Consider the following 72,089-nt stretch of genomic DNA (forward strand, 5'->3'; position numbering starts at 1 on the left):
GGACATTCATACTGTCCAGTGTCTTCAGGACAGCTGGGTGGGGTTCCTGTGTGTGAGAGTGTGGTCTGTAGCATGCTACAGACTGTACATCAGTCTTGCCTATGGTTAGTTGCACATGGGTGGACTCCAATGCCTTGTGCATTGTCAGTTACCTGGACGTATGGGTGTCTGTGCTGAATATGGATACTCACCCTCCTTTTATGTTTTGTTCCAGGTTTTGGGGCCATAACGCATGATATGTGGTATAACCTGGTAGTGCTGGTGTGCTGTCAGGAGGCTTGCAGCAGGTTTCTGTCACTGCACAGACATCGATGTTCTCCATACTGGGGATGGCCTCGGGAGCATGCATATTGAGGTTTACACATCTGGCATTGGTCAGCATTACCCTTATGTTTCTTTCCACTTATGTTTTGTAGGGTGGTGGGTTAGTCTTTTCAGCCTTGCCTACGAAAGGCTCTATCGAGGTGGCAAAAGCCTTATCCAATATCCAGACGCCCAGGGGTAACAGGTGCAAGCCATCCCTGGAACAGCTGCGTGGCTTGTCAAGCATGACATCCCAAGCAGACAGACATTGGATCCCCTTGGAATGACACCAGTAATTGTGCCACTTGTTATAACTGATCATTCCATGTTTGTACTGTGGCATCATTCTTGGTGAGAGTAGGATGCTGCAAACGGTCAGTGTCATACCGGCCTGGACTACATAATCGGCGAGCTCATCTAGGTCTCTTTTCATGTAGTCCGGGGAGGTACATCTCAGGTCATTCACACCAGCATGGACTATGACTGCATCATATTTCTACTTGCTTTGGGGTGACCTGCATACTTGTGTTATGTGGTGTATTGTAGCAGCCTACAGGCAGCTTACTGTACCCTTTCCCTTGTTCAGTCTGGTGTGCGGGACAGCAGCGTGTCTCACTATGGATTCACCTATTACAACTGTATCAGGCATGTTGTTTCTCCTTCTGGCCTGTGACTGTTTGGCACACCAGCTTTGTGTACTATGTGTTGCATGTGCTATGTTTGGAGGTTGTTTGATTGGGTGTCTGCTTTGGAGGCCTCTGTTGGTGTGGTGTGTTTGTAATTCGGCCTCCGGGAATGTTTTTCTGTGTTTATGTCTTTGGTTTGCAGTTGTGATAGGTCTATGTGGGACTGGGTTTGTGGTGTGTGTGGTTACCTTCTCCTCCTGACTAGTTTTGGGAGTACTGAGTTGAGGGAGCTCAGCCTCCAGTTTGGATAGATGGTTGCATCTCTCACATATATTTGTATTTCTTGGGGGGAGTTGGGGGTTGTTTGTGTACTTGGGGCAGGTGTAACATTGCCTCAAGATTCACAGATTCAACTTGTTGTAGCTGGCCTTAGTGGATTGTATGTGTGGACATATTTTATTGCCATACTACTGATCAGTGATTACTTCTTTTTTTATGTTTGCTCTATCGTGTAGTAGCTTCCTCATTCTCTTGCATGGCTTGGTTATGGCTGGTGTCCACCATGCCATATGCCTGCGTGTATGGCATTGTGTCTTGTTTTAATTTAGGATTGCATAATCCAAGCATTCCTGGCAGTGTTCATGGAATGCCTGTATAACAGGTTCTGAGGTGTGGCCCATATTTTGCACCTGCACAGGACCTTTAATGGATTCCACATCAGTTTGGAGGAGTGCAAATTTTGCTTTACACATGTTTTTCACTGTGGTTTTCTGGCCAGGGACTGTGGTCAGGATATGTATATCCAGTGTGATTACTCTATGGTCTGGTCTTACCAGTGAGCAATACACTTCTCATCTTGCCATCCAATACCCATGTTGCTGATTATCACATCCAGTATGTTTACCCCTCTTGTGGGAGTGGTACGTTGTTCCTGGGCATTTTGGTTTATGGATTATATGAACTTTTGTCCTACAGTGTTGGAGCTAGTATAATGCTCCCAGTCTATGTCTGGGTATTTTCAGTCACCCAATATAATATGGTTTGGAGGAATTGATATATTCATGTATTCCATCATAGGCCAGGTGCAGTTCCTGGTGTTGGGATGGTAGTCTGTAGCAGGCTATAAACTGGGGGGCAGTTTTAGCCACTGTTACTTGACCATGGCTAGTCCATGCTGCTTCTTGTTGTGGTACCAACATGGGGGTGTGGTTATCCTTGACAATTATTGCTAGTCACCCTCCTTTTGTAGCTTGTTCCATGTTTTGAGGCTGTACAGCACAGTATGAGGTGTAACCTGGTAGTGTTAGGGTGCTGTTGTGAGCCTTGACCCAGTTTTCTGTTACAGCACAGATATCAACATTCTCCATACTGGGTGAGTTTAGACTGCATGCATCTTGCTGTTTAGACTTCTGGCATTGGGCAGCATTACATCTAGGTTCTTATCCCTTCTGATACCTATGGAGGTAGGTTTGTGTTTTGAGCCTTACCTATTCAGGGCACGCTGTGGGTAACAACAGCCTTTGCCAGTATCCATATGGCCTGCACTGATAGGTGCATGCCAGTTCTAGCAGGTGGAGCATCATGTCATGCTCAGCATGTCATCCCAGGCTGGCACACATTGGATCCCCTTTGACTAACTGCAATACTTCAGCCAATTATTGCACTTGATCATCTCATTGTCATATTGTGGCATGATGCTTGGTGAGGGTAGGATGTTAGTCACGGTCCTCAGGTATGCATATAGTACATGGTGTTACATTACTTAACACATGGTATTCATGCCTTAGGTGGTGCTGCAGGGCTGCCTCTGTAGGATGCACATATTACACTCCCTGTACATGTTTGTGAGCAGGTCATGTCATTTTAGGCATCCCTGTTATTATTTGAGTGAGTCAGAGGGGGTATCATTCCCAGGGTTCCTACTGAGCCAGTGTATGTGCTATGCATTGCCTCTTTGCCAAGGCCAGGGCATACTGGGCACGCCTCCTTCTGCCTACTGGGGCAGGCTCAAGTTGTTCCTCCTCCGAGTCACGCTCTGCTTGTGATGGCCTTGGCAATGGTGGGGGGCTGTTTGGCCCAGCCCTATGCTGGTACTGCTGCAGCTGTTTTCACAAGATCATATTATGTAGCATAGCACATACCATGACAATTTGGGTACATGTAGTTGGTGTGTACTGCAAGGCTCCACCAGATGTGTCCAGACACCGGAACCGTGACTTGAGCAGCCCAAACACATGCTCTATTACATTACGTGTTTGTGCGTGTGCCTCATTATGGCGTTCCTGTTCAGGTGTGTGTGCGTTTCTGATGGGTGTCATCAGCCACGGCTCCAGTGCATAACCTGCATCCCCCACTAGGTGTCCGTGGGATGTCGGCATTGGCAAATGTCTGGTACAGCTGCGTCAAATGCCAGATGTGGGAATCATGGTAGCTCCCAGGGCAGCCAGAACACACATTCATTATTATGCCCTGGGCATCACACACGACCTGGCAGTTGATGGAGGTGAAGCCCTTGCAGTTAATGTAGGCCCTACCCCGCTCACCGGCTGATGCTTTGATGCGTATGTGTGTGCAGTCTATTGCACCCACTACCTGAGGGTATTCCGCTATTTGCTGGAAGAGACGCATATTGCTGGCCAATACCTCAGGGGCATTGGGGAAATATACATGATCACCGACATGTGCTGACATGGCATCCAGGAACTGGTGCAGTACCCTGGAGGCTGATGCCTGTGATATCCCCATCGTATCACCAGTTGGTCTCTGGAAGGTACCTGTTGCTAGTATTCTTAGGCCAACACATACCTTGGTTTCCACTGGGATGGGTTCCCTCTGTTGGTTCTGTGTGTGAGGCGTGGCTGCACAGCTCCACTATTTGCTGCAGGAGCTCCCTGTCCACTCTATAGCGCTCTACTATCTTCAGCTCATGTAACCCGTGGTAGGTGACCCTGGGCCTGTACACTCTTCTCCGTCTCCTCACTGTGGGTTGTCTGGCACCATCTGCATTGTCGCCACCCTCAGCAAATCGCCTATGTCTCATTATGACAGCTATGGCAGCCCCTAACATTTCTGCTCTGAGTTCAGCTTTTTCAGTTTTCACTTCAAATAGCTTACTCCTGTCTTGCAGTGTCTCTTGAGAGAAACATCTTGCACTGCTGTTTGCAGTGTTTTAAGTGCTTGGCTGAGCTACTATTCTGCCTGTGTAATTGCCTGCTTCTAATTGTTTTCACCTGCTAGCTCCAGCAGTATTCCCTGCTAGCTTCCTACTAATTCTGTTGCTTCCTTTTTCCTTTCTGTTTCCTCAGGGGGGAGCAGCGTGCATACTAGCAGAAACATGCTCACAGTGGCTTACACGCGCACACGCATGCTTACACGGTTCAGAATCTGCTTATTCGGGTTAAAACGCACGCACACCCATGCAAACAGTGTTGAACATCTCCCAACATGCTCCCACATGCTCAGTCTGCCTTACACGCGTGCACACTGTCTTACTCGCGCTTCATGGCGCGCGCACGTGCACATGTACGCCCAGCAAGAAACTTTGGTGTAGGCAACAGTGTACACCTTCCATTTCTTGACTTTCCCATGCTTATGTTGTGGCACTCCTCTTTCCATGATATGTGTCTGACATCTGCATGTAACTCTGACCTCCAATGAACTGCATTTCTTTCTGCCATTCCCCCTGTGATGTCACCTATCTCCTACTCTATTCCTCCCCCTTATGTATCTCTTACACTACTCAGAATGTGCTCATTTGCTATGTGACAGTGGAATTCAGTATCCTAACACTCATTTGCATCAGATTGCCTACTAATGCTTAGTTACATCTCTTAGACTCAGCTTCCCCCCTTAGCAACCACTAAGCGGTGGCCATGTTGTTTTTGGTCTGCTGGTCCCTGCATTGTAAATCCATGTATTGCATAAAACCCACATTTGTGGGTTTATAACCTTCGTTTTATGTTTTATATAGTGCAGCCCGTTTGCTGGCTGCGCTGCGTTTAACACCAGCGATCGCGAAAAAAAGTATTTATTTTTCATATTTGCATTGGGGTACCTTGCCAATGGCCACATATTTGGCCATTGGCATGCTGCCTGACACATATGCACCCTTTATTTGGAGCTGACATTGCTCCATTGTGTTTTTTGCAGAAATGTACTCAGTTGTCAACTGAGTACATTTCTGCGGCCAAAACGGCTCTTACACTGGCTGCTTTGGGCTTCCTGGATTGCTAATCAACCTCATTTGCATGCTATTCGGCTGCAAGTGAGGTGATTAGCTTATCCACGCCCACTCCATGTAAGAGACGTTTTAGCTGGTCTCTTACACGGACTTTGGGCTGTTCCTGGATCGCGAAGGCTGCATGGAGTCTTACACTACTCTTAGACTCCGTGCAAGCCTTCGTGAATCCTGCCCTAAGTGTTTGAAGTGCAAATTCAGGGAAATGTGTAAACCCCAGACAAATATTCCATTAGAGAGGCATTTGTTTTACACAAGAGATCAGAAACCAGGGAAAACTTTTACAGCTTATATTACTGACCTGAGGAAAAAGCTAAAATGTGTCGATTTGGTGACTTAAAAGATGAGTTAATAAAGGACAGGCTTGTGTGTGGTATTAATAGTGCTGCTGTGAGAAAGAGTTTGCTTCCTGACAGTGATTTAACATTGAGCAAAGCTACTGAGATTTGTCAAATCTATGAAGTTACAGAAAGGCACACAAGTATGCTTGCAAGCAGTGCCGGCTGGTGACTTCAAATCAAAGGGGGGCTGCAGGAGACAGCTGAATGGGTGGGGTCAAGAGGAAGCGGTGTGGCCAACTAGAAAGGGGAGGGGCTATGCTCAAAACCACAAAAACTAACTTTAATTAAATACGCTGCCCTGGGTGGCAAACCGTCATTATGAGAGTCCAATCAAGACAAAAATAAGTGTAGAAGAATAAAAATATTTCAATGCATTGGCTGCATGACAGCTTACTTAATATCTAGATGGAAACAAAAGGTTGTGAGGCATGAAAAAATAAATTACTTTTTAAATACATTACTGGAATGCCAGTCAAAATCAAGTACAAGAAAAACCAGAAGCACTCAACTCAAACCACTTCTCCTTGCTCTGCAGTTCTAATTATAATTTATATTCAGCTTTATTAAAGTACCAAGTAACATGCTGAAAGTAGAAATCTCTGTGATGCCCCCACTTGTAAAAATGTTTCTTATCCAAAAAAGACCTGCTGACTCACAACTATCGACTTGTTTCATGGGGAAAACATGAAAGTAAAAAATGAAAAGCAAACAAGAAACAAGCTCAAGATACATTGCTTAAAGGATTACTGTACAGTTTATGGACCACACATGATTGACATTCTGTTTAGTTTACGGGTAAAGTCTGTAGAGATGACTGGAAGTCTCCAACAAGTGTAATGAGCTTTTTAAAATAATGGAATCCTCTCCTTTAATACCCAAGGCTTATACATTATCTAATCAAGTATTCTCTGTATGGCAACAACAGAGAGGCTTTCAATGTTGGCAATTCTTTAACAGTATGCTTAGTAAAGCTTACTTGCATCTTACGATCTCAGACAAGCTTACCTTATGGTTATTAAAGCATTGCTACTTAAACACAGAGCAAAAGGCACTTTGAGTAATAAGCATAAATCAACAGTACAAAAATATGACAGAAACCAGACCTTTCTGCAAAATCAAGGACAGATGAAAAGCCACTGTAGTACTTGTGTCTACCTTGGATGGGGGGGAAGCACTTCACATTTACACTGCATAACTACTCCTTGCCTTGCTTGGACACATCCAGAGTCACTACATGGTGGAGTGGGGTGCAACAAGTATGTCACAATTTGAAATGTCTCTGGCTGACTGTGATGGCCCTGACACATTTGTCATACCTCTCAACCTCAGAGCAAGAAATCTGGACAAAGCCATACACAGAAGTGGGACAAAGGCCCAAAACTAAGGACAATTTTTAAATATTGCTCTAATAAACTTAGAAAGATAATAGAATAGGTCTTGCATTAGTATGACTTTTCTGAAGGGTATAAAATCTGAAACTCAAATGTCTGTCATTATTTTCTAACTTCAGTCTTTAGTGATTTGTCACTAATTTGCCAAAAACACAATTTTATGAAAAATGGACCAAATGTGATGCAAAAATATAAAATAGCCACACAATACAGCTGGGAACCTGTCAAAGAAGGGACACTTTAATATTAGTACTGCTAACTTGAGCAGCTGACAAAATAAAAGAATCTACATGCATTTCAAGTAATCTATAACTTTGATTATTACAGTTATTTCTTAATTGTAAACCCTCCATGTTTTCTTCCAAAATTGCTATTTTTTGGAGGGATTACTAGGGGAAGAGCAACATTTTGAGCCAAAATCGGGGACAGTTGAGAGGTTGGCTATGCCTAATTCTATAAAGCAATTTATTTGCATGTACCTCATAACCTGTTAATGCAGTAAATCTGAACAAGGCCAAATATATTGGGGAACATATAAACAGTACTAAAATTGCTCTTGTATAAACTGAGACAGTTGATAGAATAACAGTTCTTACTTTAGCATGCATTTTTCTGAAGGTTATGAAGTCTGAAACTCAGTGTATCATTATTTAGTGACTTAATTTCTAAATGATTTGCCAGAAAACTACAAATTTTATGAAGAACAAACCAAAAATAAGAAGCAAAAATCTATTCATTCTTTGAAAATCTGGACAGTTGGGAGGTATAGTTCAGCTGGGCCTGTCTGAGTTTGCTGCCCTTCCCCCCTGACAAAATCATGGTTGAATGGAGCCTCTGCAGCCATTTCAATGAACCATTACTTGGCTATTTCACTCCATTTACCATAAACACTAATGTGCATACTGCTTTACTTCTATGATGAGTTGGACTTCATTTGAAAGTTTTATTTTGTATTTTACAGCACAAACACTAAGTCATCTACTAAACAAAGCAATGCAGTCTCACAATGAAAACTTAGCATTAAAACTTCTCTGCCTTGAAACTCACATTCATTGAAACAGCATTGAAACCCACATTCAAAGAAAATACATTTTGCCAGTGGCAGATAAAGATTAATTTTGGGCTGTTTTCAAACCATAGGCCCCTTGCATATGAAACATACATGTGCTCCTTGATACACCTTCCTCATTGTACTAAATTATATTCCTTGTACAATATATTACAGTTGTTAGAGGGCGTTTTAAATTTGTTTTGAACATTTTTCCAGTAAGCAATGAAACAAAATGCATGCACCCATAATGGCAAAACTGCCCAGTTCAGAACATTTATCATAAAAGTCTACTCAGACTTCCACAGTCCACCATTATTAGTAAATATGCACAATTCTACAGTCCACCATTATCAGTAAATATGCACAATTCTACAGTCCACCATTATCAGTAAATATGCACTATTCTACAGTCCACCATTATCAGTAAATATGCACAATTCTACAGTTCATTATCAGTAAATATGCACAATTCTACAGTCCATTATCAGTAAATATGCACTATCTCTGAAGAGGTAAAAGTCATCTAAATAATTCCACATTAAAGAAATCTGTAACTAATGAAGAGGTTGCTGCTAGCAAACACCTTTATATTTCATGGTTTCATCGAAAAATAAAGTGTCTGTTGCCCCTCAGGAATAAATTGCCTATATTACATTAAAAAAATGATAAGCTAGTAATATTGCAAGAGGAAATGGATGGCAAACCGATAACGGACTCATAGTATCTTCACCAAGGAGAACATTCTCAGTACGGCAGCATCCACCCCTTGTGGGAGTAGAACCCACAGCATTCTGCATCAAAAGCAAGTACAAAACCTGTTGTGCTATTAACAAGGCAAACCAACTTCACTTAAGCAACACTAAACTTCTGTTCCCCTGCAGCTCTCAGCTCCTTGTAAAATCTACTCAATACTCAACTTCGCAGCACAAGAAAACTGGAAAAGGCCAAAATGTATTGGGGGGGGGTCAAAAGCCCAAAAACCAGGGACACAAACATTGCTTGTATAATCTTGGAAAGTTGCTAGAACCATACATTTTACTGCCAAGCTCCCTGTGCAAAACAGTCAGAGCAACATACCAGTACGCCAGATCAGCTGCTTTGTAAAAGAGGAAGACTGAAACTTAAATGGCTATCATTTAGTGAATTCAGTTCTCACCATAGTTGTCAACCTCTTAGTACAAAACACCTGGGCAAACCCAGTAATGAGGGAATACAGCCCTCAAACATTCAGTGAATTCAGTTCTTGCCATAACTGTCAACCTTAGCACAAAAAACCTAGATGAAGCCAATAATACAGTCCCAAAAATAGGGACAAATTTCAAATATTCATCTTATAAACTTAGAAAATTGCTAGAATAAAAGGTTGTGTTATGGTTGTGTTACTATGTATTTTCTGAAGAACATGAAGTCTGAAATTCAAATGCCTGTCAATTTTACTGCTGACAGAACAAAAACAATTTTCAGCAGAGACCCAGGGAGAAATACTGCAGACACGTCTTTGTAAAATGACAGGACACCAGAGCAAATCCACACAAACACAGGGAGGAGATGCAGACTCCACACAGAAGGCACCCCAGCCAAGAATCAAACCAGAAAACCTATAGCCGTGAGGCAACAATGCTACCACTGCACCATCAAATATGCAAGGACTTTAACATTCAGAAACCTGAAGTCTGAAATTCAAATGCCTGTCAATTTTATTTAACATTTGTTAATCAGGACAGTCTGACTTGGAACAAAAAAAAAATTTCAGCAGAGGCCCAGGAAGAAATAATGCAGACATGTCTTTGTAACATGGGAGGACACAAAAGCAAACCCACATAAATACAGGGAGAAGATAAAGACCCCACAAACTAAGAACCGAAGACAACCAATACTTCAAAGGAAGAAAAAGGCACACAGTCTTTGTTCGGGTAGCTGTAAATCCCACAATATGTGCAATATTACTTGACAAAATTCGAATGAATCCAAGGCCAATGATATGCTCCAAACTGTAGTTTATTACAAACAAACAATAACAACTTGCGTCGACCTAGGTTTCGTCAGTCTCCACTGACTTCTTCAGAACACAAGTTGAAAAATTCAAAAACTGCCGCTTAAATAACACACACAATTATTCAATTAGTCAATTAGTTAATTCAACTGTGATTAAAACTGTTTAAAACTGTTTAAAATCATTATTATAATTATTAATATATGTACAATAATCTTTTTAAAAGTTTTTTAAAAATTTTTAAAGAATTTATATTTCTTATACAATATATAGGTCTGTACATTTAGTTTGATGAAATTTATAGTAGGTATATTTATATATAAGTTTATGTTCATACATCAATTCTTTACAAAATCATTCATTTTATTTAGTTAAATAGCTATATAATAATAGTGGTTGAAGGCTGCTTATGTGGCGAAAATCATACATATACATAAAGTTTTTTTATGTGGTAGAAAATGATGTACATACATATTTCGATTAGGATGTCTTAGGATGTTTATACTATATACACATATTTATATACATGTATGTATATATATTTTTATACTGTACACACTAGACAAACATCACTTATTAGGATAAAAAGATTAAGAAGAACAGGATATACTTATTGTAATTGGTTCAGAAAAATAAAGACCCCACAAAGAAGGCACCCCAGCCAAGAAGCAAACCTGAGAACCTGCAGCTGGGAGGCAACAATGCTACCACTGCACCATCAAATATCAAGCATTGCAGCATTTACAAACCATAGATATTATGAGGAACAGATCAGATCAAATATGAGGCAAAAATCTGCAGTTTTTTTTTTTACAAATGGTGGTGGGTAGGGAATTCAGGTCTTTAACACCTGCATACAAGGTACAGGGTTCAAGCCTGAGGTATTCCCTACCACACACACACACACCTGTAGTAGCAAACCACAAAAACTAAATATACTGCACTGGGTGCCAAACTGTCATTATGAGAGTCCAATCAAGACAAAATGAAGTGAAGAAGAATAAAAATATTTCAATGCATTGGCTGCATGACAGCTTAATATCTAGATGGAAACAAAAAAGGTTGTGAGGCATGAAAAAATAAATTACTTTTTTTTAAATACATTAATGGAATGCCAGTCAAAATCAAGTATAAGAAAAACAAGCAGCACTCAACTCAAACCACTTCTTGCACTGCAGTTCAAATTATAATTTATATTCAGCTTTATTAAAGTAACAAGTAACATGCTGAAAGTAGAAATCTCTGATGCCCCCACTTGTAAAACTGTTCCTTATCCAAAAAAAGACCTGCTGCCTGACATCTACTTGTTTCATGGGGAAAACATGATCAAAGTAAAAAATGAAAAGCAAACAAGAAATAAGCTCAAGATACATTGCTTAAAAGGATTACTGTACAGGTTATGGACCACGCGATTGGCATTCGGTTTACGGGTAAAGCCTGCAGAGATGACTGGAAGTCTCCAAGTGTAATGAGACTCTTAAAATAATGTAATTCTGCCCTTTATTACAAATACTGGCATATGCATTTCAATACCCAAGGCTAATACATTATCTAGTTAAGTATTCTCTACATGGCAACAGAAAGGCTTTCAATGTTGGCAATTCTTTAACAGTATGCTTATTAAAGATTACTTGCATCTTGCAATCTCAGCCAAGCTTACCTGATGGTCATTAAAGTATTGCTACTTAAACACAGAGCAACAGGCACTTTGAGTAATAAGCACAAATCAACAGTACAAAAAATATGACAGAAACCAGACCATTCTGTAAAAATCAAGGACAGATGAAAAGCCACACTAGTACTTGTGTCTACCTTGGATGTGTGGGATTCTCTGCACATTTACACTGCATAACTACTCCTTGCCTTGCTTCGACACATCCAGAGTCACTACATGGGGGAGTGGGGGTGTAACAAGTATGTCACAGTTTGAAATGTCTCTGGCTGACTTGTGATGACCCTGACACATTTGTCATACCTCTCAACCTCAGAGCAAGAAATCTGGACAAAGCCATACAAAGAAATGGGACAAAGGCCCAAATATAAGGACAATTTTTAAAATATTGCTCTTATAAACTTAGAAAGCTAATAGAGGTCTTGCATTAGTATGAATTTTCTGAATGGTATGAAATCTGAAACTCAAATGTCTGTCATTATTTTCTAACTTCAGTCTTTAATTATTTGTCACTAATTTGCCAAAAAAACACCATTTTATGAAAAATGGACCAAAATGTGATGTAAAAATATAAAATAGCAACACAATACAGCTGGGAACCTGTCAAAGAAGGGACACTTTAATATTAGTACTGCTAACTTGAGCAGCTGACAAAATAAAAGAATCTACATGCATTTCAAGTAATCTATAACTTTGATTATTACAGTTATTTCTTAATTGTAAACCCTCCATGTTTTCTTCCAAAATTGCTATTTTGCGGAGGGATTATTAGGAGGAAGAGCAACATTTTGAGCCAAAATCGGGGACAGTTGAGAGGTTGGCTATGCCTAATTCTATAAAGCAATTTATTTGCATGTACCTCGCAATCTGTTAATGCAGTAAATCTGAACAAGGCCAAATATATTGGGGGAACATATAAACAGTACTAAAAATTGCTCTTGTATAAATTGAGGCAGTTGATAGAATAACAGTTCTTAATTTAGCATGCATTTTTCTGAAGGTTATGAAGTCTGAAACTCAGTGTATCATTATTTAGTGACTTAATTTCTAAATGATTTGCCAGAAAACTACAAATTTTATGAAGAACAAACCAAAAATAAGAAGCAAAAATCTTTTCATTCTTTGAAAATCTGGACAGTTGGGAGGTATAGTTCAGCTGGGCCTGTCTGAGTTTGCTGCCCTTCCCCCCTGACAAAATCATGGTTGAATGGAGCCTCTGCAGCCATTTCAATGAACCATTACTTGGCTATTTCACTCCATTTACCATAAACACTAATGTGCATACTGCTTTACTTCTATGATGAGTTGGACTTCATTTGAATGTTTTATTTTGTATTTTACAGCACAAACACTAAGTCATCTACTAAACAAAGCAAAGCAGTCTCACAATGAAAACTTTGCATTAAAACTTCTCTGCCTTGAAACTCACATTCATTGAAACAGCATTGAAACCCACATTCAAAGAAAATACATTTTGCCAGTGGCAGATAAAGATTAATTTTGGGCTGTTTTCAAATCATAGGCCCCTTGCATATGAAACATACATGTGCTCTTTGATACACCTTCCTCATTGTACTAAATTATATTCCTTGTACAATATATTACAGTTGTTAGAGGGCGTTTTAAATTTGTTTTGAACATTTTTCCAGTAAGCAATGAAACAAAATGCATGCACCCATAATGGCAAAACTGCCCAGTTCAGAACATTTATCATAAAAGTCTACTCAGACTTCCACAGTCCACCATTATTAGTAAATATGCACAATTCTACAGTCCACCATTATCAGTAAATATGCACAATTCTACAGTCCACCATTATCAGTAAATATGCACAATTCTACAGTCCACCATTATCAGTAAATATGCACTATTCTACAGTCCACCATTATCAGTAAATATGCACAATTCTACAGTCCATTATTAGTAAATATGCACAATTCTACAGTCCATTATCAGTAAATATGCACTATCTCTGAAGAGGTAAAAGTCATCTAAATAATTCCACATTAAAGAAATCTGTAACTAATGAAGAGGTTGCTGCTAGCAAACACCTTTATATTTCATGGTTTCATCGAAAAATAAAGTGTCTGTTGCCCCTCAGGAATAAATTGCCTATATTACATTAAAAAAATGAAAAGCTAGTAATATTGCAAGAGGAAATGGATGGCAAACTGATAACGGACTCATAGTTAGTATCTTCACCAAGGAGAACATTCTCAGTACGGCAGCATCCACCCCTTGTGGGAGTAGAACCAACAGCCTTCTGCATCAAAAGCAAGTACACAACCTGTTGTGCTATTAACAAGGCAAACCGACTTCACTTAAGCAACACTAAACTTCTGTTCCCCTGCAGCTCTCAGCTCCTTGTAAAATCTACTCAATACTCAACTTTGCAGCACAAGAAAACTGGAAAAAGCCAAAATGTATTGGGGGGGGGTCAAAAGCCCAAAAAACAGGGACACAAACATTGCTTGTATAATTTTGGAAAGTTGCTAGAACCATACATTTTACTGCCAAGCTCCCTGTGCAAAACAGTCAGAGCAACATACCACTACGCCAAATCAGCTGCTTTGTAAAAGAGGAAGACTGAAACTTAAATGGCTATCATTTAGTGAATTTAGTTCTCACCATAGTTGTCAACCTCTTAGTACAAAACACCTGGACAAACCCAGTAATGAGGGAATACAGCCCTCAAACATTCAGTGAATTCAGTTCTTGCCATAGCTGTCAACCTTAGCACAAAAAACCTGGATGAAGCCAATAATACAGTCCCAAAAATAGGGACAAATTTCAAATATTCATCTTATAAACTTAGAAAATTGCTAGAATAAAAGGTTGTGTTACGGTTGTGTTACTATGTATTTTCTGAAGAACATGAAGTCTGAAATTCAAATGCCTGTCAATTTTACTGCTGACAGAACAAAAACAATTTTCAGCAGAGACCCAGGGAGAAATACTGCAGACACGTCTTTGTAAAATGACAGGGCACCAGAGCAAATCCACACAAACACAGGGAGGAGATGCAGACTCCACACAGAAGGCACCCCAGCCAAGAATCAAACCAGAAAACCTATCGCTGTGAGGCAACAATACTACCACTGCACCATCAAATATGCAAGGACTTTAACATTCAGAAACCTGAAGTCTGAAATTCAAATGCCTGTCAATTTTATTTAACATTTGTTAATCAGGACAGTCTGACTTGGAGCAAAAAAAAATGTCAGCAGAGGCCCAGGAAGAAATAATGCAGACATGTCTCTGTAACATGGGAGGACACAAAAGCAAACCCACATGAATACAGGGAGAAGATAAATACCCCACAAAGAAGGCACCCCAGCCAAGAAGCAAACCTGAGAACCTGCAGCTATAAGGCAACAATGCTACCACTGCACCATCAAATATCAAGCATTGCCACATTTACAAACCATAGATATTATGAGGAACAGATCAGATCAAATATGAGGCAAAAATCTGCAGTTTTTTTTTTTTTACAAATGGTGGTGGGTAGGGAATTCAGGTCTTTAACACCTGCATACAAGGTACAGGGTTCAAGCCTGAGGTATTCCCTATCACACACACACACACACACACACACACACACACACACACACACACACACACACCTGTAGTAGCAAACCACAAAAACTAAATATACTGCACTGGGTGCCAAACTGTCATTATGAGAGTCCAATCAAGACAAAATGAAGTGTAGAAGAATAAAAATATTTCAATGCATTGGCTGCATGACAGCTTAATATCTAGATGGAAACAAAAAAGGTTGTGAGGCATGAAAAAATAAATTACTTTTTTAAATACATTAATGGAATGCCAGTCAAAATCAAGTATAAGAAAAACAAGCAGCACTCAACTCAAACCACTTCTTGCACTGCAGTTCGAATTATAATTTATATTCAGCTTTATTAAAGTAACAAGTAACATGCTGAAAGTAGAAATCTCTGATGCCCCCACTTGTAAAACTGTTCCTTATCCAAAAAAAGACCTGCTGCCTGACATCTACTTGTTTCATGGGGAAAACATGATCAAAGTAAAAAATGAAAAGCAAACAAGAAACAAGCTCAAGATACATTGCTTAAAGGATTACTGTACAGGTTATGGACCACACATGATTGGCATTCTGTTTACGGGTAAAGCCTGCAGACATGACTGGAAGTCTCCAAGTGTAATGAGACTCTTAAAATAATGTAATTCTGCCCTTTATTACAAATACTGGCATATGCATTCCAATACCCAAGGCTAATACATTATCTAGTTAAGTATTCTCTACATGGCAACAGAAAGGCTTTCAATGTTGGCAATTCTTTAACAGTATGCTTATTAAAGATTACTTGCATCTTGCAATCTCAGCCAAACTTACCTGATGGTCATTAAAGTATTGCTACTTAAACACAGAGCAACAGGCACTTTGAGTAATAAGCACAAATCAACAGTACAAAAAATATGACAGAAACCAGACCATTCTGTAAAAATCAAGGACAGATGAAAAGCCACACTAGTACTTGTGTCTACCTTGGATGGGTGGGATTCTCTGCACATTTACACTGCATAACTACTCCTTGCCTTGCCTTGCTTCGACACATCCAGAGTCACTACATGGGGGAGTGGGGTGTAACAAGTATGTCACAGTTTGAAATGTCTCTGGCTGACTTGTGATGACCCTGACACATTTGTCATACCTCTCAACCTCAGAGCAAGAAATCTGGACAAAGCCATACAAAGAAATGGGACAAAGGCCCAAAAATAAGGACAATTTTTAAATATTGCTCTTATAAACTTAGAAAGATAATAGAGGTCTTGCATTAGTATGAATTTTCTGAATGGTATAAAATCTGAAACTCAAATGTCTGTCATTATTTTCTAACTTTAGTCTTTAATTATTTGTCACTAATTTGCCAAAAACACAATTTTATGAAAATGGACCAAATGTGATGTAAAATATAAAATAGCAACACAATACAGCTGGGAACCTGTCAAAGAAGGGACACTTTAATATTAGTACTGCTAACTTGAGCAGCTGACAAAATAAAAGAATCTACATGCATTTCTGAAATAAAAGTAATCTGATTATTACAGTTATTTATTAATTATAAACTCTCCATGTTTTCTTCCAAAATTGCTATTTTGCGGAGGGATCATTAGGGGAAGAGCAACATTTTGAGCCAAAATCAGGGACAGATCAGAGGTTTGGCTATGCCTAATTCTATAAAGCAATTTATTTGCATGTACCTCTCAATGTTAATGCAATAAATCTGGACAAGGCCAAATATATTGGGGGAACATATAAACAGTACTAAAAATTGCTCTTGTATAAACTGGGACATAAATCTGGACAAGGCCAAATATATTGAGGGAACATATAAACAGTACTAAAAATTGCTCTTCTATATACTGGGACAGTTGATAGAACAGGTCTTACTTTAGCATGCATTTTTCTGAAGGTTATGAAGTCTGAAACTAGTGTGTCATTATTTAGTGACTTAATTCCTAAATGATTTGCCAGAAAACCACAAATTTTATGAGGAACAATCCAAAAATAAGAAGCAAAAAATGTATTCAATCTTTGAAAATCTGGACAGTTGGGAGGTATAGTTCAGCTGGGGCTGTCTAAGTTTGCCATCCTTCCCCCTCACAAAACCATGGTCGAATGGAGCCTCCCTGCAGCCATTCCAATGATCCATTACTTTGCTATTTCACTCCATTTACCATAAACACTAATGTGCATACTGATTTAGTTCTATGATGATTTGAACTTCATTTGAAAGTTTTATTTTGTATTTTACAGCACAAACACTAAGACATCTGCTAAACAAACTTGGCATTAAAACTTCTCTGCCCTTGAAACTCACATTCATTGAAACAACATTAAAACCCACATTCAAAGAAAATACATTTTACCCGTGGCAGATAAAAATTAATTCTGGGCTGTTTTCAAATCATAGGCCCCTTGCATCTGAAACATACATGTGCTCTTTGATACACCTTCCTATTGCTTTGAACATTTTTCCAGTAAACAATGAAACAAAATTGTCCAATTCAGAACATTTCCATCATAAAAGTCTACTCAAACTTCTACAGTCCACTATTATCAGTAAATATGCACAATTCTACAGTCCACCATTATCAGTAAACATGCACAATCTCTGAAGTGGTAATCAACTCATCTAAATAATTCCACATTATATAAATCTGTAACTAATGAAGAGGTTGGTGCTAGCAATCACCTTTATATTTCATGGTTTCATCGAAAAATAAAGTGTCTGATGCCCCTGAGGAATAAATTTCCTAAATTACATTAAAAATAGGCTAGTAATATTGCAATAGGAAATGGATGGCAAACTGATAACAGGCTCATAGTCAGTATCTTAATTTTCAGTACGGCAGCATTCACCCCTTATGGGAGTAGAACCAACAACCTCCTGCATCAAAAGCAAGTACACAACCTGTTGTGCTATTAACAAGGCAAGCTGACTTAGCATAATCAGCACTAAACTTCTCTTCCCCTGCAGCTCTCAGCTCCTTGTAAAATCTACTCAATACTCAACTGCATCTCAACTGCAGCACAAGAAGTCTGGAAAAGCCAAATTTATTGGGGGTCAAAAGCAAAACCAGGGACACATTAAACATTGCTTGTGTAATCTTGGAAAGCTGCTAGAATAAAATGCTGTGTTACCACCATACATTTTACTGCCAAGGTCCCTGTGCAAAAGCGTCAGAACAGCATACCACTATGCCAAATCACCTGCTTTGTGAAAGAAAAATGCTGTGTTACCACCGTACATTTTACTGCCAAGGTCCCTGTGCAAAACAGTCAAGAGCAACATACCACTATGCCAAATCAGCTTCTTTGTGAAAGAGAGAAAGACTGAAACTTAAATGGCTGTCATTTAATGACTTCAGTTCTCACCACAGCTGTCAACCTCTTAGCACAAAACACCTGGACAAACCCAGTAATGAGGGAATACAGCCCTCAAACATATTCAATGAATTCAGTTCTTGCCATAGCTGTCAACCTTAGCACAAAAAACCTGGACAAAGCCACTAACAGGGTATTACAGTCCCAAAAATAAGGACAAATTTCAAATAGCCATCTTATAAACTTAAAAAATTGCTACAATAAAAGGTTGTGTTACTATGTTGTTTTACTATGTATTTTCTGAAGAACATGAAGTCTGAAATTCAAATGCCTGTCAATTTTACTGCTGACAGAACAAAAACAATTTTCAGCAGAGGCCCAGGGAGAAATACTGTAGACACATGTCTTTGTAAAATGGCAGGACACCAGAGCAAATCCACACAAACACAGGGAGGAGATGCAGACTCCACACAGAAGGGACCCCAGCCAAGGATCAAACCAGAAAACCTATAGCTGTGAGGCAACAATACTACCACTGCACCATCAAATATGCCAGGACTTAAACATTCAGAAACCTGAAGTCTGAAATTCAAATGCCTGTCAATTTTATTTAACATTTGTTAAACAGGACAGTCTGACTTGGAACAAAAAAAAATTTCAGCAGAGGCCCAGGAAGAAATAATGCAGACATGTCTTTGTAACATGGGAGGACACAAAAGCAAACCCACACAAACACAGGAGAAGATAAAGACCCCACAAAGAAGGCACCCCAGCCAAGAAGCAAACCTGAGAACCTGCAGCTGTGAGGCAACAATGCTACCACTGCACCATCAAATATCAAGCATTGCAACATTTACAAACCACAGATATTATGAGGAACAGATCAGATCAAATATGAGGCAAAAATCTGCAATTTTTTTACAAATTGTGGTGGGTAGGGAATTCAGGTCTTTAACACCTGCATACAAGGTACAGGGTTCAAGCCTGAGGTATTCCCTACCACACCACCATGAGCCTAACCACCAGTATATTGCACCTGGGACATTTTCACACACACACACACACACCCTTGTACATCCACTTATTTGGTCCTGTAGTAAATCCCTATCCGCAAAACCACCATTAAATCCAGGTCCCTGTCCACAAAACCCCCAACGAGAGTGCAGCTGAAAACTCGCGCAAATCCGACCCTGCCCATTGTGAGATCTTCCCCTGCAGCAAACTCCAATCCAGACCCGAGATCCTTCCCCCGACAAACTCCTGACTGCTGACCTTGCAGTCCAACCCCGATGCATTTCCCCAGGCAGTCTATGCAGTTTAAAACTGCATAGCCTTGTGGGAGCTCCTGTTCACGTTTCTCAATCAGGACTGCTGCTGAGACAATCTGCGCATGCTCCATGCTCCAGACTGTCTCAGCAGCAGTCTGGACTAGTGCGCATGCGTGAAGTCCGCGAAATTTTAAAATATTTTTTTCTTTTTATTTTTTTTATTTTGTTAGTTTGAAGTTGAGGGGGCTGCAGTCCGGCAGTCCAATAGCACGGGCCACCCCTGCTTGCAAGTGATGAGCATGGTTTCAGCAGACTCAGGAGCAAATGTAGACAGCATGCAACACGTGGCAAGCAAAAGCAGGCCTAAGCACGTGGCAGCTACAGCCCCTGTGGGTTCTGTTGGGAAACCACGGAGTTTTCCAGCAAGTTCTAAGAAAGGAGCATGCTCAGTGCAATACAAGCGTGAATCAGCAAAACCCAAATCCAGCTTTATTGTTAACTGTCACAACTGTGGTGATCATTATGAGTCTAAAAGAGAGAAATGCTTAGCATTTGGTCAGCCATGCCACAAGTGTAAAAAATTGAACCATTTTCAAAAGTTTTGCAAATCAAGTAAACCTCACACAGTTATAAAGAAGGGTCACTCAAAAAAGCAAGCTGAACATATAGAGCTGCAACTCTACTTTTTATGTAGATGGTGTATCAATAATTGGTGAAAAGGTTGATGCAGTGAATTTGCTGGCAAAGAATGAAGTTTTTTGTACTGTCCAGATCAAAGGTAAAACCACCAAGCTCAAAGTGGACACTGGTTCAAAGTGTAATGTTATGTCAGCAGACAAAATTTGCTAAGGTGAGAACTAATGAACAACTCAATGTGGCTAGTAGTGCAAAAATTGTTGCTTATGGAGGTGAAGGAATTCAAACCGAAGGTTCAGTAGTGCTTTCATTTTATTTGGCTTTGAACTGTTACAGCTTGTTATTCTATATCATTCGAAGACTTGTGCAGTCATTACTGGGTCTCAGAGACAGTTTGAGAATGAATTTGCTTTCTTTTACCAAGGAAGTTCATCACATAACCACGTATGCTAGTTCCAATTTTTCTGAAGCCATTTTCTGTGTGCTGATGTTTCTGATGACAAGTTGGGCAAACTTCCAGTTCTGTATTCTATGAAGTTAGACCCAGAGCTCAGTCCAGTAGTCAGACCAGCAAGAAAAGTTCCAGTAGCTATTTTGGATAAAGTCAAAGCTCAGTTGGATAAAATGGTGCAGCAGGGTATAATTTGTCCAGTTACGGCACCAACTGAATGGGTGTTGTCCATGGTAGCAGTCCACAAAAAAGGCTCAGACTAAATCAGAATATGTATTGACCCAAGAGATTTGAACAAAGCATTGAAGAGACCGGATCATCCAATGCGTACAGTAGAGGAAGTCGCAGCCATAATACCAAATTACACTGTTTTTTCTGTCTTGGATGCAAAACGTTTATTTTGGCAAGTGATGCTTGATTGCAAATCCTCATTACTGAAAACTTTCAGTACCCTGTTTGGCAGATATAAATTCTTAAGGATGCCATTTGGAATAAACTCTACAAGCGAAGTCTTCCAGTGTGCAATGGAGCAAATTTGTTCAGGTTATCCTTGTGCCATAATAATAGATGATTTATTGGTTGGAGGCAATGCTGAAGAAGAGCATGACAGAAACCTTAAAAGAGTTTTAGACAAAGCATGTGAAGTGAACTTAAAGCTCAATCCTCTGAAGTGTAAATTCAAACTACCAGAAGTTACATATGTAGGTCATTTATTTACCAGCATTGGCTTGAGACCAGCCCTGTCCAAACAAGCAGCTATTATTGAGAAGTCAGGATAGATAATGTTCAAGCTCTAGAACATTTTCTTGGCATGGTAAACTATTTAAGCAAGTTTATACCAGACTTCAGTGAGTTGACAGCACCTTTAAAAGAGCTGATGTGCAAAAATGTTATATGATCTTGGTTGGAACAGCACCAGAAAGCATTTGAAGACCTTAAGCAGAATATTGCCACCTCACCTACACTAAGATACTATGATGCCAATAAACAAGTAACTCTTTCTTGTGATGCTTCAAAATTTGGTCTTGGTACAGTTATTCTTCAAGAAGTCTGTGCATCTAGAACCCTTAGCCAAACTGAAATGCAATATGCTAAAACTGAGAAAGAACTTTTGGCAATAGTATTTGCATGCTCAAAGTTTCATGATTATATCTATGGTCAAGCTATTTAGATTGAAACTGATCACCAACCTCTAGTTGCTATTCTAAAGAAGCCTATGTATTCAGCTCCAACTAGATTACAAAGAATGATGCTCAAATTGTAAAAGTACTAATTCAAAATGGTCTATACAAAAGGTAAACTATCCTGATTTCAATACAAGAGAACAGCTTGACGCAGAGAATTTAAGTTGAGAGATCATACAAAGACTGATCCAATTTTGCAATAGCTCGACCACTACATTAATGTTGGATGGCCGTCAAAGCAATCTAGTGTACCACTTGAAGTGCAAAAGTATTTTCCTTACAGAGATGAGATGTTGATGGAAGATGGCATTATTTTCAAAGATCCTAAAATGGTTGTTCCTGCTTTCTTACAACATTAATATATCCAGATTTTGCATCGTGGTCACCCAGGTTCTGAATCTACCAAAAGAAGGGCAAGAGAACTAGTATTTTGGCCTCCTCTAGTAAAAGACATTGATAAAGTACTTTTTTCTTGTTCAGTATGCAATAATACTAAACTGCATTAGCAAAGAGAACCACTTCAGCTAAGTCAAGTTCCCGAATTACCTTGGTCAATAGTAGCCACTGAGATATTTGAGTGGAACGATCAGCATTACTTAGTGTTGGTAGACTCTTATTTGAACTGGTTTGAGATCGATTTACTACCTAATCTAATATCCACTGCTGTTATCATTAAGTTGAAATGTCATTTCTCAGTCCATGGTAGTCTACACAAAGTTATTTCCTGATAATGGTACTCAGCTTACTAATCAGTTGTTTCAGAAATTTGCAAGATAATGGGACTTTGTACATAGGTTCATAGGTTCATAGGTGTGTACTAGGCTAATGGCCCCAGAGCCTTTACAAGCCTAGCCCATAGGATTACCCTAGCATCATGCCACCTGACCATAGTCCCCAGTGCCTCTGTCAAGTAGAGTCACTGGAGTGATCCCCCGGGTGAATTTTCTATTTCCCATCCACTCGTCAAGATTTCTCTTGAAGAAGGCCAGTGAGTTGCTCTGTTTGACATGTATGGAAAGTTTATTCCATAGCATGGGCAGTCTCTGGGTTATGAACCTGTTCCTCCAGCACGTTCTGTTGATTGTGGTAATGAGGTTGAGGTCTCTGGAGCATGTGGTGTGGAGGGATTGGGATTTCTTTAGATTTAGCATTTCTAACAGAGCTGGGTCAGACATGGCTTTGTAAGTCAAGCAGAGATTGCTTCTCTAAGTAGGCAATATGAGACAGAATAGAGTTTTTTGAGTCTGTCCATATAGGATAAGTGTTTAAGGCCAAGGATCCTCTTTGTGAGGCACTTTTGTGGCCTCTCCAGTTATTGCAGGTGTCTAGTGAGGTACTTGCTAAATGGGGCATTGTACTCTATGATTGGCCTAATGAGGGAAGAGTAGAGGGAGATAATGACCTATTTCTTCCTAGATGCAAAACCCTTAGTAATGATGGACAACAGAACATGTTACTAGTAGTCCAGAATATCCACAGTCAAATGGACTAGCTAAACGTGCAGTACAGAGTGCAAAGCAATTACTTGAAAGGTCAAAGCATGATAATACTTATGTCTTTTTGAATTTACTTAATCTCAGAAATATACCCTGTGACGATATACTTGGCTCGCCTTCTCAGAAACTTCTATCCAGCAAACCAGAACAACACTGTCTATTAGTTCCAGTTTATTGAGGCCTAAAGTTAAGAACAACAGAACCATTACAGTCCAATTATTCAGGAAGCATTATTTCCAGAAGTCCAGTTATGATAAATCAAGCAGATTTCTTCGTCCATTGAAAGAAGGAGAGACAGTGAGGATATGAATGGCCAAAGGTTTCGAGCGGATTGGTCAAGTAACAGGTATATGTACCAAGCTGAGATCCTACTTCATAGAATCTGAGGGTGTGGAGTACAGGACAAATCACAGACATCTTCTTTCTGTACCAGAATCGATATTGCAGCAGTGTTCCTGTGGTACAGACTCTAGATGTCAGAGCAATCCAAACAATGTTCCTGTTGCAGAACGTGTCTTAACTTCTACTTCCATTCCTGATGATGTTCCTGAATCCCCTAAGGTTGAACATTCAGTAGAGACAATCCCAGTTGCTAAATCTAAATCTAAATTTTATGCCACATGATTTTGTCATATGTACAGACCTAGTGTGAAATACACAGTGACCTGGACATAATTGAATATGTGTATCTAGTTCTGTATAGTTGCATGACAAAGAATTATTTGTATTGATTGCATATCAACTGATATTGTCAATATTACATGACCTATTTCTCAAACAGGGAGGATGTAGAACAGAGTGTGTGTGCTCTATTTTTAAGAAGCATTTCAAGGGCTGAGCGTGCATATAAATAGCAAGCACATGTTAGCTTCAGTGCCATTTTGAGAGTGCAGCCAGAGAGTGAGCATGTATGAATGTAATAGCTAGTGTGTATATACGTTTATCTAAGTTAACGTCATTAAGCCTCAATCCTGATGTGTTTGTACATAATAAAGCTGCTTGAACAGAACCCACAAAGACTCTTCTATTACATTCTGACTAGAGGAGCGACACCTTCCATCTTCCTTTGATGTCCTGTGGACTGGTGCACAGGTTGTTGCTGGCATTCCTTATGAAGGGCTTCTGACTATCTTCTTTATCTTTCTGTCTTTGTCTTGCAAAGTGATATGGTTTCTTTGTGCCACTTACTGAGTCACTTTCCACAAGCTGATAGAGTGCCTCTGATGCCCTGATCTTTGCTATTGCAACTCCTTTCTTAACCTCTTTGTTAGCCAACCAGCATTCCTTCCAAGTCTGGTCTGTCTTTTCTATCTCCCACTTCCTCCTCCACTTCTTCTTTCTTTTGATGAATTCTTGGACTTCTGCATTTCACCACCAGGTTTCTTATGCACCTTATCTCCATACCTGGCTTGGCCACATATCTGTTCTATAGTCCTCACACATGCTTTTTTGAGGTACCATTCTTCTTCATCTCCACCTATTTCCTGTCTAGGAGAAGGTCTATCTGAGTTGCATGTTGGCCATTTAAGTACCATGTTTTGGGATGCCCCCAATATTTGTATATATATATATATATATATATATATATATATTTATGCATATAGCATATATATATATATATATATATATATATTATTCATAACACAAAAATAATTTTTTTTTTTTTTTTTTTTTTTTTTTTTTTAGCATAATTAGGCCCACTCCATACTCATTTCATCACACAACATTTTTACCTGAAATATTCTTTGGCAATACTGTTCAAAAAAGTTTTGATCTCTTCTTTAGGAACTCATGTTGTCCTACATTTTATTACCTTTCTTTCCAGTTGCGTTATCAAGTTTTGAAAAATGTATTTATTTCAGAGAAAACAAACACTTTTTGTCTCAGATTCATTCAAAAGCATTCTGCTAACAGAAAAGTCTCAATGTAATTTTGTAGAATGTTTCATTCCTTAAATGGATTAACACCCTAATGTCTTCAATTTTAAATTCTAAAGGCAAAATAAGTATATCCAGAATTGTATACCTTTTGATTACAGTATCACTTTTACTTTGTTATTACTGGGCCTCTTACCAGCATTAGTTCACTTTTTCTCTTTCTGTTCCTGGCCAATTCTTTATTTTACTATCTCTATTTATGATCTGACAATTCTGTCTGCATCACTAGCACTTCTTCTGACAAATTTTCTTTTCTTCCTTAAAACAGCTGACTATTACTGTTTGCAGTTCTGTCTTAGTTCATGATCTTAACATCTGCTGCTCCTCCAACGAATTGTGTCTCAGGTTATCTTTCATTTACTGCTTTTCTTCCCTCTAGTTTTTACCGTCTGAAAGTCTACCAACAAACTAGCTTTTTAAATATTCTGAAGCTGCATTCAAGCAGTGCTCCACTGCATGACCCATTGACATTGCCGCACCTCATCTGGCTCTTCCTGTTCTATCATTCCAATCAAAATTCTAATCTTCCTGAAATTACGTCAGGTACCTGCAGACCATCAGGTAATGGAGCAGATTATTCTTGCAGCTCTACAACTCATATCTCTTCATCTCAACTGCTGTCTTACTGCATGTTCTCCCAAGCAGCTACAGTAGTCCTATGACACCAAGTGTTTGGCAAGAGTAAAGAGATTTCCCCAGTAGCCTGGCCAAATTTTCCCTAGTCTGTATGACTTGGGTCTCCCTGTGAAGAGGCCATAGGCTTTGTAGGACTGACCTAGGTAACAAAACATAAATAAAAATAACAATACTCAACCTAACACCAGTTCCTGCTTCAAAAGAGTTCCACAAGATTCAGTGATAGGCCCACAATTTTTTTCTATTTTCATAAATTGCCGATGCTCAGACCTAATTAATCTTAAAATATTACAATATAAATAGGATATAATTCTAAGCCGAGCCCAAAATACCTTAACACTCTCAAAAAACTCTTACAAGAGGACTTCACTCTTTCAGAGAATTATCTATCAGTGAATAATGTAGCCATCAATACTCGAAAACCTATAGTAATACTCCTAAGTATCAGCAAAAGTTTATAGAAAGCTTTAAGATTAGAATAGTCAGTAATGTTTATAATCCCTGACCTATTGTGAGAGAGCAAACATAATTAGGTCTAGTCAGGGATTAGACGTTTTTTCAGTCTCAGTGTTATACCACTATCACAACAAAGTACTAAACCAACTTAAAATCTCTTAAAGTATGTCAAACCTACTTGCTCAAGAGGCTAGAAGTCCATAGCATTACATATTCTCATCCCAAGGCTGAAATATGACCTACCGATAATAATTTATCTCATCACAAAATTCAGCAGTGCTCACAAAAAAGGCAGAAACAACATTTTAGCTATATTAGCCTGGCCAATCATAGCCACCATCACTGTCATACAATGTCACATTATAACTGTCTTCCCTTAAGTACAAGGGCTGAATTTTTGTTCTAAATATCCTCACCTTTAAAATATAAGGCAACTTTTGTCCCCCTCTGAGGAATCAGCTCCATATTATGCAGTCATCATGCTACCTATAAAATAATGACACAATTCATCTCCAAAGACTCCTCTCTTTTCATTAATTATTTGTGAAAAGACTTTCTAAAAAATAACTCCAGCATGTTGGAACAAGAGTCTCAATAATTACTATCCTCACCCCATTCAGAAAATATCTCAAATTATACTTCTAAAAACAGTACACATGCTTTACTGTCAATGGGTAAGCATGCCTCTTCTTCTAAAACTATCATTAAAGCTACTAGTCTGTTGCTGTATTGTTCACATTCTACAATATCCCTCTGTTTATTAGCTTCCTTTAAACTCTTTTCAAATGGCTTTTCCTCAAAGTGATGTTCTATTACTATACAAAATGCTAATTTGTGCAAATTGAATGTGCTTGTTTCATAATTCAGCATTTGTATTATAGGATATTTATTATTTTAGAAAGTAAAACACAGTAACAACATCATAATTATATCAACACTTAAATTTATCTGTATCTTTAATAGGAGTTGATTCACCTAAGATATTTATGTTTCTGTCTAACTTGGAGTATTGTACCCTATAATATATTCCTTACCAGTCAAACTATTTTATCTTTATACTTGTCTAGTTGTTGTTAATTATATTTGTTTACACAGAACTTTATGATATTATCACTGATACAGGTATCTTTTATAACTCTGCATGTCAATTGGCTCAGACGTAAAAAAATATATATATTTTTTTAATATAGAGTGCTTTTTATTCAGTTGCTCTAAAAAGTAAAAAAAATAAGGAAGAAAAGTGAAAATTTTGCAAAAGAAGCACAGACAAGCTGATTTCAGAAAAGCATTTGAGGGTTAGTTTTGCTGATTCTGGCAATGAGGTCTTCTCACTCCTGCATCTAGACTATCACTATGGCCATGGTCAGAGTCAATCAGCAATCAGTCAGTCCAGCTACAAAGTCAACCAGGTGCATCAAGGCAGGGAATGAGATGAGGGATGTGGGCAACATAGCATACCGACTATATTATAATAGTGATAGTACAGTGCTTCATAGCATACCAACTGTATTACAATAGCGACAATAGAGTGCTTCATAGCATACCGACTATATTATAATAGTGATAGTACAGTGCTTCATAGCATACCAACTGTATTACAATAGCGACAATAGAGTGCTTCATAGCATACCGACTATATTATAATAGTGATAGTACAGTGCTTCATAGCATACCAACTGTATTACAATAGTGACAATATAGTGCTTCATTGCATACCGACTATTATAATAGTGACAGTAGAGTGCTTAATTCTGACCATCTGTATGATTTATTTTTGTTGTTGTTAAGGCTATCTTAAAGAATTACACATTGTTCTATGCCTGCCTGCCCAAATCTGTAACTCACATGATGCTAGTTATGAGGCCTCTCAGTGTACCCCTCCCAGAGAACCCAGTCATGTCCTACAGTGTTAGCCTGTTTTCAATGTGACAGAGTTACCACTGTGCACCAACACATATCTTTCTGGTTATTGTTATCTTGTCTCCAAAGCTGGTGGATTGCAGATGATGGACAAATTCAACCCTGCAGAGAATTACATTTTACTACAGGCACTCAAGACTTGGTACATGAGTAACAGCTGTTTGGGAAAGGGAATGCCAATTAACCTGTATTTGGCCATGTGTGAGAAAAAGTGGTGCATGATATCAAATTATGTGGATGGAAGGGATTGTACCCATGCATCAATGTCAAAAGCATGTAAATGGCATGACATGACATAAAGGACCTCAGAGAAGGCTCACAACATATCTGCAGAAAAGTCAGTGACGTATTGCGAAAAAATATTTTTTGGCATCCCTGCCTTGTGATGCTGAGAAGACAGGTATCATACCTGGGGGTGATGCACAAGTTCCAGTATGAACAGAAGCCATATATCTCTTATGGCTACTAGCCAGTTACATATGCTGACTGCAGGAAGCATACTGCAATTGTGAGTATATCTACACAATGGCGTTTGCATTAATCATTACCTCTGTCCTTCATAGGTACATCACACATACCGATATGGGGAACTGCTGCCACAGGAAGCTGGTTCATATTTGATTGTGGGAATTCAATTGTCTGCAACATGCTTACCACAGTGCATGGGAGCTTGCAGGGTTACCATTATTACCCAAGATGTTTATGTATTTATATCCACAGGACATACCACCAGTATCATGCCAACTGTGCAGACTGGACCAGAAAAAGAAGCTGAGGTTGGTCCCCTGCCAGGATATGATGATGAAGCCAACAAGAACATCAAATCACAGTGTCAGAACACATTGACACCATCCATCTCTCTCCTGTTTGGGCATACAGCCTACTACCAGGATGACATTGTAGCCTCCCCAACATACCCAAAAAACTACAAGCATGATGTCCTGTTTACTTAAGCTGAGGAGGTCACTACTTTCACTGATGTCACAGCCACTCCTAGTGGTGACCCAAAAAGGATAGATGAGTCCCTTCATCTGACATATGGATACCCACAGTGCAATGGGCCATTGCTCATTGTCTTAGCTGGCCCCTGACTCTTGGACTCAACTAACAGGTGCACAGTACTGTGATAAGACATAACCTGCAACTACACATGCAGAAATGGAGATGATTGCCATCATGTGTGAACTTCTTGAGACAAAGGAGCCCAGGAACAATATTGTTAACTTCATGGAAGGATACATCTTTGCCATGGCCACCTCCATGACAATGTTAACAATAGGTGCCTTGCATTCCAGTGTTGCCCATGGCCATGAGCATGTGTGTAACCATGGTAGAAGCATTGAATGACCTTTGCAATGTACATTTTCCACACATGCCACTGCTGTGTGGTCAGCCACACTCCAGGGCTATTTTGACTGAGATGCTTTATGTGTAACCAACACAGAGGTTCTGCTCTGCTATTTGTGCCACATCAATATCCTTGAGACATCTGGATCTATACTATCTTCACAATACCAGGCCATCCTTCATGGTCCCGTACTGCCTCTATCACAACTCCCCACTGCAGCTGTCTCACTGTATTTTCCCATAATAGCACTCTTACTCACACTATACTACCCTCGCTGATCCCATATCCACCTCTGTTGACCTGTGGCCCTCCACTCCCTGGTAGTGCAGACTGCCTTGTGGCCATATGTCCCAAGGCACCTGTGCAAATGATGATGGCAGTGACCATCACCATCCCGTTCTATGTAGTGTAAGTGGAAATCTCTGATGCACATTTTGTAAACATACACTACACAGCATAGACATTAGATAACATTCTATGCATCATTTTGTTCTGTGTAACACTGCACTACCACTGTGTATATGACAAGATCCAAAGTGGTACACTAGAAATTGCCACTTTGCCAGCACTGCCATATACTGTGCACAGCATGGTCCAGACAGGTGTAATGTGCCCACTGCTGGTTGTCCACTGTCATCAGCATTGCTGCTGGTGGATGTCACTCTGGTTGCCATTCTGCTGCTGCTTTGCTGGATGGTTATGGGGATGCTGGCTGATCTGTCTAATGATGATGATGGTGGTATATTGCATTGTGGAACATATAGCATGGTGTGAATATCTATCAGGCAGTAGGGGAGCATACTTCAGTGCCCACTCAAATATGCCTATGCAGGGGAACTGGGATTTCAGCAGGCCAAGTGCATGATCTTCACCATTTCTGGTTTGAGTGTAAGTGATGTTATACAACTGTTGAGCCATGCCACTGGGTTTCATATGGGTGTCATGAGGCAGAGATCCAGGAGGTGACCTATATCACTTGTAATACATTAGAAACAGCGGGGGAGATTGGAGGAGTTAGTGGTCAGTGCTTTGTACTTGTTATGTATGTGCCCGCAGATATGTACCAGTGCACCAGTATGTCTATAGTTCATAGGTTCATAGGTTGGTACTAGACTATTGGCCCAACGGCCTATATAAACCTAGCCATAACAATTCCCTGGCTATTTCTTTCCACAATATTTACTTTCCTGGACTCCTGTCTAGCAGGGTGACTGATGTGAACCCCAGGGTGAATTTCCTATCTCCCATCCAATCGTCAAGGTTCCTTTTGACGAGGGCCAAAGAGGTGCCTGGCTTGACATGCATGGGCAGTCTATTCCAGAGTCTGAGGAGTCTCTGGGTCAGGAACCTATCCCTCCAGCTTGTTTTGTTTATTGTGATGACAAGGTTTAGATTCCTGGAGCGTGTGTCTCTGAGGGATTGGGATTTCTTTAAGTGTAGCATGTCCAACAGCTCTGAGTTTGACATGGCCTTGTATGTTAAGCAGAGATCGCCTCTGAGTAGACGATATGCGACAGAGTATACCTGAAGTTTTTTTAGATGGTCAGCATAGGGCATCTGCTTTAGGCCTGTGATTCTTTTAGTGAGGTATTTCTGCGGCCTTTCCAGTTATTTCAGATGTCTTGAGAGGTACATACCAAATGGGGTGTTGTATTCTATAATGGGTCTAATGAGGGATGAGTACAGTGGGACAATGACCTCCTTTGTTCTGGATGAAAAGCCCTTAGTGATGAGGTGTGCCACATAGAAAGATTAATTATTAGGTGGTCCTAAGGGATGTCTCAATGCAGGATACAGTGATAAGCAGTGATGCAAATAACTTCTGTGCCATATGTGGGAAACATGAGAACTGCTACCATGCTATGGGGACACATGGATTATTCGTCTCTCGCTTCTCATGCTTCCTGACAGTTGATGGAACGGTAGCCCTTCCTACTGATGTAACACTGTCGATGGACACTGAGTGGGGCCTTTGTTTGTCACATAGGGGCAGTCTATGGCTATCAGTACTTCAGAAAAGTGAGCAATACATGGTGGTGGCCTTCTCCCCTGGTGTGTTGCAAAAACAAATGTGCTTATTCACATGTGGATGCAATGCATTGCAGAATGTCTTAAATCTTCTACAATCTGATGCCTGTATTATACCCAAGGCATTCCCAGTTTGTCTGTAAAATGTACCTGCAGCTAATACAGTAAATTCTACACATATCAGGGTATTCACAAGTATAGGAAGTTCACATATTCCTCCATGTCCCATCTATGGGCCATACATGTCAACCAATCCCTGTATAACATCTCTATCCATGCAAAGCCAGTTCCAGACCTGTTGGCCTATCAACAGGTGGGAGGTAATCCTCTGATGGTACCATTTTCTATTGTGTGATTGGCCTTACCTCACATCTAAGCAACCATTGCTTGATCGTAGCAAATGTTGATTCACACAGGTGCCAATATATTTGCCTGTATACCCACATTTTCTTTGGCATGCTAGTTTCCTTTATACTCAGAAGCTGACAGCTACATAATTTCATACCCGATGACTATGAATCATGACTTGCTTTCCCCAATCCTCATTTGCATGTTGTTATGCATGTATTAGGCTGTACTACTTCATCTGCATGCCATTATATGGTCATTTGCATATTTATTTAATTGGTCATATCAGTGAGGTATAACGTTTTACAGTGACCTCCCTGGAGTGACAAAACATGGCCTTTTTGAATTAGATGGGCTACAGAGTATGCTTTTCTGAGTTTGGTAGGTGAGCAGTAGTAAAAGCTTAAATTGTTTTCTGCCATTGTTAATTGTTTTAATAATCTGACCATTTACTTTGTAATAATTTATATACTTTTTTGAAGACCCACAATGCTGTATTTACTGATATTAAAGGTGAAATCATTACTATTGCATTAGTTATGCATTTTTTATACAACATCTTGGAGAAATAAGCATCTTTGTTGAAGAATTTATGTTACCTAGTTTATAATCATCACCTTATTTGGTTCTCCAAAGTCCATTTCCCATATTTATATCCAAGAAGAATAGTTCAGAAAGAAGTGTCCAATATACCACTGTTAACCTCCTATTAGGATAGGCAAGTAATGCCTCATATTAACTTGTTGAATATTTTACCCATTGAACTATGTGTGGTGTGTCATTTTATGCTTTTACTTTATTGATTACTCCAATATGTGGAATGGAGTTGTATGCAATGCCAAGGTCAAACAACATGTGCTGTCAGCCCTTCATTAAGTGCTGCTGCTACTTCTTCATAGAATACATGTGTGTGTGTGTGTGTGTGTGTGTGTGTGTGTGTGTGTGTGTGTGTGTGTGTGTGTGTGTGTGTGTGTGTGTGTGTGTGTGTGTGTGTGTGTGTGTGTGTGTGTGTGTGTGTGTGTGTGTGTGTGTGTGTGTGCGTGTGTGTGTTTGCGCGCACGTGTGTGTGTGTGTGTGCGCGCACGTGTGTGTGTGTGTGTGTGTGTGTGTGTGTGTGTGTGTGTGTGTGTGTGCGTGTGTGTGTGTATAAGGAATGAAAGATCTAGCGATCTACTTCTATTCCTTCCTTGTCTAATAACCTTTTTTAGGGCATTAGCTGATTTTGGGGTCAGTGCAGGAGTTAGATTTGATTTGAAAGCATTAGATGATGGATAGATAGATATAGATAGATAGATAGATAGATAGATAGATAGATAGATAGATAGATAGATAGATAGAAGGATGCTTACCTACACAATATTTTATTTTCTAAAACCCAACATAAGGACTGTATTTTCATGGAGTTTTTTTCAGTTTCTGAAGAGAGGAAATCATTGTCTTATAAACAGAGTGTCCAGCAAGTCCCAGTAATATTATATTCAAAGTCATTCTCAGTGCCACTGATAATTATTTTATGAAACATTTTAAGTAATAAGATGTGACAGACACATTGTATTAACATCTTCCAGGATTATGGAAAAAGTTTCCTGTTACAGTAAGAAGCAGTAAGCCATTAATCTCCTTCAAAAATAATTTTGAAGTCTCGAAGACCAGTAGGTTGTAAGCTTGGCAAATGAACCTAAGTACATATGAACACAGTGTGAGCCATTTTCATATGAAATCATTATGTAGATTAATTTTAAAATGAACAGGGAGACACAGCTAGTCATAACTCACATGTTCTGCTCATTAAGACAGTATCAGCATAATAAATTAACTAAATTGTCTAGTGGAACCTGATTTCTTACGTTTGTTACATTTTTGTTGGCTGTATTTCTTGCATCATTTGTGTCTTCTTTATTTCTATGTTCCAGATTTAGTCTAAAAAGCAGAACTCACCCTGCCCCCTAAACAACATAAATTCCATGGTAATAATGAGTAATGATGGAAGTGAACACTATGCCCTAGTTCAGTGCCATCCAAAAAAGATGGACTCATTCATGCTTATTTCCGCATACAGGAAAAAGAGGTGCAGAATGAAATGATTAGGTACAAAGTCCGCCATTTTAAGAGTGATAATAAAATGTTTGCAAGTCTCTGTACATTATTAAGATTTCCCTATAGCAGTAGCTGTCTTGGAACCCATATAAATGGTGGAGAACAATGACAGGATACATTGTTTGACCTGATTGTGGTTCTCCATCTTGTAAGCTAGGCCTATTTCTGTTCACTGGTCACTGAATTTAAGACAGAACTTCAGCCATCTCACCAGAGAAGGAAAGTCCCATTCCAGATATCACTTTCTGCCCAGTCAGTTAATGAGAGCATAGTTTTTAAATTTTTCATGCCACATAGGTGTGATGCAAAGACCCCACATCTGAAACAGCAAAAATATATCAAAGATTATTGGGCAACTTTCCTGAAGTATTTTCAGGTACAATGAAGCATTTTGGATTTAGGGTTTCAGAAAACTGTGTCTAGTTATCACAGGTCTATATTATGTGATCGAAAGTTTAGGTGATAGAACACCTAAACGTCGACCCGTAAATGTCGAACGGCCATTCATGCAAATGTTTTCCCTGGAAAAAATTTTACATGGCTGTCATTGGTAATTTGCCCTTTTCCGCAATGTAGAGTGATCTCGGAGTTGGTATATTTAGTTAGGGGGATTGTGGGGGACACAGCCCCCCACATCATGGGGTGTGGGAGGCAAAGCCCCCCACTTGATTAGTGTTTAAAGGTTGTTTTGTTTCCTATGGTCAAGCGAATATTTTCCCAGGGGAAAAAATTTGCGTAAATGTCCGTTCGCAGTTTTAAGGGTTCGACATTTACAGGTCGACTTTTAGGTGTTTGATCACCTTAACATTCGATCACATAATATAGACCCAGTTAGCACTACTGCCTCACAACACCAGCTTCCCCAGTTCAGGTCTTGTATCAGGTGCCTTTTGTGTGAAGTCTGTATATCCTCCCTATGTCCATGTGTGGGTTAGATGTTTTAGTTTCCTTCCACATCTGAAAATGTGCTACAGGTGAATTAGTGATCATCAAAGTGATCCAAGCTGTATGTACCATGTGTATGAATACATGTACACATGTATGTATATGTGTGTGTGTGTGTGTGTGTGTGTGTGTGTGTGTGTGTGTGTGTGTGTGTGTGTGCTTGTATGTATGCCTTCATGTATGTGTGTACTAATCTGCATATATATGTATGTGTGTATGCCTTCATGTATGTGTGTACTCATCTGCATACATATGCATGTGTTTGTGTGTGTGTGTGTGTGGGTGTGTGTGTGTGTGTGTGTGTGTGTGTGTGTGTGTGTGTGTGTGTGTGTGTGTGTGTGTGTTTGCGTATGTGTGTACCTGAGTGTGCGTGCATGTGTGCGTGTGTGTTGCCATGGGACTGGTACTCTGTCTACATTAATTCACAGCTTCATACACACTTGAGTGTTAAAAGCAGATTACTAAAGAATGAGTAAATATATATTTCCTACTAACAAACTGCAAAATGCTTATACATAGCCGATAAGTTGTGTTGTCTGTCTAAAACTGGATTCATTATGCTTTCTGTTACATATCACACAAACATTTGCACCACCTCTTTCCAGTCATACTCCTTCTAAGAAGTAATATTAAAACCAATTTGGGACCACCACCCCTACCACAAGAAACCCACCAAATAAATGAACCCTACTAAAGGTCCACCTAATAAAAGCAAGCAGAATCAATAACAAATTAGAGCAATTAGATGTCTTTCCTACCCCCCCAAAAAAAATAGACATATTGGCAATGGTAGAGTCCTCTGTAAAAGAAACCAATCCTTTTTTAAACTTGCTAATCAAGTTACACCTATATTAACAGACCTTAACCAGGAAGAGAACACGTAGAAGCAGATTTTTTTACAGTAGTCAGCCTTTTAAGTACCTATCCATCACCAACCAAAAATAAAAATAATCACAAACCTAACTGGCTAATCTTCGCCATTCCCTTAGAGAATTCAGAAAAAATGTTTTATTGCTATAGACAAGAACCCTGCCTCATCTACCTGTAGAAATTTAAAATCCAATATAAGAGATAACTAATTGTGCAACAAAAAAAAAAAAAACAAACCCACTATCATCTTAGGGGATTTCAGCTCTCACTACTCTGAAGATAATGAACTCTTTGCAGACCTTGACCTCATAAAGAAACCACAAGAAATAAACAAAAGTTATGTTTACTATAATGATAGATCTGTGTTGTCTCTTTCAGTCTGCTTCAACCTGTTGGTTGTCAGATCCAACTCGGATTCAAGACCGGCCATATTCTAAAGACTTCAGCTTCCAAACCCCGCCTCATTTATCCATAATTCCTCACTCAACTTGCATTACCTCAGATTGAGTTTGCCCCTCTCTGCAAAAGCTTCCATCACTTAATCCCAAAAGAAATCACTAAGGACCCCAACAAAGGAGGAGAACAAGCCTTCTCAAATCGTTCATCTCATGATCGAGAGGTTTGCCTACAAGGAGGAAAGTTGAACCCGACAAAAAGAGACAACATGGATCTGTCATTGTAGTTAAGTACATGACTTTTATAGCCATTGTTGTCTTTTCTATCTGAGTTTAACCTACGAGACAAAGCCCCCAGCCATGTAAAACCCTAGGAAGGCCTTACAAAAGGATATTGTGCAATACTGTGGAACCAAAAAAGGCCCTACACCTCAACTGAATGTCCAGTTTGTAGTGGGACGTAAATGTGTGAGGATCCACCCAATTGGCAGCAGCAAGAACATCATCCAAAGGAGCCCTGGAAAAAAAAAAGCTGTTCAAATAGCCATAGCTCTAGTAGAATGACATTTCAGATTATGATGCAAGGCCTTTCCTTTCAAACTATATCCATATGAAACACACTCAGATAGCCAGTTCGACAGAGTAACCATAGACACTGGCATACCCAACTGGGCCAAAGAAAAAGAAACAAATAATTGACTAGAATTCCAGAAAGCTTTGGTTCTGTGCAAATAAAATCTCAATTGGCTATGGAGGTCAAGACTGCAGTAAATATTCTCCATTACTGGAAAATTCAGGAATAAACACTAGCAAGAGAATGGTCTGATTCTGCCAAGCATGTGTGATTCTAACACATGCTTGGCAGAAGTAACAGCATCATCATCATCATCTTCTTTTGGCTGTTCCCATTAGGGGTCGCCACAGCAGATCACCTGTTTCTATTTCTTCCTGTCCTCTGCATCTTGCTCTGTCACACCAACCACCTGCATGTCCTCTCTCACCACATCCATAAACCTTACTCTGAACTCTGAAATTGGCAGAAGTAACAGCCACCAAGAATAAAGTTTTCAGGAAAAAAATTCAACTCAACAGTAGCAGAAGTCTTAAAAGGAGGTGCAGCAAGCATTTAAATTGTAAAAGGCAAGGAAAGGATCCTGGTCTGGAGGACCCAACAATAAGGTCCCTTTGAAAAAGGTCTTTGAAATTTTAAGAGCTGCCAGAAGCATATTATCCCTGCCAATGTGAACATTGGCAATAGCTGCCATTTAAACCTTAAGAGAAGAATAACTGGATCCTGAGTGAAACAAGTCAATAAGAAAGTCCAGAATCACCTCCAAAGGAGCTGAGAAGGGGTCCAAACCTTTAAAGTTAGCCCAACAACTAGCATATACTCTACATGTGGACATTTTCTGAGAAGAAGAAAAAATATGCACCACTCTGTCTGAAAGCTTGGGATCTCTGGCCATCAGGGGAATTGGAGAAACCATGCAGTTAACCTGAACGCCTAAAGATATGGTGGATCCAGGTCTGCTGGGTGAGACATCTGATCCAAACTGGGATCCAGAACCCTAGGAGGGTACTTCAGAAGAGGCCAAAGAAAGGAGAACCAGACCTGATGGGGTCAAAAAGGAGCAATGAGGATTACAGTCACGTTGCATTGGGCTGCCTTCTGGAGAAACCTTATTATCAGTGGGGTTGGAGGATATGCACACAGGAGATCCAGAGGCCAAACATACAGACAGCATCCCTAGGTAACTCTTCCTGAGGAGGGACTAAGGCATAATAGCTGCTGCACTTGGTGTTGCATAAGGGCACAAACAGGTCACAAGGAACCAAAAAATCTTAGCTGCAATCCTTAGATTCAGGGACCTCTAATGAGGAGAAATAATTCTCCTGCTCTGACTGTCTGCTAAAATTTTGGACTTTTGCAGGATGTGCATTGCAACCATAAACTGTTGAGATTAAATCACCTATTGCAAGACCCTCATGGAATCCTTGACAAAAGTGGTAAGGATGAGCTCTTCCCTGTTTGTTCAGATACCAGATGAAAGACAAATTGTCCAAATGAACTGAGATCAAATCCTTTGAGAGACAGTCTTGAAAGGCCTGCAATGCAAGCAGGAACACTCTCATCTCCAAGACGCTGATGTGAAGATTGGCACTGGTTGCCGACCAGGCCCCATGACCAGTCCTCCTTTCAAAATGTCTCCCCCAGCCTAGAAGAGGTCACTTCTGACTGTGCCCAAGGGTGGGGAATGAACATTCTCCCAGTGGACACCAAGGGAGACTCCAACCACCACCTGATATAAACTCAACACACATTTGTCAACATAATGGGAAACTCCATTGGATGAATGAAGTAGGACCATTGCACCACAAGTGTCTACTGCAGAGCCCTCATGTGGTACCTCGCCATTGGAACTAAGCAAATGGTGGCTGTCATGTGCCCTAAGACCTTGAGTACAAGGGACGCCAGAGTATTTTGTAAGACAACTAGAAAATGGCTTGACAATAAAGGGCAGATAGTCTGAAAACTGGAAGTCTTGCAATTTGATAGACTGTGTTCAAGTGGCAAGCTAGGAATTCTAGCATCTGAACTGGTGAAGACTGGACTTGTGATAGTTGACCTTAACTCCCAAATAAGTGCACAGCTGGACTAAGGTGCCTTAGGCCCTTACTAAAGATGCACTCATAGAGGTGGTTAGGAGTCAACCATCTAGGTAAGGGAAGATCTGCAGCCCCTGCTGCCTGAGATAGGCTGCTACAATTGAACACATGGAGAGGGTGGTGAGTCCAAAGGGCAACACTCTGAACTGATAATAACTGGCTCCTAACCAGAAGTGCAGAAATCTCCTGGAAAGCCTTACTTGACAGTAGGCATCCTTGAGGTCGATCAAACACATCCATTCATCCTTCCTCAAGAGAGGCAGAATGGACTTCACCATGATCATCTGGAATGTGGCCTGTTTGATGAATCAGTTTAACATGCTCAAATCCAAAATTCACCTGAGGACCTTGAATAGACCCCGCATAAACATTGGTCTGGCAGGACCTCTTAAATGACTTGATCTACTAACACCTTCTACATTTCAGTGGCTGCAGCCCTTCTCTGATGGGAGTGGCATGTCTGAAAGATGTTTGATATTTATGTTGGGAGTTTCTAAAAATGGAATCGTATAACCTCTGGATATGGTTCTTAACACCCATGCGTCCAAGGTGATGGCCTCACAAGCTTCTGTGTGTAGATCCAAATGACCCTTAACTGCCTCCAGAGCCAGACAGTTGCGCAACCCCTCTGGGCCACTGAAATAGCCTCCCAGGGAAGCCCTGGTTCTGCAGACCATCTCTGCCACTCAGTTGGTGTCCATTGTGATTACCCCCCTACCCTGGAGAGGAATCTTTAGAAGGAGCTTCCTGAAAAGACCATTGCAGTTTCATAAGAAAAGATGTCTTCCCCTTTCTGGTTCTGAGAGAAGGTCCATTGAGTGGTAGCAAAATGTACTCCAACAGAAGGCAGCATCTTTCTACCCTACTCAATTGTAATAAAAGTGTCCTTAACCTTAGGCCCAAAATGTGAAGAGCCATCAAAGGTAGCATTAATAAAGGATGTATTGGAAGCAGTCCACAAAATTACACAACCTCATCCAAGTGTGGAGATGCATGGCAATGCTGATACCAGCGGTTCTGGACATGCCCTCGGCCTTATTTGACAGGAGATGAGTGGACATGTTGGCAAAAGACTACAAGGTGGATAACTGAGTCTCCAGAGTCTTCTGGGACTCCAGAGTCTGCTTTGTCTTAAGTACCCTTGACACTTCTGACATTATGCTCAAGTCTCATCAAGTGAGTGAGAATAACTCTCAGTGTGAATGTGGCTGAGGCGTATTAGCACTTCGCTAATCAGTCCAGTGCTTGAGACTCCCTATTTTCAGTATTTTATTTTATTTTATTTTACCTATTTTATTTTACCAATTTCAAACAACTACTATTTGAACATCTATTCAAGAAATGGCATTGCTTCTTTGCAAAACCTGACTGACAAGATATCTATAACTCTCTTAACACACTGTCCACTCCTTACTTCATTTTCTTCCTCTCCTCAGTGTTTATTACTACTCAAAAATATATATATAAACGAAATCTCATTTGTTCATAACTATTATTTAATATGTACACGCTACTAACTTTATTTTTTCTTAGAGTGATCTTCACTGAAATGCTTGTTTTTCTTTTTGAACCTGTATCTACTAGAAAACTGAAATGAATTCTACTTTGTATAGACTAACTAGAAGATATGTATTCTGCATCTTACTGTATGTATACTATTGTACTATCTAATTATTGTATACTGCTTATATTTCTGTGGAGTTTTTCTCCCCGGGCCCCCACTGAAAACGGGCTTCTGGCCCAGTCGGACTTTCCCGGCAAACAAATGTAAATAAATATATAAATAATAAATACATTCTCCTTCTCTGAATATGTACTCTCAGATCGAGTATGAAAATGATTCATTGGGATCAGTGCTCAATCCAGTTAACAAATACAAATAAATAAACATTCACCCATGTCCTTTGTATACACAATTTTCCAAAGGGAAAAGTACACACTATTTATTAAATGGAGTCCCTTTGGTTGAATTATTATCAAACTTTGTTTCATTTGTTGATGAAAACTGGAAAATAGAAGAAGGAATGTGATTCTAGTGACATGGCACCTGATATTTTTGCTACTATCTACTGTGTAATGTTACCCTAGTTTTCTATTTCATACATTGATTTCATGGTTCATAAATGTAACCGTTAGTATTTGTTAATGTCTGTCTGAAACTCGCAATCTGTAGGGCACGTATTTTATATATTGTGGCATAAATAAAATTAGACTTTCTTAAGAAACCTAGCAAATAATTTTTATATTTTGTAAATGAGATACCAGAAAACTAGACATGTAGTCATTTATGCTGAAGAAAATAATTAAAACAAGATGCATGTTGTGGAGAAAGCAGCTGATGTATTTGAAATGCCAGGTAATGCAAGGATACCTGTTGTTGTCTTAGGGTACAGTTCATAAATATGAAGCCCAGCATAGCAGTATACTATCCTGTTGTGTTTCAATTAAGTCCGAAACCAGCTGAGCAGCATAAATGACCAGTGCTTCCTGAGTAATTAGAGTAACTCATTAGAAACAAAATGAATTACTCACATGCTGTTCAAAAACAATGATGCAGAAACACAAACAGAAGTTACCACACCCAGCTTTCTAGAATGACCAAAAGAATCTGCCATCAGCCACAAATCAGCATTAATAAAAACAATCATGCTAACAATAACTGCCACAATTATACTTTTGTGTTCATTTTTGTAGTTCTAGTGTTGACTCCTGTAAAAGGAAAATTCAAAAACAACCATACTGAAGGATGAATCTTCATATACTGACCAAATAATTGCAAGTTTATGCTATGTTTGATAACAGCACAGAAAACATTCTGCAAATACATTTCATATCTGAATGACAAATGCAAGAGTTTATTCTTAGGGTGACTGATGCTTCACGTTACTATTTCATGAGGAACACATTCAAGGTCATCTCAGTAATCCTTTTCTTCTTTCAGCTAAAATACTGCCTACAGGTCTGCAAACACAGAATTGTAAAGATAGACTTAAATGATGGCGACTTGTAATTTATTTTCAAGTGGATTAACATCTGGCTGAGAAGCAAAGCTTGTCCATAAATGATGACAGCACATAAATTGAATTAAATCAATCTTTTATTCCCATTCAGTCTTTTTATATCCATGTAAAGCTCAAAGTATTTTGAAACATAAAATATACATGTGCCTTCAGGGCTACAGCGATATCACATAACTCAAAATGCAGCTTAAAAGTTTTCCAATACCTCATTTTTATGTATTTATTTATTTATTTAACATTTTAAAGGATATTGTTTGTAATTAAGATTCTGTATATGCCAATTTGCAGTATCAATGAATGGTAAATGTAATGAAGCACCAGTTACTAGATATGTTTTGTTTTTGTTGGCTGTAATTTAATACAAAATATAAATATTAATTTAATGACCCAGTTTAGAAAAATAGTCATTAAGAATGTTTAAACATGATTGGTCAGACTTCATAAACATTATTAATTCTGCATAAAGCAAGATAACAACAAAATTGGACAACAGAAACTCTTCATAAAGTCAAATTTTGCCACTGTGATTTTTTTTTTAACCAGGCCTACAATCCTATTAACAAAACTATTCAAACAAAGTCCTACACTTTCGCAGCTAGTTTAACATACAACACACAATATGAAAAAAAGTTTGACAAATTACGAGTACTTTTTAAGGGCAATAATATCCTCCAGGGTGAGATGGACCTTTCAGAAGTAGGTAAGCCTGCCACATGTAACATTAGGTCTCGCAACACCCTAGAGTGCTCCATTATTTTTCAATAATGTCCATTTTGTCTAAAATTATTGCCTACTGATAGACCAGTACAATGCAGACTATGACTGACTGAGTTTGGACAGACACAGAAATGTTGAAGTTAGCTCATTAAGAGTCTCTACCTGCTACTCAGCATTAGTCAGATATTGGTACAAGTACTGTGTCACAGTTGGAAAAATTAGAATTAATGTGGCAAATATGGACCAGAGCCTGCCAGTACCCAGGAATGAATGAATATTATTCAATCAAATGTATATTAAAACTGAAAAGTCTACCAAGATGACGGAGATCAATAGCTGAGGGGACACCTTTTTTAGGGATTAGGGACTAGGTTAACACATTTATTCAGCAAACATATTTATAGTATTTCTTGACATTTTTGAACATTTTCTATATCACTATGGTTGAATAGAAACTGTTAATTTTTAATTTTTAACGTCTTTAGGACATATTTATTTATGTGCAGTCACATGTTTATGCGTAGTTGAAGGGGTCTGTATGTACATTTGTAACATTTTTAACATTTTTAATATATTTGGAAGTTTACGAGTTTTTAACATTGGCATAGGATTTTATTCTATAGTGTGAAACACTCAGAACACCCGACTGCGGCGGGATTGGTTGGCCAAGCCACTATCTAGGCTTTGGGTGTTCGTGTGGAATAGGTTACAGTGGAGCTTATTAAGTACAGTACTGTACAGTGGCTTTAAATGCAGACTCCATTACTTAATGCTGTTACGTATACCCGTAACTGACTAGGTGGAGGTGAATCGTAACAATTAGTCAACAATGATAAAAACAGTTCAACTACTTTTTATGACTAAAGAACAAAAAATATTTTTCCAATTTGGATATTGTAATTATCAAAAGAATGTTGGTTACTATCCGAGTATGGACAGACAGGTAACATTGACTGTTTTATTTCAGTCTGTGAATGTATCAATTGTAATGGATTGCATTTAACTAGTTATGTTTCCAGCAAGCCGTCTTCTTCTTCTTTTGGCGCTCCCATTAGGGGTCGTCACAGCAGATCAACTGTTTCCATTTCTTCCTGTCCTCTGCATCTTGCTCTGTCACACCAACCACCTGCATGTCCTCTCTCACCACATCCATAAACCTTATCTTAGGCCTCCCTCTTTTCCTGTTACCTGGCAGCTTCATCCTTAGCATCTTTTTCCCAATATACTCTGCATCCCTCCTCAGCACATGTCCAAACCAACGTAATCTTGCCTCTCTGGCTTTGTCTCCAAACCTTCCAACCTGGGCTGACCCTCTAATATACTTATTCCTAATCCTGTCCATGCTCGTCACACCCAGTGCAAATCTTAACATCTTCAACTCTGCCACATCAAGCTCTGACTCCTGCCTTTTTGTCAATGCCACTGTCTCCAACCCATATAACATAGCTGGTCTCATTAACCTCTTGTAGACCTGCCCTTTCACTCTTACTGGTGCTCGTCTGTCACAAATCACTCCTGACACTCTTCTTCACCCACTCCATCCTGCCTGTGCTCTCTTCTTCACGTATCTTCCACACTCACCGTTACTCTGAACTGTTGATCCCCAGTATTTAAACTCACCCACCTTCGTCACTTCTACTCCCTGCATCCTCACCATTCCTCTATCCTCCCTCTCAATCACACACATATATTCTGTCTTAGTCCTGCTGACCTTCATTCCTCTTCTCTCTAGAGCATATCTCCACCTCTCCAGGGTCTCCTCCACCTGTTCCCTACTCTCACTACAGATCACAGTGTCATCTGCAAACATCATAGTCCACGAGGACTCCTGTCTGATCTCGTCTGGCAACCTGTCCATCACTATTGCAAATAAGAAAGGGCTCAGAGCTGATCCTTGATGTAATCCCACCTCCACCTTAAACGCATCCGTCACTCCCACCGCAGACCTCAACGCTGCCACACTACCCTCGTACATATCCTGTACCACTCTTACATACTTCTCTGACACTCCTGACTTCCTCATACAATACCACAACTCCTCTCTAGGCACCCTGTCATATGCATTCGCTAAATCCACAAAGACACAATGCAACTCCTTCTGACCTTCTCTGTACTTCTCCATCAACACTCTCAGAGCAAACATCGCATCTGTAGTGCTCTTTCAGGGCATGAAATCATACTGCTGATCACTAATCATCACCTCCCTTCTTAACCTAGCTTCCACTACTCTTTCCCATAACTTCATGCTGTGACTGATCAGTTTAATCCCACTGTAGTTACTACAGCTCTGCACATCACACTTATTCTTAAAAATCGGTACCAAAACACTTTTTCTCCATTCCTCAGGCATCCTCTCACTTTCCAAGATTTCATTAAACAATCTAGTTAAAAACTCCACTGCCATTTCACCTAAATACTTCCATGCTTCCACAGGTATGTCATCTGGACCAACAGCCTTTCCGTTCTTCATCCTCTTCATAGCTATCCTTACTTCCTCCTTGCTAATCCACTGCACTTCATGATTCACTATCCGCACATCATCCAACCTTCTCTCCCTCTCATTCTCTTCATTCATCAACCCCTCAAAGTACTCTTTCCATTTGCTCAACACACTCTCCTCGCTTGTGAGTACGTTTCCCTCATTATCCTTTATCACCCTTACCTGCTTCATATCTTTACTAGCTCAGTCCCTCTGTCTAGCCAATCGGTACAGGTCCTTTTCTCCCTCCTTAGTGTCCAGCCTTTAATACAACTCCTCATACACCTTATCCTTAGCCTTCGCCACCTCTCTCTTTGCCATGAACCTCATCTCCTTATACTCTTGTCTACTTTCTTCATCTCTTTGAAAATCCCACTTCTTCTTTGCCAACATCTTTCTCTGTATACTCTCCTGTACTTCTTCATTCCACCACCAGGTCTCCTTGTCCTCCTTCCTCTTCCCAGATGTCACACCAAGCACCTTTCTAGCCATCTCTCTTACTAGCTCTGCTGTAGTTACCCAGCTATTTGGTAACTCGTCACTGCCACCCAGTGCCTGTCTTAACTCTTCCCTGAACATCACCTCACAATTACCCTTTTTCAATTTCCACCATTTGATCCTTGGTGCTGCCCTCACACTCATCCTCCTCTTCTTGATCACCAATGTCATCCTACAAACCACCATCCTATGCTGCCTAACTACACTTTCCCCTGCCACCACTTTACAGTCTCCAATCTCCTTCAGACTGGCCCTTTAAACATAAGATATAATCCACCTGTGTGCATCTTCCTCCACTCTTGTATGTCACCCTATGCTCCTCCCTCTTGTTAAAATACGTATTCATCACAGCCATGTCCATCCTTTTTGCAAAATCCACTACCATCTGACCTTCTGCATTCCTTTGCTTAACACCATACCTACCCATCACTTCCTCATCCCCTCTGTTCCCTTCACTAACATGCCCATTGAAATCTGCTCCAATCACCAGTCTCTCTCCCTTGGGTACAGTCATCACCACTTCATCCAACTCACTCCAAAATTTTTCTTTCTCATCCATCGCACACTCAACTTGTGGAGCATATGCACTAACAACATTCATCATTACACCATCAATTTCCAACTTCATAAACATCACTCTATCTGACACTCTTTTCACCTCCAAAACACTCTTAGCATACTGTTCCTTCAGGATAATGCCTACGCCATTTCTCCTCCCATCCACACCATGATAAAACAATTTGAAACCACCTCCGATACACCTAGCCTTGCTCCCCTTCCATCTGGTCTCTTGCACACACAATATACCAACCTTCCTTCGGTCCATAATATCAGCTAGCTCTCTCCCTATACCAGTCATACTGCCAACATTCAAAGTTCCAACCCTCACTATCACAGTCCTAGCCTTTACCTGCCTTCGGGCATGCCTTCCCCCTCTTCTCCTCCTTCGGCCAACAGTAGCCCAATTTCCGTCAGCACCCTCTTGGCCAACAGTACTGGTGGTGGTCGTTGTTAACCCGGGCCTCGACCGATCCGGTATGTATTTCTGTACTGTTGTCTGCATGTATGATTTGATTAAATTTTACGCCTGATGCCCTTCCTGACGCAACCCTCCCCATTTATCCGGGCTTGGGACCGGCACAAAGAAATGCACTGTCTTGTGCATCCCCAGTGGCTGGGTTTATGTTTCCAGCTAGCCGTAAAGGTTTGAAATCACACTAAATTGAATATGGACTTAATGTTTTAGTGAAGGTTTGTTAGAACCTTAGGTTTAAAGCTGTTGTAATAAAGTCCGGAATGCTGAGATTATTTACTGAAGCATTGCATTTGGAAATGTGAATGTAAACAGGATTGCAGTACTGTTTGACACTAAATTGCAAAGCTATCACATTGAAATGGTTGGTATTAATTTAACGAATTAATTGAAGGAGTGTTAATTAGACATTGGGTAGGGTATTTAATGAGTTGCTTTACACTTGAAACTTTGTCTGAGGAAGTCTCACTCTACCAGTGAGACGAAAAGCACTTTACGTTATTTTTGCTGTTTGCTGTTTGTTGTTTTTAAATAAAGAAGTGTTCGTATTGTGGACTTAGCTAACTACGCCTTGACTTTTTGTGGGTTTCTGCTTGGCTGATGGGACTTCCTTTTGCTGCAGTAAGGAGTACTGTGTCACAGTCACAGCTTTTGAGAAACAAAACTATAGTACTAGCAATACAAGAGAGTGAGACAACCATTATAAAGGATGTCAGTGAGATACTGAAATGAGACTGAAGGTCCTAGAACTTGCAGTGTATAAGGTAAGATGGAGGAGACTGAGAAGCACATTATGATTCATAGCAACATACAAGGTGAGTGCTCATATGCACCAGTTTTAGATGTACTGTCTTCTCAGGTATTGTACAGTACAAAAGGATAGAAATGAAACATGCACAGATAATTAGATATGCTTAGCTATTTGGAGAGGGAATCACAAAATAGGAGAATATAGTACATTATTATTGAAATGTTTTAAGCATCAGAATCGAGCCTTAGGAGTACAGGGAAGGCTACAGAACACTATTTTTCCTGTATGTATTAAAAATTTGACCATTTGAGGCAGGAATTTGAGATTTGAACATCAATGTCAGCTTCAGGGCTTAGCAGATAAAATATTAAGATAAATTCTCTAGGTATGCATACCTTGGAAAGCCAAACAGAAAGCAGGCAGTAGAAATAAGTAGATGAATATGGCAACCAATCAAAGTTAGAGTTGCCTCTGGAATACGTTGCCATTATTCATTATGTTGGAAAAAGAGGACTGAGTAAGAGAGACAGGCAGACAGACAAATTAGGAACAGTTTTTAGGGGATGCAGAGAAGAAGACGGAAAATGTCAATGACATTTCCTAGTGCAATATATATGCCACTATACTCTTTACCACAAATGTGTACACACTTGCACCACAACTCCAGCCGCACACAGACCTACTAAAACAGCACTGGCAAAAAATACACATAAATACACAAAATCATACTCGAAAGCTCTAAATTAAAACCTGCAAAAGCATCAGAGACCTCCAAAGCAGACACCCAAACAACCTACACTCCCCGTCACAAACCAGACAACAAAAAATCAGTGTGCCGCACAATCACAGCCCTTAAGGCGAAATAACATACCTAACACACTAGTAATAGGTGACTCTATAGTCAGGCACACTGACGTCCCACTCACTAGGCTGGACAAGCAGAAGGATACTGTTAGCTGCCTGTCGGGAGCCAGAATCTGCCACATAACACAAGCACTCAGGTCACTCCAGAACAAGTACAAATATGACTGTCATTGTTCATGTTGGTGTGAATGACCTGAGACATACCTCCCTGAACTACATGAAAAGAGACATGGAAGAGCTCTCTGATCATGTAGCCCAGGCTGGTATGACCCTAACCTTGGGTAGCATCTTACCCTTACCAAGAATGATACCGCAGTATAAAGAAAAAATGATCAATTTCAACAATTGGTTAAGCTTCTGGTGTCATTCAAAGGGGATCCAGTGTCTGTCAGCCTGGGACGACATGCTCGACAAGCCGCATTGCTTCACAAGAGACGGCTTGCACCTGTCACCCCTAGGCTTTCGAATACTGTCCAAGGCTCTTGCTGACCCCATAGTGCCTTTTTTAGACAAGGCTCAAAAGTCAAACTCACCTCCGTAAACAGCACAATTAACATAAAACTGAGGGTTATGCTACTCAAGGCCAGGAGTCTAAATCTCAAAATGCACACGTTCGAAGCACTCCTCAGTATGGAGAAAGTCAACATCTGTGCAGTAACTGAAACCTGGTTCAAGGCTCCAGAGAACACCCCAGCACTACCGGGCTACAACTCATACCACATTTTTCGGCCACAGAACACGGACCGAAACACAAAAGGAGGGGGTGTATCCATATTCATCAAGGATACCTACACCTCCAGGTCAGTGGGACAGCATGATACCTCTGAGATCATCCATGTGCAACTAACATCGGGCAAATCTGCATGGCAAATTGTGGCCTGCTACAGATCACCCTCCATGACCCAGGACCACTATTCCACCTTTCTGGAGACACTGGAAAACATGAAGTTCCTACCGAACACCCTGATATTGGGCGATTTCAATTACCCTACCATTCACTGGGAAAACTACTCGAGTACAAATTCCCAGGCCCAGCGGTTCCTGGAATTCATCAACTCAAATGCCCTGGATCAGCTGGTAAACTTCCCTATTAGAGGTGAAAACATAATGGACCTGGTCATCACCAACATGGGCGACAGGTGTTCCACACTGGAGGTCAACCTGTCACTGGTTAGATCAGACCATAAGCTAATCACTCTGGATGTCCACAACCCACCACCACCCCAACTAAGGAAACCATAGTAAAAAACTTTTCTAAAGCAAACTTCACCTTACTTAAGACAGAGGTGGAAGGTTTCACAGCCCCCACGCTAAAAGATAATGCTGTGCAAGATGCAGAAACCTTTACAAATGCACTCCATGAGTACCTACAAGGATGCATGGATTGTGTCATCCCTAGCAAAACCAAGACTCACTCCTCTGGGAGAAGGAAACCAGTTTGGTGGACCCCTGCAATAAACAGACTATACAATAGAAGGAGGAAACTAGTTCAGAAAAAAAGCAAATCCCAAGAAGGAAAGACATCTCTGATCAGTATCAGTAAGAAACTAAGGTCCCTCATGAAATCATGCAAGGCTAACTTCAAAAGAAAAATAGCCAAGGATTCAAAAGATAACCACAAAGCCTTCTTTAGCTATGTTAAGAATCGCAGATATGCACTGAACTAGTGCAAAATAGCACAAAATATACTGAACCTACTGATATTGCCAACATCCTGGCAGATAGATTCAGTGCAAACTTCACCCCCCTCTCACGTCCAAAAGCGCCCACAACAATACCGGAAAAGTGTAGTATCCCAAAAATCACAGACGCACAGGTGAAAACAGCCCTTTCAAAAGCCAAAAGCACAGCGTCAATGGGACCAGATGGTGTCCCAGGCTGCGTCTTGCATGACCTACAGAATGAACTAACCCCCCACCTAAACACGCTGTTCAAACTCAGCCTCTCCACAGGCTACGTGACCATAGAATGGCACATGGCAATGGTTATTCCTCTCCACAAAGGAGGGATCACAACTAACCCTGGTAACTATCGCTGCATAAGCCTGACTAGCTTGGTCTGCAAGGCTATGGAGCGCATCATCATGGAACTCATTAACAAAGACATTGGGAGCCTCCAAATACTTGACCCGACCCAGTTTGGCTTTGTTAAGGGCAGATCATGCCTACTAAACCTGGTTGACTTCTTCGAGACAGTCACCAAGGCCTTAGATGAGGGAAAGGTGGTTCACACTGCCTACCTTGACCTCGCCAAGACTTTCGACACCATTCCCCACTCGGGTATTACAGAAAAGCTCACCAGCCTGAACATAAACCCCTACGTCACGAGATGGGTTGCCAACTGGCTTACAGACAGAACTCACACGGTAAGAATAGCAGGCTCCAGGTCTGACTCTAAAACAGTCACAAGTGGTGTCCCACAAGGCTCGTTCCTGGGACTCCTACTGTTTGGCATATACTTCTCAGAAGTACAGGCAAACACAGGAGGACTATGGCTAACCAAGTTCGCCGATGACTGCAAACTGGGAGCCATAATTGACTCTCCGGCTGACACGGACATCCTCCAAAAGGGCCTTACTGAGATGGCCACCTGGTGTCAAAGTCATGGCCTCAAGCTAAATGCCAAAAAATGCATAGTCATCCTGTTTGGGACAAACAAAACACTCATGAATTACCACATAGGTGGCAGCCCCCTTAATACAGAAGAGGTAATAAGAGATCTGGGGACCCAGGTAGATAGTAATCTCTCCTTTGACAATCATATTGCCAAAGTAGTTAGAAAATCCTTCTGTGTGGCCCATCTAATTACTAAAGGGTTTGCATCTAGAAATAAAATGGTTATAGTGCCCCTCTACTCGTCAATCATTAGACCCAACATAGAGTACAATGCCCCATTTAGGATGTACCTCACAAGACACTTCCAACAGCTGGAAAGACCACAAAAGTACCTCACCAAGAGGATTACTGGCCTCAAACATATGTCTATGCAGCCCTACTGAAAAAAATTTGGCTGTACTCAGTGGCATATTGCTTACTCAGAGGTGATCACTGCCTGACTTACAAAGCCATGTCCAACTCAGAACTGATGGACATGCTCCAAATAAAGAAATCCAAGTCACTGTGATCCACGCACTCTCGTGAGCTAAACCTCGCCACAACAATAAATAGAGCATGCTGGAGGAATAGATTCCTGTCACAGAGACTCCCCATGCTTTGGAACAAAATTCCAAATTACATCTGGCAGAGCCCCTCACTAACACTCTTCAAGAGAAACCTTGACGAGTGGATGGGTAACAGAAAATACACCCCCTGGGATCACTTCATTGGCTCTGCTTGACAGAGGATCAGTTACTTAATCAATGGGGCGGTGAAAGCCAACATACTCTGGCTAGGCTTATAAATGCCCTCGGGCAGATAGCCTAGTACCTACCTATGAACCTATAACCACTGAGTACATCAGTGATACAATATATATGCCACTATACACTTTACTACAAATGTGTACAAACATAACCACTGAGTACATCAGTGATACACTATATATGCCACTATACACTTTACTACAAATGTGTACACACATAACCACTGAGTACATCAGTAATGCAATATATATGCCACTGTACACTTTACTACAAATGTGTACACACATAACCATTGAGTACATCAGTGATACAATTTATATGCCACTATACACTTTACTACAAATGTGTACACACATAACCACTGAGTACATCAGTAATGCAATATATATGCCACTGTACACTTTACTACAAATGTGTACACACATAACCATTGAGTACATCAGTGATACAATATATATGCCACTATACACTTTACTACAAATGTGTACACACATAACCACTGAGTACATCAGTGATACAATATATATGCCACTATACACTTTACTACAAATGTGTACACACATAACCACTGAGTACATCAGTAATGCAATATATATGCCACTGTACACTTTACTACAAATGTGTACACATATAACCATTGAGTACATCAGTGATACAATTGCTGCAGCAAGAAACAGCTCATCTGGTGCCATTTTGTCTCAGTATATTTACTGTTGTTTACTGTAGGTAAGGCAATGTTGGTACAAAGCTTGAAAAATAAATGAAGATGGAGGGCCAAACGTGCACAGAGGCACTTACAGCAAGTGCTGATACCATAAAGTAATTTCACTGAAAGCTACTTTCAGCAATAATAATGGAGTTTGCAGCACTTTTCCTTATTATTGTACAAATTTGAGTTGCTTTATGCAAGTTTGGAGGTGTACCCAAATAGACAGACAGATAGGTAGATAGCTAGATAATATTTAAGTACTTTGAGGTCTGCATAAAGTAGCTTTCAGCAATTTATTTATTTTTTTGATATTGCCACTTGCTGAAATTTCCTTCTGCAAGTCAACATGAAGGCAGTCCGGGTTATATATGCCAAAGCCATCTCCAGAACAGTAGATGGAAATCTGAAATTCAACCTCAGGTCTAGCACCTATGTTTCTAAAGGACAAAGGCAGTCTGTAAATCATGCTGTAGCTTACATATATCCCTTAAAATAACATGTAAGACAAAAAAACTTGTGGGATATATTTGGGATACATGGCTACACTTATAAAGGCCCCAGTGGTCATTAGCCTACTATACGCCTATGAACCTATTCAGAAAGAAACCGAAACTACATGCACATTATAAATCACACTGAAGTACAACAGGTCAAATGAAAACTTGCACTAACTATGATGGTAGACTTGGTGATTGCAAGAATAAATTATCATTAAAAAGGAGTTAGAATTGATAGTGTATATAAAAAAGACATCGAGAAATATTTATGTTGTAAAATAACTCATAAACTGACTCAAAAGATGATACAGTACAGTTTTTTTGCATAAAAGTATGTATGAAAACAGTTATTTAACCACATTTTAAGAGTGTTATTTAACAGAAACTGAGTGACACAGAGCAAGAAATTTCAAGTATTATATCCGGACATACAAAAATAGATTTACATGTTTGTTTATGGAAATAATATAGAAAAAACAGTTGTTCGAGATATTGGATTTTATATTAAAAATGTATAACTGCCTATGGAAAACATGAGCTGTATATAATTTTTTGACTATTAACTACAAAGTTGTCCTCCTGTTTGCTGCACTGTTTGTATGACGGAATATTTGGTTCTGTGGAATAAAGTAAGCTTTGAAAGAAAAAAATATGCAAGAAAATGTGTGCGCTCTGCAGATAGGGGCTATAGCTCTGTCTGTAGCACAGGAGACTTGCATTTGATTAATGGACTTGATTCCTGAGAAGTCAGCTGAGGACTAGGAATGAACAGTCATTTTTCTTGCCCTCCTATCTCTGGGGTAGGGTATAAGGCTTTATGGGGAGGGATGGAAACCCATGGTGAACACTACAGGTTTCAGCTGTCTTAAAATGGGGAACCATATGTAGTTCTACTGTAAAACTCCAAATTCATAAAATTTGATGCTACAAAAGGATGAAAAAATGCCTGAAATCCAAAGGGAAAAACTTTTTTTCTTGTTTTTTGCCAGGGTGCAAGTCCCCCCCACACACACACGCACACACACACCAACTTGAAGAAGGGAGAAATCTATCACCCTAAAGAAGTGAATCAGGTAAAAATCATTCATCTTTTTTCTCTGTGTGCTACTGATACTGCAGCAATTTCCCCTTGAGTATATGTAGGGGGACCAACACAGGAAGATGCACACTGACATTGTTACACTTTGGACTTGGATGTGGGACAAAAGAACAGAACACATATAAAACTGAATCATCCACAGATGACCACTCACCAATGCAAACAATGCCACTCCGTCCAGCTAGTATGAAGAAATTGGTTAATAAGTCATGGGTGGAGCTTATGATGAAAATATTGTACCATAGTTTGCAGGAATATTGTCATGCTATTATGAAATTATTTCAATAGTCAATATACAGGGAATTTGTATCCATCAGGGAACAGTGTGTGTGCCTGTCAAGGAGGTTATTAAAATTCAAATATTGCAAAAATCAATATATATGTGTGTGTGTGTGTGTGTGTGTGTACATGTGTGTGTGTGTGTGTGTGTGTGTGTGTGTGTGTGTGTGTGTGTGTGTGTGTGTGTGTGTGTGTGTGTACATGTGTGTGTGTGTGTGTGTGTGTGTGTGTGTGTGTGTATATATATATATATATATATATATATATATATATATATATATATATATATATATACATATATACATGTACACCACTTATTTGAAAAAGTTATTTTAAAAAATTGCAGCATTAAATGATTTTTGCAAGAGTACAGGTTGATGGTATACACAATAATGTTTACACTAAACGTGAGGTTACTGACTGAATGCTAAAGCTAGTGAACAATGAATCATTGTGAAAAAATAGTGCAGATCAGCGTGCAGCATATGTTGTGAAAATTTACAAAAGAAAGTGATCTATAATTAACATCTGTTGCTTTGCATAGTAAAACAGTGTAAAAGCAAAAACAAGGTAAATACCTTGTCCTGTTGTATAGAAGTGATTCGGGTGATTTTTTATATGAAACAAAACAATCAAGTACATATTTTTTTTAAATTGTTAATATACAAACTACAACTGTTTCATATTTGGCTATGAGCAAGTGCCTAAATACTTGTTTGTGGAAAGTGCAAACAGTAAAATGTCTGAGCATGAATGTAATTTTAAAATAGATGAGCATATACAACATGTAAATGATTTGAGGTTATCAGTGAAGGCTGAACAGCTTACATAATCAGACTGCAAGTGCATTATGTAGCCAAAGAAACTGCAGATCGCAAGCAAGATCTAGAGTGGTTAGTTATAGGGCTACCAAAATGTTCAAATGGCCATAGGTTCATAAGTGCTAACAACCACTAGAGCCCATATAAGCCCAGCTGTGTAACCCAAATGTGGCCCACAATTTTGATTTATATTTGGAGGTGATTTATTGATTGCCTCTGCCCATCAGAGACAAAGGTGCTAGACCAGAGGTGAATTTCTGATTACCCATCCATTGGTCCAAGTTGCAGTTAAATAGGGTTAGGGAGAAACTCTGCTTCACATGGATGGGAAGTCTGTTCCAGAGAATGGAAATTCTCTGAGAAACAGTTTCTACAACACGTCTTATTTATGTTGCAAGCAAAATTTAAGTCTTTTGATCTGGTAGTTCTGATGCTGTTTGTTTTGCAGTTGTGCAAAAGGTTCTTCAAAACAGGAATGAAGGATGCCTTGTATGCCAGTAAAAGATCACCTCTGAATTATGTATGATACTAGTAAAGAGACAGGGCTTTGAGGTGCTCAGCATAGGGCATTGTGTTTACTCCCTGTATTCTTTTTGTAAGGAAGCTTTATGGACATTCTATTTGCTGTGTGTGTCTTGTCAGGTACATACCAAAGGGGGCATTATACTCCATGATAAGCCTGATGATGGTCCAGTACAGTGGTACCATGACCACTCTGGACCTAGATGCCACCCTCTTACTTATAAGTTAAGTAGCATAGAAGAACTTTCTTACTACCTTGGACACATGTTGGTCAAAGGCTGTTGTTATTTACATCAGTTCCCAAATCATAGGATTATAGGAGGTTACTAGGCTAATGACACTAGGGCCTTTACAAGTCTAGCCAAGTTTTACCCTTATTTCCGCAATCAGTACTTATCAGCCCTGTCCAAGAGGGACATAGGTAGAACCCCTGGGGTGAATTTATGGTTACAATCCAATCATCCAGACTGCATTTGAAGAGGGCCAGTGAGGTGCTCTGCTTGACATGAAGCAGGAGTCTGTTTCAAAGGTAACCTCTGGGAGACAAATATGTCCCTCCAGCAGGTTCTATTAATGTCACATACCAGGTTAAGGCCATTAGAGCAAGTAACCCATGTACTATTTGACTTATGGATATGCAGCATTTCCAATAAAGTAGGGTCAAAGATTTCCTTATATGCAAGGCACAGATCACATTGGAGTAGTCTGTATGAAACAAAATAAATCCCTGATTAGTGAATCAACTTTTACAGGGTATTTTATTGATGAAGTAGTTATGTGTGGTGGCCGATTTCCCAAAAGGTACTATAGGTTCATAGGTTCATAGGTAGTACTAGGCTATCTGCCCGAGGGCATTTATAAGCCTAGACAGAGTGTGTCTGCTTTCGCCGCCCAATTGATTAATTAACTGATCCTCTGTCAAGCAGAGCCAATGAAGTGATCCCAGGGGTGTATTTTCTGTTACCCATCCACTCGTCAAGGTTTCTCTTGAAGAGTGTTAGTGAGGGGCTCTGCCTGATGTAATTTGGAATTTTGTTCCAAAGCATGGGGAGTCTCTGTGAGAGGAATCTATCCCTCCAGCATTTTCTATTTATTGTTGTGGCAAGGTTTAGCTCACTAGAGCGCGTGGCTTGCAGTGACTTGGATTTCTTTAGGTGGAGCATGTCCATCAATTCTGACTTGGACATGGCTTTGTAAGTCAGGCAGAGATCACCTCTGAGTAAGCGATATGCCACTGAGTACAGCCAGAGTTTTTTCAGTCGGCCTGCATAGGACATATGTTTGAGGTCAGTAATCCTCTTGGAGAGGTACTTGTGTGGTCTTTCCAGCTGTTGGAAGTGTCTTGTGAGGTACATCCCAAATGGGGCATTGTATTCTATGATGGGTCTAATAAGTGACGAGTAGAGGGGCACTATAACCTCTTTATTTTTAGATGCGAACCCTTTAGTAATTAGATGGGCCACATAGAAGGATTTTCTAACTACTTTGGCAATATGATTGTCAAAGGAGAGATTACTATCTACCTAGGTCCCCAGATCTCTTATTACCTCTTCTGTATTAAGGGGGCTGCCACCTATGTGGTAATTTGTGGGCGTTTTCTTTTTCCCAAATGGGATGACTATGCATTCTTTGGCATTTAGCTTGAGGCCATGACTTTGACACCAGGTGTCCTTCTCAGTACGGCCCTTTTGGAGGATGCCCGTGTCAGCCAGAGGGTCAATTATGGCTCCCAGTTTGCAGTCATTGGTGAACTTGCTTAGCCATAGCCCTCCTGTGTTTGCCTGTACTTCTAAGAAGTATATGCCAAACAGTAGGGGTCCCAGGACCGAGCCTTGTGGGACACCACTTGTGACTGGTTTAGAGTCAGACCTGGAGCCTGCTATTCTTACCGTGTGAGTTCTGTCTGTAAGCCAGCTGGCAATCCATCTCGTGACATAGGGGTTTATATTCAGGCTGGTGAGTTTATCTGTAATACCCGAGTGGGGAATGGTATTGAAAGCTTTGGCGAGGCCAAGGTAGGCTGTGTGAACTACCTTTCCCTCATCTTTGGCCTTGGTGAATGTCTCAAAGAAGTCAACCAGGTTTAGTAGGCATGATCTGCCCTTAACAAAGCCAAACTGGGTCAGGTCAAGTGTTTGGAGGTTCCCAATGTCTTTGTTAATGAGTTCCATGATGATGTGATCCATAGCCTTTTAGACCAGGCTAGTCAGGCTTATGGGGCAGTAGTTACCAGGGTCAGTTGTGGCTCCTCCTTTGTGGAGAGGAATAACCATTGCTGTTCACCATTCTATGGGCATGTAGCCTGTGGAGAGGCTGAGGCTGAACAGCGTGTTTAGGTGGGGGGTTAGTTTGTTCTGTAGTTCGTGCAAGACACAGCCTGGGACACCATCTGGTCTCATTGACGCTGTGTTTCTGGCTTTTGAAAGGGCTGTTTTCACCTGTGCATCTGTGATTTTTGGGAAACTACACTTTTCTGGTATTGTTGTGGGCCCTTTTGGAGGTGAGAGGGGGGTGAAGTTTGCACTGAATCTATCTGCCAGGATGTTGGCAATATCAGTAGGTTCAGTATATTTTGTACTATTTTGCACTAGTTCAGTGCATATCTATGAGTTGCCACTTAGATTCTTGACATAGCTAAAGAAGGCTTTGTGGTTATCTTTTGAATCCTTGGCTATTTTTCTTTCGAAGTTAGCCTTGGATGATTTCATGAGGAACCTTAGTTTCTTACTGATACTGATCAGGGATGTCTTTCCTTCTTGGGATTTGCTTTTTTTCTGAACTAGTTTCCTCCTTCTATTGTATAGCCTCTTTATAGCAGGGGTCCACCAAACTGGTTTCCTTCTCTTAGAGGAGTGAGTCTTGGTTTTGCTAGGGATGGCACAATCCATGCATCCTTGTAGGTGCTCATAAAGTGCATTTGTAAAGGTTTCTGCATCTTGGGCAGCGTTATCCTTTAGCATGGGGGCTGTGAAACTTTCCACCTCTGTCTTAAGTAAGGTGAAGTTTGCTTTAGAAAAGTTTTTTTACTGTGGTTTCCTTGGTTAGGGGTGGTGGTGGGGTGTGGACATCCAGAGTGATTAGTTTATGGTCTGATCTAACCAGTGACGGGTTGACCTCCGGTGTGGAACACCTGTCACCCATGTTGGTGATGTCCAGGTCCAATATGTTTTCACCTCTGGTAGGGGAGTTTACCAGCTGATCCAGGGCTTTTGAGTTGATGAATTCCAGGAAGCACTGGGCCTGGGAATTTGTACTCGAGTAGTTTTCCCAGTGAATGGTAGGGTAATTGAAATCGCCCAATATCAGGGTGTTCGATAGGACCTTCATGTTTTCCAGTGTCTCCAGAAAGGTGGAGTGGTGGTCCTGGGTCATGGTGGGTGATCTGTAGCAGGCCACAATTTGCTTTGCAGATTTGCCCAATGTTAGTTGCACATGAATGATCTCAGAGGTATCATGCTGCGCCACTAACCTGGAGGTGTAGGTATCCTTGATGAATATGGATACACCCCCTCCTTTTGTGTTTCAGTCCGTGTTCTGTGGCCAAAACGTGTGGTATGAGTTGTAGCCCGGTAGTGCTGGGGTGTTGTCTGGAGCCTTAAACCAGGTTTCAGTTACTACACAGATGTCGATGTTCTCCATACTGAGGAGTGCTTCGAAAGCATGCATTTTGAGATTTAAACTCCTGGCGTTGAGTAGCATAACCCTCAGTTTTTTGTTAATTGTGCTGTTTATGGAGGTGGGTTTGACTTTTGAGCCTTGCCTAAAAAAAGCAGTATGGGGGCAGCAAGAGCCTTGGCCAGTATTCAAAAGCCTAGGGGGTGACAGGTGCAAGCAATCTCTTGCGAAGCAATGCGGCTTGTCGAGCATGTCATCCCAGGCTGACAGACACTGGATCCCCTTTGAATGACACCAGAAGCTTAGCCAGTTGTTGAAATTGATCATTTTTTTTTCTTTATACTGAGGTATCATTCTTGGTGAGGGCAGGATGCTACTCAGGGTCAGGGTCATACCAGCCTGGGCTGCATGATCAGAGAGCTCTTCCATGTCTCTTTTCATGTAGTCCAGGGAGGTATGTCTCAGGTCATTCACACCAACATGAACAATGACAGAGTCATATTTGTACTTGTTCTGAAGCGACCTGAGTACTTGTGTTATGTGGCGGATTCTGGCTCCCGACAGGCAGCTAACAGTAACCTTCTGCTTGTCCAGCCTAATGAGTGGGATGTCAGTGTGCCTGACTATAGAGTCACCTATTACTAGTGTGTTAGGTATGTTATTTTGCCTTAAGGGCTGTGATTGTGTGGCACACTGATTTTTTTGTTTTATGTGTTGTCTAGTTTGTGACGGGAAGTGTAGGTTGTTTGGGTGTCTGCTTTGGAGGTTTCTGATGCTTTTGCAGGTTTTTATTTAGAGCCTCCGAGTATGATTTTGTGTATTTATGTGTATTTTTTGCCAGTGCTGTTTTAGTAGGTCTGTGTGCGGCTGGAGGTGTGGTGCAAGTTTTAATCTGCTCCTCTTGACTGTCTGTTCAAGTCTTGGGTGGAGACAGCTTAGCTTCCAGTTTGGCTGTATAATTGCATCTCTTGCATATGTTAGTGTTTTGTGGTAGGAGGAGAGGGTTGTCTGTGTACATGAGGCAGTTGTAACATTGCCTCAGGATACCCAGATTCACCAGCTGGACTGGAGAGTGCACCTGATGTTGCCCTTTGGTCATGCCTGAATAGTAGGGTGAGCTGCTTAGTCGCCTGGTTGGTGAGGGGTGAATAAAGAGTCTTGCCCTGCTAGGCAATCAGTGTCATGGTATATTAGAGCTTGCTAATAGGTCTGAGCAAGTGCTGGGCTGTAAGATGCTTTTTGAGTGCTTAGGTTGAGACTTAGACTAGTTTCAAGGGAAAAACTGAAGAGGATACTTAGTGGAGCCAAGAATAATTTAACCGTAGCTAACCGGCACTGCCTGGTATGCAAAGCCGTTCAAACGTGGTTTTTAAAGTAGGGAAATGAAAGAGATAGAATTTAGTCCAAAATGGCCAATAAACTACTAACGTCTGGGCTGGAACCACTCCTCCAGGGACAGATAGGTTGCTCAAAGCTCCCCTCTCTCACAGGTGAACAGAAAAACTTCTTTCTATCCAAGTAAGGTATGGGCAACTCAGAAACTGGTATCACAGACCTAAATTCAGCACTAGCCTGAAAACTGGACTATACTAGCTTAGAAAGGTGGGAAACAAGGAATTTTTTTTTTTTTTTTTTTTGAAAAGATAAGGCAAAAACAGTAAAAAATACAACTAAAACTGCTTTAAACAACTACAAATGATCAGAAAAGGCTATTGCACTTTAGTGTGTAGCCTTCAAAGTTAAATAAATTATTTAAACAAAAAGCAATTTTTTAAAAGTGCAGGTAGTCAAATAAGTATAATATGTGAAAAAAACAAGCTTTTAAATCACAATAAATACTGGAAAATCTGCGTTTAGGCGGAAAACAGTACAGCAAGAAAGTACAGGAAACTGATACTTACTCACTCCAAAGTCTCTCTTCTAAGCTAGAAGGTTTGTATCAGTTTAAGGCTTTCTAGTGCTACCCAGTAGGTTAGTTACAGGAAAGATGGGAAACAAGCGCAGATGTGGCCTTTTAAACCAGAAAGTTGAAAGAGACAGACAAATGGTCAATAAACTACAATTTCTGGGCCAAGAACTATAATACATTTCTTGGTACTGAGTTTTAAGCCATGGCTTTGGCAACAAGCATTTGTCTGCTATAGGCCTTCCTAAAAGGTGTTCTCATCTTGAAGTGATGAAATGCCTGTTCCCAGTTTGCAATCATCTGTGAACTTAGTCTGCGAGACACCTTAGACATTCACTTTGACCTCTGAGAAATAGATACCAAAGAGGAGTGGGCCCAGCACATTGTGCTGAAGGACTTCACTGGTGACCAGCCTCTTTGTGGAAGTTGTATCACTGATCTGAACCTACTAGGTCCTATCCATGAGCCAGCTAGCTATCAGGCATGTTATAAAGGGTTTATGTCAAATTCTGTAAGGTTGGTAACAATGCCTGAGTGGGGTATTGTATCAAATATGTTAGCCAGATGTAGGTAGACAGTTTGCACTGCTTTCCCCTCATCAGTTGCCTTAGTCACCTTTTCAATGAAGTCTACCAGATTCAGTAAGCATGACTTTCCTTTGACAAAGTCAAACTGGGATGCATCCAGTGTCTGGAGGTCTCCTCTGTCCTTCTTAATAATTTCCATCATAATTCTTTCCATGGTTTTGCAAAAAGATTAGTCAGATTAATGGGTTTCCAGTTTCCAGGATCTGTTGAAGGCCCTTCCTTGTGAAGGAGGATGACCATCACAGTTCTCCATTCTCATGACACAAAGCCTACTTTAATGTTATAGTTAAACAGCAACTCCAGTGGTCCTGATAAGTCATGTTTTAGACTGTTCAGGAGGTATCCCAGAATGTTATCTTGGGGTCAATTTGAGGCTGTGTTCTTGGCTTTAGTGAGTGCAGCCAAAACATGCTCCCTAGTTATAGTTTGAAGGGTTATGTTTGAGGATATTTCTTAGGGGATAGTTGGAGGTGAGAAGGGGATAAAGTTGGAACTGAATGTGTCAGCTAACAGGTTTACTATATCACCAAGTTTGGTGAATGTGACACCATTAACCACCAGTTCTGTATATTGCTATGTGCTGCCCTTGAGGTTTCTGGCATAGCTGAAGAAGGTCTTATTGTTATCTTTCACCTGGTAGGATATCTTATCCTCAAAGCTGGCTTTGTTTGACCTGATTAGCCCTCCTGGTTGTCTGTTTAGTTTGATGAGAAAGTTTTTATCTTCATGGAAATTACCCCTTCCTGATTTTTGTCACATTTTTTTTTCTTTTTGTTGTATATCCTGTTTTATTTGGGATGCCACCAGCGTGGCTTTTTGAGAGGCTAATGCTGGGCTTACTTTGGGTAGGTATAGCAGCATATACGCAACCATTGATATGGCTGAATAGAGTTGCTAAGAGCAATTCAGCATAGGCTGCTGTGTTTTCTGCGTTTGGAGGAGCACTGGATTTTAATAAACCATCACTTAATAAAAGGTAGTTTGCTTTGGAATCATTCCTGACTCTTTTTAATTTTTACTGGGGTTATGGAGTTGATTTTGATTTCAAATGAGATAGCTTTATTACTGGACCTTACCAGGGAGGACAAGACATTGCTTTCTTCCATATTTATGAGTACAAGGTCCAGTATGTTGGAACCTTTAGTGGGTGTATTCAATACTTGGCCAAGGGTATTTGAATTTATGAAGCTCAGGAATGTCTGTACCTGTAGATTTGAGACCATGCAGGATTCTCAGTCTATGAAGAAGTAATTAAAGTCTGTCACGAGTAGGGTGTTAGCGTGGATGGTAAGTATCTCCAGTAGGTCCCAGTATGGTTTGTGAGCTTCTTGGGACATGGAGGTTGACCTATAGCTGGTTAGGATACGGTATGGGATTTTGTTTATGGTGATCTGCACATGGATGAACTCTAGCATGTCATCTTGTTTGACCACCCCAGCAGTATGCTTGTTATTGATGTATATTGAGACACCTCCATCTTTAGCCCTTTTTTCTGCAACTACTGGTCTAAATGTGTGGAGTGTTCCGAAACCTTGCACTGCCAGGGCACTCTCTGCCACTTTAAACCATGTCTGTGTAACTGCACAGATGTCTATATTCTCAAGTATGAGGAGGTCGTGGAAGGAGTCTAGTTTTTGACTTAGGTTCCTGTCATTGAGCAGTAACGCCTTGAGGGTCAATTGAGATGATTTGGCTATATCAGTAGGTTTGTCAGTTTGGTATTGCCTAGGCATTATGGGGGGGGGGGGGGTGGATACAATTTTAGCCAGTATTCAAAAGCCAAGAGTGGAAAGGTGTAGACCATCCTTGGCAAAGAAACATGGTCTGTTAACCATGTCCTGCCAAACTGACAAATATTGGATCTCTTTAGAATGTCACCAGAAAGACAGACAGTTATTAAAAATCAATCAGCTTTTGCTGATACAGTGGCATCATCCTCGGTAATGGTAATATGCTATTAAGTGCTAGGCTCATACCAGCCTAAGACACATAGTCTGAAAGCTCCGTAATGTGTTTCTTAATATAGCCAGGAAGGTACATCTCAAGTCATGTACAGCTACATGTACTATGATGGAATCATACTGGTACCTGTGGTGTAAGGACTTGAGTGTATGTGTGATTTGGCAGATCTTGGCTCCAGGTAAGCAACTATCCGTTATCTTATCCTTGTTCAGCCTAGATAGAGGGCCATTAGTATGTCTTACAATGGAGACCCTATGATGAAGGTCCTGAGTAGTGTGTTTGCTTGCCTTAGGGACTTACTGTTTGGGGCTCCATTGAGTGCGACTGTATGTGTAGTATTAGCTGTTGTTTTTTTTCTGAGTGCCTTAGGGCTTGCTGAGGCATAGCTTTGCCAACACACAGTCTAGGCATTCTTTGTTGTTAGGAAGACTGCTTTTAAGTGCCTCAGCATACGTTAGTCTATGTGTTTGTGCCATGTGAGGTGGGTACTGTATGCATGGTTTTGGAAACTTGATGTGCATATGTATGAGAATTTAACTTCCAGTGTCATTGTGTAAGTACACCTCTTTCATACTGTGTCTGTTTCTTTAAGAATTAAGTGGTTGTCATTGTGACACTCCACTCTGGGTCAGTAATCAAGAAGCCGGAATCCTCACCGCTGATACTGGAGAGGGACGTTCACTTTAAATACAAATGGGTACAATCAGTATTTCCAGATGCAGACCTCTCTGCATTAAGCACAATTTCCCTTAAGAGCACACAGGGCACACACTCAGCCCATGGTCTGGGTGTCTCTATCTGTCTCCCTCCAGGTCACTAATAAGATTCTCCACTGGCACAGCTGTAGGGTTAGGTCCTCAACTGAGTATCCAAGCCAAGTCCTCCAGCATGCTCTCTATGAAACCAGTGTTTCATGTCCCTGCTCCAGGTAGCTGACACATACACTCTTTGAGATTTTATTTTCACACACAACCATACCTGGGAAAGGCTGGCATTGATTACCCACTCTATCAACTTTGCCTAGGCTATAAGGTAGATTCACTGCCACCAGTCAGTTACTATAAAGCTTTTAAAAGGGTATCCAATTATACTGAGTGAAATTAATATTAATACAAATGGTAATGTTGGCCACACAGCCAGGCTTTCAGGAGTGACCAGAGTTATCACCAAATAAATATGCAAATACTCTCATAACTTAAATATTTTTAATAGGTTCATAGGTGTTTAATAGACTAATGACCACAAGGGCCTTTCTAAGCCTAGACATGCATTCTAAATCACTGACAATTTCTGATACCCTTGATAAGTGTAAGCAGGGGTTTGGGAGATGAAACATTTACAAGCAGGGGCCTGGGAGAGGAACCATTTACAGGTTGCCTGTGTCCATTAGAGACTAGGTGCCAAACCAGGGATGAATTTCCTGTTCCCCATCCAATTATCCAAGTTGCATTTGAATTGGGTTAGGGAGAAACTCTGCTTCACATGGATGGGGAGCCTGTTCCATAGATGGGGTAGTCTCTGGGATATATACCTGTCTCTCCAACAGCTCCTATTTATATCACAGGCAAGGTTTAAGTCTTTAAAACAGGTAATTCTGGTGCTGTTTGCTTTGTGGATATGCAGGAAGTCCATCAGTGTGGGGTCTGACAATGTCCTAAATGCCAGGCATAGATCTCCCCTCAAAAGCATGTAGATGACAGAATACAGGGATAGGGCCTTGAGGTGGTCTATATAGGACATTTTACTTACGCCCTGTATTCTTTTAGTGAGGAACCTCTGTGAACATTCCAGTTGTTGGATATGCCTGGTTAGGTATATACCAAAGGGGGCATTATACTCCATGACAGGACTGATGAATGCTGAACACTGTGGAACAATGACTTTCTTTGACTTAAATGCCATATCTTTGTTTATAAGTTACGTAGAATGATTTCCTCACTACTGTACACACGTGATCTGTCCCTAAGTGCCTAACTACTGGGTCAACTCTAAGGGATGTGTTGTCAATATGATAGTTACCAGGGGTGGATGACTTCCCAAAATATACTATTATGCATTTCTTTGCATTTAGTTTTAGTCCATGGCTCTAACACCAGTTGCTTGTCTGTGTCAGCCCCTCCTGGAGAACATTCGTGTTAGTGTGGGATTCAAAGACAGCTCCTGATTTACAATCATCTGCAAATGTAGTCAGCCAGAGACCACTGACATTGGCCTTGATGTCAGAGAAGTAAATTTCAAAAAGGAGCAGTCCAAGGACTGATCCCTGAGGGACTCCACTTGTGACTGGCCTCTTTGTAGAGATGGACTCCCCAGTTCTAACTTCCAGTGTCCTGTCTGTGAGCCAGTTAGCTATCCACCAGGTGACATATGAGTTTGTACCAAACCTCTTGAGTTTGTCAACAATGCCTGAGTGGTGTATTGTGTAAAATGCCTTGGGCAGGTCAAGGTAGGTAGTGTGAACCATTTTTCCCCTCGTCCATTGCTTTGGTTACCTTCTAAATGAAGTCCACCAGGCTGAATAGGCATGATCTGCCCTTGATGAAACCATACTGGGTTGGGTCCAGTTTCTGGAGGTTTATTCTATCTCTATTGATCATTTCCATGATAATTCTTTCCTTGGCTTTACACATAAGACTAGTGAGACTTATGGGTCTGTATTTTCCAGAATCTGTAGATGGCCCACTTTTTTTGCAGAGGGATGACTGTTGCTGTTCTCCATTCATGAGGCACAAAGCCTGTTTGGAGGCTAAAGTTAAATAGTAATTCCATAGGCCCTGACAGGTCATGTTTCATATTATTCAGAAGGCATCCTGGGATATTGTCTGGGCCCACCAATACAGTCTTCTTGGTCTTAAAGAGAGCATTAAGGACCTGTTCCCTAGTGATAGTAGGGGGAGAAATATTTGATGGTATTTCCTGAGGGAAAGTTGAGGGGAGAGATGGGTAAAGTTGGAGCTTAATTTATCAGCGAGGAGGTTTGCGATATCTGCTGGCTCAGAATAATTTAAAATGAGCTCTGCATGCAATTGTGTATTGCTTTTGAGGTTGCAGACATAGCTAAAGAATGCTTTGTGGTTGTCCTTGGCCTAGGAGGCCAAACTTGCCTCAAATATGGCTTTGGTAGACTTTATTTGTCCTCAGAGATGTTTGTTTAGTTTGAAAAGAGTGGAAAGAGACCAGCCACAATGAGAAGTTTAAATATATTTAATAATAAATAATAAAAGAATATGAGAATACTAAATATCTATTTACAGTAAACACCAGAGTTTCAGCACAGGAAGTATTAAAAAATAACGCTGATGGAAAATTCCGCACAGTTAAAGAAAAACAGTCTGCCAGATTCACTATCCTTCCGTGCATGACTAAGGTAGTCATGCATGGAATTGGCCATTTAGAAGCCTGACAGCAGTTCACCATGCCTATTAATGAAGACGCGCAACCTGAGCTCCTAATCCTACATGGAGCAAGGATGAGTACAGGGGGCGTGTCTGAGAGTGGAGCTCTCACAATATACATGCCCCTGCAATGAAGTGATAGTAAACAATGAGTGAGACCGCTCATAGATGTATGTATATCTCCAGCGACATCCCCCTACTTGTATAGAAGCAATACTGAAGAACAAAAATAAAAAGTTTTTTTTTTAATAAAATGGACAAAGTATAACCGAAGGTGCGTGGGTTTGCCCATCACTTAGCTACGGTTAATACAGGTTAAATAGCAGAAAGAGGATAAAAAGCAAGATGTATGCAAATGAAGCAATTCAGCAATAGTGTAATGGGCAGAGCATTCGCCTTACAAGCAGTCATTCCCAGTATGAGTCCCATTGCAGTACATTCCATTTTCCCTTCCAAATCACTTTTTATGATAAATATTTTTATTGCATAACCTAATAAATAACATATTTCTGAACTGCAATACTGCATTTAATGTAGATGTGAGGAGTCAGTGTCATAATGCTGCAAAGTCCACAGATAATTACGTGACCCATACAGTATCACAGATACAAATGGAAGGTAAACTGTGTAATGAATGATAACTCCATACATTTCTTCAAATTTCCCACCTCCCTAAGAACCATTACACTATTACTGTCTAAAATGTAGCATTAGTAAGCAGTAGTAACCATTCCTTCCAGTACAGCCCTTTGGAGTGTGTACCTTTAACTCCCAGTGGGTGTGGCTTCAGCCTTTAAAAATGAAGTTTTTACCTAAGAGTGCTAACAAACAGTCATTGACAGAGGTCATATAGCAATACAGTTGTGTTTGTCAACATGTATGCTTCAAGATAAAATATTCTGATACCTTGTATGTAGCATGGTTTTGGAATTATTAATGCAAATATGAACAGGCAATATTTGACACCTAGAGGTGCAGTAGGCGGTAACTGCAGAAACGCCTGGAGACGTCACTCGGCTGTAATGAGTTAAGCACTAGTAAGCAGGTTTAAGGCCATTTGCGCAGGGATAAGCAATGCGCATACAGGTGAAGCAAGATCAAAGCTAACTCTCGGTAAGCATATGTAACTGGAGGTTAGCATTGCTTATCCTCACACAAAGCCATGCAAACCTGCTTACAAGTGTTCAAAAGTGCCTTGATCACTTGCATCAGCCGCTGTTCTGGGCAGGAAAAAATAACCAAGCTTTGCAAGTTGTGAACCCAGGACCTTATACTCTTCAATCACAGTACTTAACCACTAAGCCAACACAACAGTACATAAGACTGAGGTTTTAATAAACAAACCTCTCCATAGGAAAACAAGCTGAACATGTGAAAGGACTTTCTATACAGCCTTATGTTGTATACCCAGCTACATCATATAAATATGTGAACTGAAGTACTGCAGTAAGCACAGATGTGAGGTGTTATTGTAATAAAATGTAGAAGTCCCCAGGACCCCATACAGTGTATGTACACATGAATCATGGATACCAGACACATATATAACCTGTAATGAATAATAAATCACTGCCAAAATGCAAATATAATGCTAATTAACTATTAAGCAATGCTAAGCGCTGCACAGCTCAGCTTAGTAAGTGTAAGCAATGTGTAGGGCAGCCAATTCAATCTGCCTATTGGTATACCTCTTCAAGCACTGCCAACCTTAGATAAACAGGTGTGCCCACAGCTTAGCCTATTCAAAACTAGCCAATCACAGAAAAGTGCAGGAAATTGGCCGTATTTAAATCCCACAGGCAGGAATACTTCCCATAACTGGTTGTAGCTTCCTACTGCAGGCAGAATGGCTGGAGTGGGTGAAGACACTCAATTTAGAGCGCAGTGCTGGGGCATCCAGGAGTCAAATATCATGGTATGGCTCCTGGTAAAACACCATGAGCAGAGACTACTGCAAGGCCAGTACCAGGGCTCGCAGTACAAAATGGAGGCTTGGGACAATCTCGCCCGTGACCTCACCAGTGCAACAGGTATCCCCCGAACTGGTGAGCAGGTCAGGCACCACCATGCTGACCTGAAGTGGCAGAGGGGGGGGGGTGTACTGGAACAGTGGATCAGTCTCGGCAGATGCCTAATGCCCCAGTACTAAGTATTCATTCTACTAAGTAATTAATAAATGCCTAGCTTATGTATACTATATGGATAGGTATGGCTAAATATCACTGTATTACTCTGACAGCTGCAGATGAGCGAGCTGCAAACCGGCAAGCTCATGATGCTAGGTTGCAAAGGCTGCATCACAAGGCAGGTTAGCAATTATTCTGCATGTACTGTCATAACAAATAAATATAAGAGCCTTAGAAAGTGTCTTACCAGTATAAATAAAGGTGTAATATTCTGTGAATAAAGGTATAACCCCTGGAGTGCTTCTGTTTACTCTTCTTTCATATGTTGTTGTACTGTTGCATTCTATACATAGTACTGTTGTATTAATCAGTATTACCCACACTGTGGTATGCAGATAAAATGTGTATGAAGTTCTGTATAACAATGTTGGAAGTGCCAAGAGGTCAGTCATATTGTACAACTCAGGGAGACTTAGACAAAAAGCAAGAGAAAGCTTCACAACAATTCCCTGATAGCACAGTGTACTCTGATGTTAACTGTAATGTTTTTGTCACACACAGCAGAGGTTTGAATCCCGGGAGTGCTAGTAAGTTGTATGCATAATCATACCCCACAACTGTACAGATTTTGTTAGAATGTTCAGATAGATATCTGTTGCATAATTACACCCAACAACTGTACAGAGTTTGCTAGAATGTTCAAATCGAACGTTGTATGCATATTCATACCCCTCAACTGTTCCAGTCTGTTCAGCATGTCCAGATAAATGGCCCACATCACCAGCCTGGTACCTTGTTTCCCTGAAAAATCAGTGTAATGATCCAAGAAATGTAGGCAGCCATTAATGACATATAACTGATAGTCAACCTGTACATCATCAGAGAATGTATATGAAGACAAACCTGTCATTCTAGCATCTCACCCAAAGTGTATGACAGCAATTCTCAAAATATGTTGCATTAACACCTGCATCTTGACACGCCTGTATGTAAGACACAGGTCACGTATATAATAATCTACAAACATACCATTGTACAATATAAGGCCATTGGGTAGTGTAATAAAACGTGTAAAGGACAGATCACTGCAGTGACTAAGAATGTTGTGCAAACTACAAGGATATATTAGTTGTTAATTGAACTTTCTCTCTCTCACCCCTACCATATGTACAAATGTAACCCAATTACGCACCTCAATTGGTATGTGTACACTCCAAACGTTTGTTGGGACATATGTTGACATATTGTTGGTTTATAAATATTCACATTTGTATCTGTGCATGTGCCATGTTAAAATACCCCCATATTGGTGGCCTATTGCCATCAGTGAAACATGCATGCTGTTGTAATGGCCACTGCTGTTCCATATATGCACGTGTTCTGCTTGCTCTACAACTGTTTTAAATCTGGTGTCTTGGGTTAATGGGAATACCTCTGCATGCTGTTATAACTAATCCTGAATGCTGTTGGCAATTACTAACCCATATCTTTCTTAAACCTGCTACAACATAGCTTGTATGGGAAGGCCGGTCCCAGCGGACCCAACTGTCCCACCTCAGCTGGCCATGGCACCGGGCACCAGCACGTCTGGGGTCCGGTCTGGGACCTCCTCCTCTGTTGGCCCTGTGCCACCTTTGGGTGGAACTGCTGTAGGGGATGGGGCTCACCCCCCCTAGAGCAGGGTCAGAGAGTAACCTGTCACCTGTCATCAGGTCCGGGCAGTGGTGCATAGGGAGCTCGATAGGGAGTTTCGAGACCAGCTACACCAGCTTGAGGGCCGAGTGGCACAATTAGAGGGTGAGCCTGCCTCTCTTACACAGCCCCCAGCACAGCCACCTTTGTAGCCGTAAAGGTACAGTGGTGACTGCCCATGGGTGGGGACCTCAGTCCCACTGTGTCCATTTGGGGGCTCATGGGCTTGCAACTTCCAAACACCCCTCCCTGTCCAAGGTGTTCCTCCCCACATGTGTCAAATACCACCCCTGTATGCTGTCTTGTCTGTCTTGTCTGTCGTCCTACCCAACCTATCCTCCCCAAGCATACCTACTCTCCTTCACCAACATCCCACTCTCACCTTAAAAAAAAGGGGCAATCTGTACCCAAAAAAAAATTACGCCCCATACATAGCTGTTCATTTTGCACACATGTCCAATGGACACATGTAATCTGGTCTAACTAGCATCACAACATATTATTGTGGTCCTCACCCCTCTCTCAGGGGTTGGAGTGTTTAAATGTACCTCTAAATTCATTGCATATGCACAGCTGTTGCTGCAGAAGAAATGAGCAGCTATGGAAGCTATCCTGCCTACTGGCTTTCCCTCTTTGTGCCCCTTTTTCACCATCACCCCCTATCACCCCTTTTTTCTTTTCTTTTAAAGAAATTAGGGTGGGGTAAGCAGGAGTAAGCACTTTTAAGCAGCAGTAAGCGGGTTTAAGCCTGTTTGCATGGGAGTAGGCACTGCCTACACAGGTTAAGCAATTTAGAAGCTAACTGAGTGTAAGAAACTGTAACTGGAAGTTAGCAGTGCTTAGCATCGTGCAAACCCACGCAAACCTGCTTACAACTGGTCTTAATCGCTCTATATCCAATGACCATTATTCTGCCCAGCAACAAAATAAACAGTCTCTGCAAGGCTCGAACCCAGGACACTGCAAACCATAGACAAAATGATTTACCA

The sequence above is a fragment of the Protopterus annectens genome, chromosome 2.part2 (assembly GCF_019279795.1).
Source record: "Protopterus annectens isolate FY-2018-M chromosome 2.part2, PAN1.0, whole genome shotgun sequence".
Classification (NCBI taxonomy): Eukaryota; Metazoa; Chordata; order Ceratodontiformes; family Protopteridae; genus Protopterus; species Protopterus annectens.